Source organism: Capsicum annuum, chromosome 12 (assembly GCF_002878395.1).
Source record: "Capsicum annuum cultivar UCD-10X-F1 chromosome 12, UCD10Xv1.1, whole genome shotgun sequence".
Taxonomy (NCBI): domain Eukaryota; kingdom Viridiplantae; phylum Streptophyta; class Magnoliopsida; order Solanales; family Solanaceae; genus Capsicum; species Capsicum annuum.
This window is the reverse complement of record NC_061122.1, coordinates 198,087,595-198,159,683: the sequence shown is the minus strand read 5'-3', so window position 1 is coordinate 198,159,683 and position 72,089 is coordinate 198,087,595. Positions and strand designations below refer to the sequence as shown.

The 72,089-nt window shown below is 37.0% G+C and overlaps 2 protein-coding genes and 1 pseudogene across 5 annotated transcripts; 2 read left to right on the top strand and 1 right to left on the bottom strand.

The window, feature by feature from the left end:
• Positions 1-6,426: 6,426 nt before the first annotated feature.
• Positions 6,427-13,158, bottom strand: LOC124889709 (annotated as a pseudogene).
• Positions 13,159-24,851: 11,693 nt separating this feature from the next.
• Positions 24,852-43,889, top strand: LOC107850391 (KH domain-containing protein HEN4). Of its 4 annotated transcripts, XR_007048283.1 has the most exons (11): positions 24,852-25,567; positions 26,602-26,731; positions 35,672-35,692; positions 35,781-36,046; positions 36,311-36,562; positions 41,341-41,545; positions 41,631-41,719; positions 41,823-41,872; positions 43,081-43,189; positions 43,263-43,596; positions 43,639-43,889. XR_007048283.1 is itself a non-coding variant. In XM_047400944.1 (10 exons), the coding sequence occupies exons 1-10, from the start codon at positions 24,944-24,946 to the stop codon at positions 43,401-43,403; spliced, it is 1,887 nt and encodes a 628-aa protein (XP_047256900.1). In that variant the 5' UTR covers positions 24,852-24,943; the 3' UTR covers positions 43,404-43,889. The 4 variants fall into 4 exon arrangements, 3 of the variants coding, with proteins under 3 accessions (XP_047256900.1, XP_047256901.1, XP_016550364.2); XM_047400944.1 differs by having other exon boundaries at positions 43,263-43,889; XM_047400945.1 differs by lacking the exon at positions 35,672-35,692 and having other exon boundaries at positions 24,853-25,567; positions 43,263-43,889.
• Positions 43,890-44,011: 122 nt separating this feature from the next.
• On the top strand, positions 44,012-47,565 carry LOC107849764 (exocyst complex component EXO70A1-like). Its single transcript, XM_016694327.2, has one exon. It carries the CDS (start codon positions 45,348-45,350, stop codon positions 47,325-47,327), a length of 1,980 nt encoding a protein of 659 aa, XP_016549813.2. The 5' UTR covers positions 44,012-45,347; the 3' UTR covers positions 47,328-47,565.
• Positions 47,566-72,089: the final 24,524 nt, after the last annotated feature.

The window sequence follows — 72,089 nt, the reverse complement described above, 5'->3', positions numbered from 1 at the left end:
CAAGTAACCAAGTCAGGCTATCAAATTCTAGTAGTGATGTCAGTATGTTATAGAATAACAATAAGAGAGGACAATGCCTAACCCATTCTTATCTCAGTGCAAAGTTTTGTATTTTAGTTATCACAATATCTACTCATCCCTTACATGTCAGCCCTATGATCATAGTTTATATTCGTGCACTTTATAAAAAAATCATGTATGATTCCAGTTTTTAGTATAAGGAGTTCCTGTTCACCCAGTAGTCTGAACCATATTCCATTAATTTATGAACTCCAAACCCAGGTCATGCATCTTATGACTTATGTATTCATGTTTTATAGTATGTTTAATCCCAGTACTCATGATACACTCTTAATAATCAGCGAAATTCAGATTCATGTCATGCATGTCTTCAGTTCAAACCTCTTTGATGATGTAATGTCCCGAAATTTCATCCCAGAATGTCATACGGTGCTTAAGGCTACAAGTAGCCCCAATCTAACCCTTTGAGCCTGCTACTACATATAAAACTTACTTTGAGATGAATAAAGAAAAACAATGGTACTGTTATATCAAAATCATAATAGAATACGAAGAAATACTTATCTGAACAGTCAAAATACTGAAAGTCTAAACATACAGATAATCTAGTCTGACAAAGCCTCTACTAATCAAGAACTAGAAAGTCATTGGGATAGATCCCCAACTGACTCGACTAAACTGAAAGCAATAGCAACTGAAAATCTGAGCAATAGGTCCTCGAACCATGAAGACTCACCAGCTACGAAGTATAGAAAAAGGTATTCGAGAATCACTGTCACTACTGAGACTGAGCACCTGAACCTATATTATGAGACAATGTAGCACACAGACGTATATGTGGATCAGTACTTTGAGGATATACTGAGTATGTGGGGGTGTATGCATTTAAGTAAACAATTTTATCATTCTTTATAAAACATGCATGCTGATATGAATGACTCAAATAGCTTGAGAAAAACTGAAATGTGAATCTCATAAATCATGTATAATGAAGCATATAGTACAAATCCAGTGAGTCGTTACACTTAGTTCTAAAATTTGTATTCTCCATCTTATTCTCAAAACTTGTAAGCAAGAGAAATCTTAAAAACAATAGCTTTCAAAACTTATACTTTTATCTTATGGAGGATAAGGGACTTCTTCAAAACTTAGAGATTTTAGGACTTTGAGAACCTCAAAATCAAAATTTTAACGTATAAAATTTTATATTAGTTAGAGTAGGGGACTGCTTTGGGAGTTTCTTCTAACTGACATAAACCATGTGAGCCACATGGAGTCCAACGTCTTGCCCACGTTGGGAGAGTTGCTCTACCCTTGCCATCGAAATAGAATCTTAACTTTAGTGATCACTTATCTTAACCCACTTAGGGTAACTCAGAAACCTATGGGGGCACGTAGTTGTGGCGCATGAGACCTTGGAATCATACCCCAACTGCATACTAAATACTACTCCCATACTTAAGCTCAGAACTTTTAGGAAATCCACTTTAAAATAATTCAAGGGTCTATAATAAAGACCAAATATACTTCTCTTGACTTTAAGTCATAATTAATGTGGATCCCTATCTTAGCTTAGACCCAAAAGGTCAAATCTTTAACTAAAATCTGAAAATAACTTAGCTATGGGGTACTTATGACCCAAACAATCTTGAATAACAATCTTTCAAGGGGGTCTATTGACCCAAACAGTAATCTCAAGTCAGATATCTCAAAATTCATGCCTGGTAATGCAATTACTCATAAAGTATCTTAAAATCAGTAAATTTCATCAATAGGCATGGAAATATAAATAAAATCATGTAATCAACTTTTAATCCATTGGAAATCTCACAATCTTACAAATAATGAAAGTGGGTATGAACCCTAACTTAATTTCATGGGAAATCACATAAAAATTCAGTAACTTGTAATTTAAAATAAGCCTTTGGGCACAAGGATGAAAGAGTTACCCTTGTTCAAACCCCACATACGTTAGATTATGACTTGTAGATGAATAAGCTTGCTTGAGACTCTTTTTCATATTCTTGAGTGAGGGTTCTTAAAGATTTTGACTTGGGAACCTTGAATCTTAACCCAATTTGTAAGAACTATGGTGAAATCTTAGAGAAGAAATTGGGTGTTGCTCTTGAGGGTTAATCTTGAGAGAAAACCCTAGCTTTTTATGCTTTGGATGATCTGAAGTTCTATGCTTCATTTTGATATATCTAAGTATTTAAAAATGGAAAAAGACCAAAAAATCCTTTTAAAAATGGCTTTAAATCACTGAACGGACGTGTGCAACGGCCTGGGCGATGGTCCGTCGCTGGCTCGACGATACGTCGGTCCATCTCGTCGCACTGCTCCTATGGCGATGGTTTGGGCGACGATCCATCGCTAGCTCGTTGGTCCGTCGGCCCTTTCTACCGTGCTTGGCCAGAAGCTGGTTTCACTGCCTCAGTTGCAAAGGTTTGGGAGACTATCCGTTACTAGCTCGACGGTCCATCGGGCCCTTTTCGTCGCACCTGGGCGACTCAGACTACTTTCTGTAATTCGGCCATAACTTTTTACCTTAACATCGAATTTTGGAGAAATGGGTATCGTTGGAAAGATAATTCAATTTTCCACATGATAAATAGTCAAAATTAGGAAAATTCTATATTATTTAAATAATATTAACTTAGGAAGTCAACCCTTAATCTTCTAGAGATGAAATTAGGCTTACAGAAAGTTCGAGGTATTACAGATGAATTCATGTCATTGACCATCTATTACTCAGACCTCAGTTTACCATTCTAGATGTTCAGACATGATTTAGTCCGTAAGTGTTTCGTGCATCATCTTAGTCTTTCCTTATTATTTTATCCAAGTCAGTATCATTCTGGGATGAACTATTCCAAGAGGGAGATGTATTGTAATGCCCAAGTTTTCATGTACTAAATCTCTCAGATTTTCTTCTTGAAACAAGATCCAGCTTGAAGTAATGGGTACTCAGAAGTTGACTCTCTCATTTTATCTCAGCTTTATAAACATCCTCATATCAGTGCATGTATTCACGAAATCAGTTAAGTTCAGGTATCATGCCAAGACTCAGTTATCCAATCATGTTCCAATTCATGCATGCTCGATATATGCTCTCAGTAACCTTAGTATAGTATTCTCAATATAACCAGTCTCATTCCAGGATGAATGTTCCCAAGGGGAGATAATGTACCACCTCACATTTTCGGACTAAAATTTAGTTCGTTATTCCTATGCATACAGACTTGAACCCAGTGATTTTATGTCTATATAGGCATCATGATCAATTCTATAGTATTGAAATGTCCTATTATATCAGTCGAGGGCATAAAAATCTCTTAACTCAAAGACGAGTTGAGAACGTTTCCATTGATTAAATTTTAGTGAACGTTTCATCTTGGGTCAACTTTAAACGACAAATACTCCTTGTACATAATGATTTACGTGGCCTACTATATACCAAAAAAAATATCTTTGAGTGTTCTTTCCAACATATTTAGTTTCACCTTAATCCGATATCGGAGTGAAAATCTATACTCATTTTACCTCAGCATGTCTGTCTGTCAACAAAGTGACGACTTGAGGTGATAACCCGTCAACTAAGTGACGACTTATCAGCCAAGTCGTTGGCCCAAACCAGAAAGTCATCAACTTCGGCTACAAAGTGACGACTTGAGGTGATAAGTCATCAACTAAGTGATAACTTATTATAATGTCCCGGAAAATGTGTCCCGAAGCGTCACACGGTGCTTGAGGCTACGAGTAGCCCCAAGCTAACCTTTTGAGCCATTTTCATTCAGTTCAACACAAATCAACGGGGTTTCCATAAATAACCCTCAAATATCAATAGAGTAATCATCATCCAAGAATAAAAGAATTTCAGAAAGATAACAAAATACGACTTATTAGTCAACTCCCAACATCTATACTAGTCTAACAAGCCTCTAAGAAAATCAATAAAACCAGCGAGCCATTGGGATATGCCCCAACTGACTCATACTCAGTTATCAAATGTAAACAATTTCGTGAAACCAACATCAGACATCACATCCTCGGAACATGAGGACTCACCACGATAGAGGATATAGAACAGCGTGCCCGAAGAATCACCGTCGAACCTAGAACTGAGCACCTGAACCTACATTCCAAGAAAATACAGCCTACATCCGAAGATGTGGGTCAATACCATGGAAAGGAATCGAGTATATGGGGGTGTATGCAGTTTTATAAACATCATCATCATAAATATTTATAAGAAATATGCAGGATGTATGAAAGACTCACATAGCCCGAAGAAAATCATCATAATCATGAGAGGATGAAATGAGTACAATAACACATGTGAGTCATCACATAATTTGTCAATCACTTTCAGTTCATCAAGAATATCAATTCTCATAATGTAAATATCATTTAAATCTTCCGAAAGAATAACTTTCACAATTCCACTTTCAAATCACTTCACCATTCACCATAGACACAAGAAAACACACACACACTGGGAGATCCTATAACTGACATACACCATGTGAGCCACATGGAGTCCAACGTCCAACCCACGTTGGGGAGAGACGTCTTATCCTTGCCATCAGAGTAGGACTATCGATATCAAATCCACACAAACTAGTGATCACTATATAAATCAGCCTCAGGCTCACTCCTATGGGGGCACGTAGTTCTAGGGAAGTAAGGTCGCTTTATACCTCCCACTCGGTGCTAAAGATTTCTCCCAAACTTAGCTCAGATCATTTCAAACACAATCCACAATAAAATAATTTCAGTAATATATAAGTATACATCGGGAGCCATCATGCTTTCCATCTATCAAAATCAATCATGTTGTGGATTTCCTTCACACTCGAGTTCAAAACAACTCTATTAAGACCAAAAGGTCAAATCATTCAAAAAATCCTAAATATTCAACATCAACGTGCTTATAAAACACACTATCTCAAAAAAAACACAATTTCCAATGGGGATTCATGACCCAAATATCAAAATCATCATAAATATCATTCCAGATTCATGCTTTATATCACCACACATGTAAATTCATCTTTCAAAATCATAAACATCAAGATTTCATAATAATCATCATAAGATATGGGTTCATGCTTCAAATTCATAAAAATCAAATAAAAATCATGCTTTTGTAAAGAAAATTACTTTTGGGCACAAGAACGAAAGAGAGTTCTTGTTGAAAAACCCCACATACCGTGAATAATGAACTTTAGATCGATACTCGCTTTTGAGATGTTAATCATGTCTTTGAATGATGGTTCTTGGAGTTCTTGAACTAGGATCTTGGAATCTTGAATAAATTTGCAGAATTAATGGTGAACTTTGGAGGTTCATGAAGTTGGATGTAGGAGCTTAGGGTTTTCTTTTTGAGGAAGTTTGATGAAATATAACATATAATGCTTCTAATAGGCTTTAATATAGGGTTTGGACGGATTTTAGGTGAGGGGGAATGACCAAAAAGCACCTAAAAATTAAATAATTCTCGAATTTGTCCTTTGGTGGACTGTTTTGATAGTCTGAAGTAGATCAACCATAACGTTTTACTCCAATATCCAAATTGGATGGAACCAATTTCATTAGAAAGAGGACTCTCATATCTTTCCGTTGATATATAGTATCTCACCCAGATCATTGTGTACGAGGAGTTATGATCATTTGAAGTTGACCCAAAAATTCACTTTTGGTAAGCTGAAGTAGATCAACCATAACTTTTTGCTCTGATAGATAAATTAGATGAAACCAATTTAATTGGAAAGAGGACTCGCAGAGCTTTCCGTTGATATATAGTAGATCACCCAGATCATTATGTATAAAGATTTATGATTGTTTAAAGTTGGAGCAAAAATACGCCAGGCCTCAGTACTTTTTCCTGCACGTTTTACTGTTCACTACTATTCATGGTTCGATCGGAATGTTCATAACTCGTCGCTCGAGTGTCCATTTTGGATAATTCACATATCGTTGGAAAGATTATTCAATACTATACGCAATGGTGGTTCATAATCTAAGACATTCCTCATGGAAAATTTATAATTCATCCTAGAAGATAGAACCCAACATGTTTACGCACAAAATTTCAACGAAAAATTTCCTGGGGTATTACGTCATCCCTCCTTGAAAACATTCGTCCTCGAATGACACTAGACATGCCAAGATTAGATAGGGAATAGAGTATATAGTTGAAACCATTCGTTAGACTCATCACCACATCGTTTATCACTCTGAATGCAACATAGAATGCATAAATTCAAGAAACTACAGCTGAACACATAATAAATGACAGCTGAACTGCTGCAACTTTTATCAAAAGTGCATGATTTAGGAAAGAACGGTACCTTCGACTTGATCGGAGTTCGCAGAAAATAGGTGCGGGTACTTGGATCGCATATCCGCCTCAGCTTCCCAAGTTGCACCCTCAACAGATTGGTTTCGGCACAACACCTTGACCAAGGGAACTTCTTTGTTCCTTAGTTTTCGGATACTGAAATCAAGAATCTCAACAGGAATCTCATCAAAAGAAAGATTTTCTTGAATGTCAGCACTCACAGAGGAATCCACTACCACAACATCGCTAATATGCTTTCTAAGCATGGAGACATGGAATATTGGATGAACAGAGGACAACTCGGAAGGTAACTCGACCTCATAAGCTACCTTACCAACACGGCTAAGAATTTTGTAAGGACCAACATAACGGGGACTAAGCTTCCCCTTCTTTCTGAATCTCTTCACCTCCTTCATGGGTGAAATTTTTAGATACACTAGGTCACAAACTTCAAACTCAAGGTCTCTCCTTCTAACATCCGCATATGACTTCTGACGACTCTGCACAATTTTCAACCTTTCCCTAATCAACTTGACTTTTTCCATAGCCTCAAACACCAAATCAGGACCACTCACAGCCGCTTCACCCACCTCAAACCAACCTATGGGTGATCTACACTTCCTCTCACATAAGGCTTTAAACGGAGCCATGCCAATACTAGAGTGGAAACTGTTATTGTAAGCAAACTCTATCAACGATAAGTGATCATCCCAACTCCCCTTAAAGTCAAGTGCACAAGCTCTCAACATATCCTCTAAGGTCTGGATGGTCCGTTCAACCTGACCATCGGTCTGCGGATGAAAAGCAGAACTCAAAAGCACTTAGGTACCAAGACCCTTCTGAAAAGCTTTCCAAAATTGCGAAGTGAACTGAGTACCCCTATCCGAAATGATAGACAAGGGAACTCCATGCAGTCTGACTAGCTCTCGAATATACAATCTAGCGTAATCCTCAGCAGTATATGAAGTATGAACAGGCAAGAAATGAGCAGACTTAGTCAACCTATCAATCACAACCCAAATGGAATCATGATGGCGTCGGGAAGGAGGTAAACTAATCACGAAGTCCATATTTATCTCTTCCCACTTCCAGGTGGGAATACTAAACTCTTGCATCATACCACCAGGTCTTTGGTGTTCAACCTTAACCTGTTGGCATGTTGCACACTTAGCTACAAACGCTGCTATATCTTTCTTTATGCCACTCCACCAATAGATTTTTCGCAAGTCTCGGTACATCTTGGTGGCACCAGGATGAATAGAATATCGCGCCCCATGCGCTTCAGCCATAATCCTCTGTCTCAGATCATAAACATTCGGGACACACAATCTACCCTGCAATCTCAACGCACCATCTCGCCCTTGGGAGAAAACCTCTACTTTTTGGTCCTTGACTGACTCCTTCAGTCTGACCAAACTAGCATCTAAGTATTGTTTTTCCTTCACTTCCCAAACTAAGGAGGATTCGGAACTACTCTGAACCCCTATACTACCTTCAGCAGAGTCAAACAACTTAACCCCCAATCTATCCAAACGATGTACATCACGAGCCAACTCTTTCTTACCTTCTACCACATGCGAAACACTACCCATGGACACTCTACTTAGGGCATCCGCCACAACATTGGCCTTGCCCGAATAGTACAGCACACTCATATCATAGTCCTTTAATAATTCTAACCATCATCTCTACCTAAGATTCAGTTCTCTCTGGGTAAACACATACTACAGACTCTTATGATCAGTGAAAACATCAACATGGACACCATACAAATAATGTCTCTAGATTTTCAAAGCAAACACAACAGCAGCCAACTCAAGGTCACGGGTGGGGTAATTTTTCTCATGGGGTTTCAACTGTCTAGAAGCAAAAGCTATCACCTTACCCTTCTGCATCAATACGCAACCCAACCCAACTCTCAAAGCATCACAGTACACCATAAAACCATCAACACCATCAGGCAAAGTCAAAATAGGGGTTGAAGTGAGTCGAGTCTTCAACTCCTGAAAACTCTTCTCACAAGATTCGGACCACAAGAACTTCACTTTCTTTTGGGTCAACCAAGTCATAGGATATGCTATAGAGGAGAAACCCTCAACAAAACAGTGGTAATAGCCAGCTAAATCCAAGAAACTTTAGATATCTGTCGGAGAAATAGGTCTAGGCTAATTTCTAACAGCTTTGGTCTTTTGGGGATCAACTCTAATACCCTTGGAAGAAATGATATAACCCAGAAAAGCAACTGACCTTAGCCAAAACTCACACTTACTGAACTTGGCAAACAACTTGTGATCTCTAAGGGTTTGCAAGACAGTTCAGAGATGATCAGAATGTTCATCCTCACTACAAGAATACACCAGTATATCATCGATGAACACTATGACAAACATATCCAGATATGGTCTGAACACTTGATTCATGAGGTCCATGAAAGCTGTCGGGGCATTAGTTAACCCGAAAGACATAACAAGAAACTCAAAATGGCCATAACGAGTTAGGAAAGTGGTCTTCGGGATGTCACACTCCCTAACTTTGAGTTGATGATAGCCGAAACGAAGGTCTATCCTTGAAAAATAACTTGCACCTTACAATTGGTCAAACAAATCATCTATTCTCAGAAGGGGGTACTTATTTTTTACGGTAACTTTATTCAGTTGGCGGTAATCAATGCACATACGCAAAGAGCCATCTTTCTTTCTCACAAACAACACAGGAGTACCCCAAGGAGAAACACTGGGCCTTATGAAACCCTTATCTAGTAGATCTTTAAATTGCTCTTTCAACTCCTTAAGTTCTACAGGAGCCATATGGTAAGGAGAAATAGAAATGGGTTGAGTATCGGGAAGAAGATCAATCCCGAACTCTATCTCTCTATCAAGAGATATCCCTGGGAGATCATCCGAAAAGACATCAGAAAACTCATTGACGACGTTAACAAACTGGAGAGTTAGAGTCTCAAACTTAGTGTCTTTGACTCTAACCAAATGGTAAATACACCCCTTGGAAATAAGCTTTCTAGCGGAGGCATATTTCTGAAAGAGGAGAGCACAAAGCAATAACAGAAAGAGACACTTTAAGCACGATAGACTTCTGAAAGAAAGAATCACACTTTTTCCTAAAACGTCTTGTAGCCTCTTGCTCATAGATGTGGCGCGCTACACACCGATGATCAAGACTCTACTTAACGCGGATTGTCAGACTTCCTAGGATACCTTAAAACCTTAGGCTTTGATACCAAGTTTGTAACGCCCCGGAAAACCGGTCCCGGAGCGTCACACAGTGCTTGAGGCTACGAGTAGCCCCAAGCTAACCCTTTGAGCCATTTTCATTCAGTTCAACACAAATCAACAGGGTTTTCATAAATAACCCTCAAATATCAACAGAGTAATCATCATCCAAGAATAAAAGAATTTCAGAAAGATAACAAAATACGACTTATTAGTCAACTCCCAACATCAATACTAGTCTAACAAGCCTCTAAGAAAATTAATAAAACCAGCGAGCCATTGAGACATGCCCCAACTGACTCATACTCAGTTATCAAATATAAACAATTCTATGAAACCAACATCAAACTTCACATCCTCGGAACATGAGGACTCACCACGACAGAAGATATAGAACAGCGTGCCCGAAGAATTACTGTCGAACCGTGAACTGAGCACCTGAACCTATATTCTGAGAAAATACAGCCCACATCTGAAAATGTGGGTCAGTACCATGGAAAGGAACCGAGTATATGGGGGTGTATGCAGTTTTATAAACATCATCATCATAAGTATTTATAAGAAATATGCAGGATATATGAACGACTCACATAGCCCAAAGAAAATCATCATAATCATGAGAGGATGAAATAAGTACAATAACACATGTGAGTCATCATATAATTTGTCAATTACTTTCAGTTTATCAAGAATATTAATTCTCATAATGTAAATATCATTTAAATCTTTCGAAAGAATAACTTTCACAATTCCACTTTCAAATCACTTCACCATTCACCATAGACACAAGGAAACACACACACACTGGGAGATCCTAGAACCGACATAAACCATGTGAGCCATATGGAGTCTAACGTCCAACCCACGTTGGGGAGAGCCGTCTTATCCTTGCCATCAGAGTAGGACTATCGATATCAAATCCACACAAACTAGTGATCACTATATAAATCAGCCTCAGGCTCACTCCTACAAGGGCACGTAGTTCTAGGGAAGTAAGGTCGCTTTATACCTCCCACTCGGTGCTAAAGATTTCTCCCCGACTTATTTCAGATCATTTCAAAGACAATCCATAATAAAACAATTTCAATAATATATAAGTATACATCGGGAGCCATCATGCTTCCCATCTACCAAAATCAACCACGTGGATTTTTTTCACAATCGAGTTCAAAACAACTCCATTAAGACCAAAAGGTCAAATCATTCAAAATATCTCAAATATTCAACATCAACTTTCTTATAAAACACACTTTCTAAAAAAAATACAATTTCCAATGGGGATTCACGACCCAAATATCAAAATCATGATAAATATCGTTCAGGATTCATGCTTTATATCACCACACATGTAAATTCATCTTTCAAAATCATAAACATCAAGATTTCATAATAATCATCATAAGATATGGGTTCATACTTCAAATTCATAAAAATCAAATAAAAATCAAGCCTTTGTAAAGAAAATTACTTTTGGTCTCAAGAACGAAAGAGAGTTCTTGTTGAAAAATCCCACATACCTTGAATGATGAACTTTAGATCGATACTCATTTTTGAGATGTTAATCGTGACGTTGAATGATGGTTCTTGAAGTTCTTGAACTAGGAACTTGGAATCTTGAATAAATTTGCAGAATTAATGGTGAACTTTGGAGATTCTTAAAGTTCTTGAACTACAAACTTGGAATCTTGAATAAATTTGCAAAATTAATGGTGAACTTTGGAGGTTCTTGAAGTTGGATGTAGGAGCTTAGGGTTTTCTTTTTGAGGTAATTTGATGAAACATAACATATAATGCTTCTAATAGGCTTTAATATAGGGTTTGGATGGATTTTGGGTGAGGGGAATGACCAAAACGCCCCTAAAAATCAAACAATTCTCGAATCTGTCCTTTGGTGGACTGTTTTGATATTCTGAAGTAGATCAACCATAACCTTTTACTCTGATATCTAAATTGGGTGAAACCAATTTCATTAGAAAGAGGACTCTCATATCTTTTCGTTGATATATAGTATCTCATCCAGATAATTATGTACGAGGAGTTATGATCGTTTGAAGTTGACCCAAAAATTCACTTTTGATAGGCTGAAGTAGATCGACCATAACTTTTTGCTCCGATAGATAAATTAGATAAAACCAATTTCATTGGAAAGAGGACTCGCAGAGCTTTTTGTTGATATATAGTAGGTAGATCATTATGTACAAGGAGTTATGAATATTGAAAGTTGGAGCAAAAATACGCCGGGCCTCAGTACTTTTTCCTGCACGTTTTACTGTTCACTACTATTCACAGTTCAATCGGAATGTTCATAACTCGTCGCTCGGGTGTCTGTTTTGGATGATCCACATATCATTGGAAAGCTTATTCAATACTATACGCAATGTTGGGTCATAATCTAATACATTCCGCACGAAAAATTTATAATTCATTCTAGAAGATAGAACCCAACACGTTTATGCACAAAATTTCAACGAAAAATTTCCCGGGGTATTACACTTATCAATCAAGTTATCACCCATAACTATCCCAGCTACAAAAGTGACGACTTGAGTTGATAAGCCATCAAATAGTTGATAATTTATCAACTCAAGTCATCAACTAAAAATTTCAGTAACACTTATTTAGCTTCGGAGGGGTATTTTGGTCTTTTCCTCTTCTCAAAACCTACCTCTCCCACGACTTAAAACCCTCAAGGGGTGTTAATTTTCTCCTATTTCATCAGTTAAACATCTTAAAATCCTCCCATACACTCTCAACAACAAGATTAGGGTTCCTCTCAAGATCATCTCTCAAGAGCAAGATTCAAGCCCTTCTTCAAGATAATCAAGAATTTAAGGTTCCCAATCCAAGAACGTTCAATAAAAGTTAATTTTCTTTCAATATCAAAGCTTTAAGGTATGTTAGATTTTCATCCATGGGTCCCTTTCACCCATGGAGCCCAAGAACCCAATTTAAACTATAAAGGCAAAATGGCTTAGTGGATCCCTGAACTAGGTCGGTTTTGTAAGTTGGGCACTTCTACTTACATGTTTGTCATCTGGACCCCTGAACCCACTAAAAAGCTATATTTTAAACCCTTTGACCTTTGACTTTGCCTATGTGGCATTAAAATGCTAACTAGGACAAGGAGAGTGATTACACTCGCCTGGGGTGCGAGTGGGTGTTAATTTTTGGCCAATTTTATATTAAAATAATTTTAAAAATAATTAAAAAGGATTAAAACATTTTTTTAGTTTTTAAATTTAAAAATATTTTTAAAAAATAATAAATTTAGAAAAAAAAGAATTAAAAAATTCCCCTCCCCCCGTCCAGCCATCCCTCATCCCACCTCCTCCTCCCTCTTCCCCCACCCCACCCCACCTCCCGTCCCAACATTCTCACCTTACCCTTAGTCCCATCCCAAACACCCCCACCCAGCCCCATTCCTAAGACCCCCACCCCACCCCAGTCCCATTCCCAACACCCCACCCCAGCCTCATTCCCAGCACTCTCACCCCCACCCAACCCCTTCCCAATACCCTTACCCCATCCCAACCCTGTTACCAACATCCTACCCCATCTCAGCCCCATTTCCAGCACCCCCACCCCCACCCAACCCCTTCCCAACACCCTTATCCCACTCCAGCCCCATTCCCAGCACCTTCACCCTACCTTAGCCCCATTCCCAACACACCCCACCCCACCTAACCCCACACCTCTACCCCACCCCAACCTCATTTTTAGTAACTCCCACCCCACTCAACCCCTTCCTAATACCCTCACATCATCCCCTTCCCAACACCTCCACCCCATCCCAGCCCCATTTTCAGCACCCCCACCTCATTTCTAGTCCCTCCTCCCCCAATTTAAATTTTATTTTATTTTTTAAATTTTTCCTCTCAATTTAATTTTTTTTCATATTTTTTAGGATTAAAATTTAAATTTGAAATTTTTTTATTTGGGATTAAAATTTAAATTTGAATTGAAAGTGAGTGATAGTGGATATTAAAAAATTAGTGAATTTAATGAATAAACTTGAAAAAACTTAAATTTTTTGTGGATTTGTTAAAGATATTCAAATTTAAAAATCGAAAATTCATTATGTTTGTATATATGAATTTATAGTTAAAAACTTAAATTAATTGGAGAAGAATTTTAATTATTTGGAATGAATTTGATGTTTAATTTGTGAGCAAAAATAAAAACATGATTAATCAAACTTTTCTACAATTTAAAAAAAAATTTATTTAATTAAATTAATTTTAATATTTAATTTGTCATGTAACATTTTAAAAATGACTTGAAAATTAATGAAATGCTTGAAAATGATGTGGCAGCTGACGTGGCACACGTAGTAGCTAGTGTGGCACACGTGACAGCTGGCGTGGCATACGTGGTAGGTGACGTGGCACACGTGGCAGCTGACGTGGCACACGTGGCAGCTGACGTGGGAGAGAGTGTTACACTCTCCAAAAAAGTATTTAAAATATTATTTTTTAGTGGGTTCATGGGTCCAGATGACAAATATGTAAGTAGAAGTGTCCAACTTACAAAACCAACATAGTGCAAGGGTCCATTGAACCATTTTGCCAAGTATAAAAATTATGATCTTTACATGTTAATATGAATTATATCCATGAAATTTCATAAATTTCGATTTTTATATCATGTTTACAAATTGTTTTCATTGGAATTAGACCTTGACACGTTTGAAGGTTGATATTCGCATGTTAAGTCCTTAACCCATGATTTTTATATTGCAATTATGTTATATCACATGATTTAAATATTCACATGCTTTAACTCATGACCCCTATGTGTTTGATGAAATGCCTAAATAATTGGGTTTTGAACAATGACTACTTATTACATGTTTACAATGAATTACCTCCATGAAACACTTATGAATTTCGATCATGTATTACTTTTTCAAGAGTTTTGATATAAAGAGCTCTTACACGTTTGAAAGTTGAAGTATGTTTATCTATACCTTGGTAATTTGATTTCAAGTTATGATTTCAATTGTTTTCACGTGGAATGTATTATAGTATGTTTTAAATAATATGGTTTCCATATCATGTTCATGCGAATTTAGAATAAAACACTCAGTTTATGATTTGGTCATGTGATCATGCTATCTTATCATGCTTAAAAGCATCCCAATGTTAAAGTCTTGACCCTCATGTGATTGATGAAATGCTTAGGTGAATAATTGTGAACAATAATTTCCTCATGTGTCCCTGTTGCTATTGTTATCGAGTCTTAGGGGTTATTGTAACGCCCCGAAATCTTATCCCAGAGCTTTACACGGTGCTTAAGGCTAGAAGTAGCCTCAAGCTAACCCTTTAAGCCTGTTACCATCTCTCTATCTCTCACTTTGGGATGTCAAACCAAACAATAATACCATGATATATTAACTAAAAACTAGAATAACTAGAAAACATATTTTGAAATATCAAATACTGAAAGTCTAAAACACAACTACTAGTCTAGTCTGACAAAGTCTCTACTACTCAAACTGGAGAGCCATTGGGACAAACCTTCAACTGACTCGAACTGATATGAAAGTAATAACAATTGAAAATCTGAGAAAGTAGGTCCTCAAACCATAGGGACTCACCAACTATGGGAAGTAGGCAAGGGCACTCGGGAATCATGATCATTGCTAAGACTGAGCACCTGAACCTACATTATAAGACAATGTAGCATACAGATGTATATGTGGATCAGCACTTTGGGAATGTACTAAGTAATGGGGGTGTATGAATTTACATAAAACAATATCAATACGTTTTAATAAAATCATGCATACAAATAGGAATGACTCACATGGCTTAAATAAGTCTAAAATATAAAACTCATAAATCGTGAATAGTGAAACATGTAACACAAATTTTGTGAGTCATTATACTTAACTTTAAAATCTATACTCTCATCTTATTCTCGGTACTTGAAGGCTAAAGGAAGTTTTAAACAATACTTTCAAACTCGTGCTTTTATCTTGTGGAGAGTAAAACTTCTTTAAAACTTAAGGACTTAGAACCTTTAAGAACTTTTAACACTTGGGAACTTTGGAACTCTTTTAGACTCAAGAGTTTCTTCTAACCGACATAAACCATGTGAGCTACATGGAGTCCAACAGCTTACCCACGTTGGGGAGAGTTGTTCTACCCTTGCCATCGAAATAGGACCTTAACTTAAGTGATCACTATATCGGCCTCAGGCCCATAAATCTCAACCCTATGGTGGCACATAGTTCTAGGGCATGAAACCTTGGAATCATACCCAACTTGGTGCTAAATACTACTCCCATACTCAGCTCAGAACTTTTAGGAAATCCACCTCAAAATAACTCAACGATCTAAAATGAAGACCAAAATATATCCCTCTTTGCTTTAAATCATAATCAAATGTGGATTTCTATCTTAGCTTAGACCCAAGAGGTCAAATCTTTAACTAAAATCTGAAAATAACTTAGTTATGGGGTACTCATGACCCAAATAATCTTGAACAATAAATCTTAAAATGGGGGTCTATTGACCCAAACAGTAAATCTCAAGTCAACATCTCACAATTCATGCTTAAGAATACAATTACTCATAAGGTATATTGAAATCTGTAAGTCTCATCAATAAGCATAGAAACATATGCAAAATCATGCTATTTGACTTTCAATTCATGGGAAGTATCAAAACCTTACAACTAATGATAATGGGTGAAAAATCCTAACTCAATCTCATGTAAAATCTCATAAATTGCAGAAAACTCGTAATTTAAAATAAGTGTTTGGGCACAAGGGTGAAAAGATTACCCTTGTTCAAACCCCACATACCTTAGATTGTGAAATTGGATGAACAAGCTTGCTTGATACTCTTTTTGGAACTCTTGAGAGAGGGTTCTTGAAGCCTTTAACTTGGAAACCTTGAATCTTAACTCAATTTGTAAAATCTATGGTGAGTTCTTGAATTTCTTGGAGGAAGATTTGGATTTGCTCTAGAGGGTTAATCTTGAGAGAAAACCCTAGTTTTGGATGTCTATGAAGAATGTAAAGCTATGTGCTTCGTTTTGGCTATATCTGAGTGTAAAAAGGATGGAAAAGGACCAAAAATCCCTTTTAAAAATGTCTTAAAATCAATGAACGGAATAGGCGACGGTGGGTGCGACGGTCAGGGCTAAAATTGGACTTTCTACCTTGCCCGCGATGGCTGGGTCGATGGTCAGTCTCTAGATCGACAGTCCATCGGCCTTACCATCGCGCCTAACCAGAATGAGGTCTCACTGCTTCCTCTAAGATGGTTTGGGTGACGGTCCGTCGGACCTCTCCATCGCACCTGGGCAGTTTCAACTGCTTTTTGTAAAACGTCCATAACTTTCTCTTCCGATGTCGAATTTTGACGAAATGGGTATTGTTAGAAAGATAATTCAATTTCCCACACGATGAAAAGTTTAAATTAGGAAAATTCTATATGGTTTAAACATTAATTACTTTGGAAGTCATTTCTAAATCTTTTAGAGATGGAATACGACTTCACTTGATATGTTCTAAAGGCTAAGACTATGAGGGAACTTTATGAGGTTTTACAGTTATGAATACCCAAAATTTAGCTGTTACTTAGTCTTAGTATTCTCAGAATGGTTTCAGACATATGAGCATTAGCAATTCAATCAGTTATCATGTCAGTTAAACCTAGATCAGTTTAGTAATTCGAGTCAGCTCCTTCTTTTGTTAAACTTAGTCCAATCCCGTAATCAGTGTCATTCAGTTGGGAGTAGGATTCGGTACCGAGAAAATCCAGGTATGGCAGCATTCCTGTTAGTATAGGGTTTGACCACTAGTAGTAATCCCTGAGTTACAGAACTATGTAACCAGGGTAGGTTTGAGATGTCTTCCTCCTAGTTTAGGGTTGACATATATCTCATGAGTTTTCCTGTTAGTTTAGGGTTGACAAGATGTCTTCCTGCTAGTTTAGGGTTGACACAACCATTGTTAGTACCCGTGGGACGCTACTAGTACCCTTCCAACTGGGATCACTGGTTGGACCCTGATCAACTCAGCTTTGGGGCATGTCAGTTAGATGATACCTCCCACAGTTTTAGTATTCAGTTCAGAACTCAGTTTCGTTTTGCTTGACCATAGCATACAATTTATCAGTTATTCAGTTATTAGATTTCAGTACTTCAGTTTGCAGACTATTTCAGAATCATGTTATATGTTTGGTCATGGATTCTCAGATTTTACGGCGTTCATGCATTCATATCAGTTATTCAGTTACCTCATGCTACTCATTCAGTCAATTATTACTCATGCACATAACCCATGTATAACAGTCTAATCTCATCTAGCATACCAGTACATTCAAATTACTGATCGCATACTCGTTTCTTGCGCTATGATATCTTATATCATAGGTTCGGATACTCAAGATCCCAATCGTACTTAGATATTCTAGCTCATCAGCTGCAGCAGCAGTGGTGAGTCCTCAAATATCGAGGACTATTTCTGTCTATTTTAGTATTTCAATTCAGTAGTCAGTCGGAGTTAGTTGGGGGCTTGTCCCATCAACTCCCCAGTCAGTTAGAGGCTTTTAGACACTTTTAGACAGTCAGTTAGATTTATAAATTTTCATGCAGTTGCTTTCAGTCTTACGATTAAGCATTGTTTTCAGTATTTAAAACCTTATGACGTTTTCAGTTAATTTCCGCACACAATTTTTTTCAATTATCAATATCTATTCAGTGCTTATAGTATGTACCAGTTCATAGGTTAGCTTGTGGTCTTTTAGGACCGTAAGTACCGTGTGACATCCAGGGTGTATTTCTGGGTCGTTACATGATCCAACAAGACCCATATTGACAGCTCTATTTACGTAATAGAAGTTTGTGATCCCACACAATTCTTTTTTTTTTTTGGAAAAGGGTTCAAATATGCCATCGAACTATTCAAAATGACTCATTTATGTCATCCGTTATAATTTTGACTCATTTATACCACTACCATTGAAAGTTTGGCTCATCTATGTCATTGTCGTTACATAAATTTTCATTTGTGCTATTATTTTATAACAGTGATTTTTGCAAAATCATTTTTTGCCACGTGACCTCTCTTTAGAGCTCCACACTACCAAATCTAAATCAACCAAAATTATTTCAAATAAAAAAATTAAAAATTAATTGCGTTAAAATAAAATTTAATCCACACAGTAAAAATAAAAATCGAACTAGTTTAAAATAAAAATCAAACCTATTAATTGTGTCATCTTTTATTTTAATGGGGATGATTTTTTATTTTGATTAAGTAATACTAGCATAGGTACCAGCGCAATGCGTGGAGCATTTTTTTTTTTTAAAGATTATTCATTAAAAATACTAACTTCTTCACCAAGATTAATCAAATTTTATTGTAAAAAATTAACATATTCCAAGGTCAATGAAATGTTAAAAGTAATCATTAATAGTGAAATTATAATTGATACTAAATAACTAGTCATAATTACAATTTTCTAGATGTTTTGATATAAAAAATATTTTCTTTTTTATTCTATTGACTAATTTTAAAAAATAATAAAATGTAAAATATAAAATAATTATTAATTTTATTGATGGAATTTTTACTTATACTTTTAATCAATTAAGACTTGTAATTAATCCCTTACCTTTTCTTTCAATTTTTTTAAAAATCTACTAATTAAACTTCATCTAGTAACTGCACCTTTTTTAAATAAAATATCTTTCAATTCATTTCAAACACTAAAAATGCTTAACTTTGTCAATTACAAAACTTTTAATTCCAAATTTTAGATTTCACAATTTCAATTTTAAAACTAATTAAGAAAATACAATTTTTTTTTAAATGTCAAACTTTGTTCTATTATTATAATTTTTTATTTTATTTTATTTATACTTATTGTTATATCTTCTATATTAATTCAATTAAAATTTTTTATTCTACTCTCAAAATAATCCATCCCACCAAATCTCACGCTCATCCTTCGTCTCTACTCTACCACCCCACCCTCAAATATTATTTTATCTTTTAACTTTTTAAATTATTGTTAAATTATTTTTTCACCCCACCCCCAACAAATAAAATAATTCTTTTATTTTTATAAAATCTTTTTTCCCACACCACCCAACCCTAATCCCTCCACCCCAACCCCTACGGAACGTCTTCCCCACTCCCTCTTCCTATTTTTTTTCTATTATTTTTTAAATCATTTTTAAATTTTTCTTTACTCTCACCTCCTATCCCGATCCCAAAAAAAATTTAAACTTTTTACTTTTTTTTTTAAGATTTTTTTTTGTATCCCCACCCACAAACATCACCTACATCCACCACTCCATCTACCCCCACCCACGTAGCCTAGCCCCCACCCACTTAACCCTATTCTGACTACTATAATTTCCTACCCTCATCCTCCCCCATCTCAATACCCACCACTATATCTTTACTCATTTATGTTATTTCTTAATAATACTCAAACGTGTTAATTCATATTACTTAAAAGAAAAAGCCTAACTATTCATTCAATATTTATGATATATTTGTATAAATCATATGTAATCATATATAGAAACTTAAAATTCCTTAGTTACATCTATAACAAAAGAGAAATATAATGCTATAACAATTACATAATAACAACGACAAAAATTAAACTTTTAACATAAATTTTCATGAAATGTTCCAAATACATGGTGTGTTTTTCATTTTTTCTAATTCACTAAATTTCACCAGATTTCAGATAATAAACCTTAGTAGGCACTTTCACTTGCAACATTTCATTGAACATCTTTTCTTAATGGATGTTTTAAACTTAATGTCATACCTCCATTTAAGATCTCTAAATTCTGCAATTTGACCAATTGAACATGCTGCTTTCCTATACAAAATAGCTAAATTTGTATAATAATAATTAATAATTAATAATTTTTTGATACAATTGCTTAATGAAATCAACATATTTGCATAATTTTTCTTACTTTTCTACGTATAATATAATGTAATTTTAATTATTGACTGATAATTTGAAGCGTATAAAAAGGCTATTCACTATTGCTATCACATATTAGTTTTATTTTTCAATAGACTTCATGTCAAGCCGTTTGTATCATCTGCAAGAAAATTAATCAACACAACAATTATTAAGAAGATAAATATTTTATTTCATTAAACTAATCAATAAGATATGTTTGAACCTCAAAATTATACATAAATGAAATCGTGGGCATTAAAAAAAACTGAACTGTAAAATAAAAAATAGAAAGAGGGAGAGAAGAAGCTATTGTTAATAGCAAAGAGAATGAATCAAAATGGAATGCATCCCATTTATAGTGCTAGTTGACATTGATTTGGATAAAATGAAACTATAATTTCAAAATTTTAAAATAAGAGATTGTATGAGATTACAATATCTGGTAGGATAAGCTCAAGAGAACTGTAAATGAGTTCAAAATAAACTATATCATATATTTCTGTTTCTTATTTACAGAGTCATTATCTCTAGTTTTAATAAATTAATAAAGTTATCTCTTTATGTTTCAAAGCTTATTTTTTTGAATAGTATTTTTGTGGGATAATAGTCCAAAAATTACTTGTACTTTGACTAAATTTGCAGTTGCACATACTCAACTTTGCGGGGGTCCTATTATCCCCTGAATTATTTTAAAGTAAAATTAATTCCCCCCTCCCGAAACGCTATACCCAGTTTTGGAGTAGGCAAGTGTAATACACGCACTAATCTCATATTTACATTGTATTTTTTATTTACTTTCTTCTCCATTATTATTCTTTTCATCACTTTTCATTATTTTTTCACCATTACAACCATATTAAAGAGTCGACTAATAGCTCAAAATACAAAAATGAGCCAAATTTTTGAAAAATGTCTTAAAGATTCTTGATTTTTTTATGCTTGCTTCTTAATTCTTGTAATTTAGGCAAGATTTTGGGTGACTTTACCAATGAATAAAGAGAGGGGGTTGAGGATTTGTATGGGGAAGAAATTAAATAAAGGAAAGTGAAGAAGTGGACAAAGAGGGGTGGTGGCTGTCGACTGCAATGATGGGTTGGTGGTGGAGATATTTTGACTATGGGGATTGAAAGAAGAAAGAAAGTAACAATAAAAAAATATAATAATAATAATTTAAATAACATAGATTGATGATTTATATGGGGGGAATGGAGTAAGATGAAGAAGTGGACAATTGGTGGTGGTTTTGCGGCGGCGTTGGTTGGATGGTGGTGGGAGAAGAAAGAAATTCAAAATATAAAAAAATATAATAATAATAATTTAACTAATATAGATTGATAATTTATATGGGGAAATATTGAGGAAGATAAAGAAGTGTACAATGGGTGGACATGGTGGTGGTTGTGCGGCGGCATTGGTTGAATGGTGGTGGGAGAAGAAAGAAATTAATAATAATAAAATATAATAATAAGTTAAATAATATATATATTTATATTAAAAAAATATCAAAAATAATTTTTTAAATGTTTTTCGAATGACTCACTCTCTCAAAGAGAGTGAGATACACTCTCTTTGCCACATAAGCCTTTAAGGGTGTAATAATTCCACTTTAAAATAATTCAGGGTAATAGGACCCCCGAAAAGTTCAGTATACGCAACTGCAAATTTAGGTAAAGTACATGTATTTTTCAGACTACTATCCCTTTTTTCGTTATATCTTTTTAATTTAAATTAAAAAGTTTAAAAGGTTACTAAATAACTAATTAAAATTTACAAACTGAAAGAGTATTTTCAAATTCAGTTTTGGATATAATCATTATCTTTTTAGCAATTCAAAATTTATATATTGATTTTAAATTCAAATTTTAAACTTAACTTTTTTACTTATTAATTAATATATGTGTTATAATTCAAAGTAGTATCTTCAACATAATCTCTACCATTTCATCTCCATATAAATTCAAAACACCATTTATATAGGGCCAAAATGAAAAGGCTAAAAATCATTTTTGTAGGAATGAAGAAATTATTATTATTATTATATTGCAACCACTTCATTCTGCTGTTACTACTTTTTGTAAAAAAAAATAAAAAATTATTATTATTATTATTATTATCATCATCATCGTCATTATCACCACACCAATACTATTACTACACACTTTTTTTTTGTAAGCACTATTCTTACGTACACTATTTATTATTAGTAATCTTTAACCATAGGTTACTATTTTTAATTTAATAATTTTTTTCTCTTTAAGAGGATAATACATTTTTAAATTCAAATATTTAATATCATTTAATTCATTTAGAACTCTTCTATTATGAGATTCTATTTATAAAAATTGCAAATAAATATTATTATTTATCATTATCACAAAGTACTGTACTACTACACCTAATAATTATTATTTTTTATTTTTTATTTAATTATTTTTACCACTATTATATACACCTCCTCCTCCTATTATTTATTATTATTATTATTAATGTTATTATTATTACTATCCCATCACTATTAGTATTATTATTATTATTATTACTGTACTACTTACTACTACACGTATTACAAACTATCTACTATTACTACACATTACGTACTATTCTACTACTATTACTATTAATTATTATTATTTACTATTTATTTATTTATTATTTAATTAAATTTCATTCGAATATATTTTATAACATTACAAATTTTAAGATGGATAAATTTATAAAAGAGTAAAAGTCTATTTAAAACTCGATGATATATTTTCAAATTCAAATATTTTCTAATCTTTTAAACCTTTTCAAATTTAATCTTCTTTAATTCAAAAATTTTATTACAATACTATCAAGTTTGTCCTAAAAACTGCCACATGACTTTCTATTCTTCTGTCACGTGGCTTCTTGTCTTACTTTTAGTTTTGCTTATATATATATATATCTATCTATCTATATATATATATATATATATATATATATATATTTATATAGGATTGGTTGATTTAGATTAGGTGACGTGAACTTCTAATAAGAGGTAATGTGGAAAAAATAATTTTGTAAAATCAACATTGCAAAATAATTACACAAATAAATTTTTCTGTAACGACAGTGACATAGATGAGTCAAATTTATAACGGAGGATAGTCTCGGGTTCGAGCCCTGGGTATGGAGAAAATTCAGTTGGGAGCGCCACCTCCAAAATGAGCCCTGTAGTGCCCGATCCGAATTAACAAAACCCAGAGTCTCAAATTAATACTCAACTGTAAAACTAAGAACAAAAGATTCCAAGATCAAAATTCGAATCATAGAATCTATATATGTTTGTGTATGTAAAGAGTGCGTAGACTAATAAAAGAACATCATAATGGTATTATCTGGGGCTCCAATGTGGAAATCAAATATCGAGTAAAAAATTAAAATAAATCATTTTAAACTAAAAAAGGCCAAAAATATCCTTATAATGTATTAGAAATGACTCAAATATACCTTCCTTCCACCTATTGGATAAACAATACCCTCCATCCACCTATGTGGATAAAAAATGTCCCTACGGTTATCAAAGGCCTAAAATTATCCCTCATTTTAGGAGAAGCTGATATGACATAAATGATTTTGTAAATTAAATATGTGATACTATTTTTATTGATCCACATGTAATTAGACCCAATTTATTCATAATTTATCCATTAATCCAAGCCCAACACCCATCATCCAGGGCTTTATCCCAGTCGAAAAAATTCTCTTTTCTCTTTGTCTACAAGCTTTCTCTATCAGTTGTTTTTTCAAATAGAGGGTTTCCCGATAGTCTACTTCATCAAGATAATCTTTTTTTTTTTAAATATCTCAATCTTTCAAATTGAGATTTGATCAGTATCCAAATAGGATGTAACTAATCATATTCATTGTCTTCATCTTTTGAGTCTAAGAGAGAAACATCATCAATTTCATTTTCAGCTCTAACATTCTTATCTGAGTATGATGCTTTAAAAAGGATGAGAGAAGATGTGGAAGAGAAGACAATAAGTTTGAATTAATGACTAGAATTGTGGAGAAATTTGGGTTTAATTATATGTGAACCAATAAAAAGAGTATCACATAATTAATTTTAAAATATTATTTATGCTACATCTGCTTCTTCTGTTAAAAAGAGGGATAGTATTAGACCTTAATTTAACTTTAAGGGTATTTGTTATTCAAATTAGTGGATGAGAAGTATTTTTGATTCAGGAAGACATTTTTGAGCCATTTATAATATATTAAGAATATTTTTGATCCTTTTCCTCATTTTAAATAGTTCAATATTTGAGCGTTTTTTTTTTTTTTCAAAAAATATGTCAAGTGTGTTCAATGCAAACAATTAAAAACCCTCTCACCTCTCACTATTACTCCACTTTACGTGCTTCTATTTTCCCTTCCATATGGACACATCTTTAGTACAAAAACGCCATTTAGACACACCCGCAGCCTCCACTCCCACCGCCAAGCGCCGCCACCTTTCCACCGCAACTTCCTTCCGTACACCACCACCGCCTCCTCCTCCGTCGCTTTTTCCGAAGCTCTCTCCCGGTGAAACTTTCTTCAAAATCCTCTGTCCGGCTGATAAAACTGGCGGCTTAATCGGCAAAGGTGGCGCTACAATCCGCCAGGTTAGAGAAGAAACCGGTGCCAAAATCCGGATTGATGATTCGCTATCAGGGTGCGATGAGCGTGTTATAGTTATTATAGCTAATTGCAATGTGGAAGAAGTTGTGAATGATGAGGAGTTGTCGTTGTCGATGTCGGCATCGCAGGCGCAGCGAGCGTTGATTAGAGTTTTTGAGAGGATTTTGAAAGTGGATGAGGAAGGGAATGCGGAAGGCGAAGGGAGGAAGGATATAAATGTGGTTTGTAGGTTGTTAGCACCGAGTTATCAGGTTGGTTGCGTGCTTGGAAGAGGAGGGAAGGTTATTGAGAAGATAAGATTAGAGTCTGGAGCTCAAGTTAGGGTTTTGTCAAACGATCAGATTCCTCCTTGTGCTTCACCTGGCGACGAGTTAATTCAGGCAATGCACTTCCTTCATCACCCTAATTTTACTTCCCTGTCCCAGTTTATATAATGTTGTTTGACTTGGCATGGACTTGTGGTCTTAAGCAAGTCATAGATGTTTGTGTGGCTATAAATCAATCTCATTAAAGTAAAATGGACATTTTAAAGTTAAATTGTTATTGTTAAGATAGAAAAATATCATTCTTCTTGGAACCGACTAAAAATGAAAGTTTGTTAGGTAAATTGGGACAGAGGAAGTATCATTTATCACATGGAGTAATTTGTTTTCTTTGTACCGAAGCTGAGTTTTATGCTTGTTTGGTACTTAAAGGAGCACTAGTAGAAAGAGTGGATTTTCCGATGTGTAAATTACTCCCTCCGTCTTATTTTACTTGGCCTCTGCTAAAAATTGATGTTTCGTTTTTACTTATCCGTTTTAGCCAATCAAGAGAGTTTTACTATTTTTTTTGCTCTACTATCAAGTTTACAGCTACAAAGCATCATCCATAAGGTTAGTTTAGTAAAATCCACCTTTAATTAAAGCTTCCTTTAGGGGTGTGGTAGGTCAAGATGGGCCAAATAATATGAAGATGGTCAAGATGGGCCAAATAATATGAAACGAGGGGGTAATTAAAGCTTTCTTAGGGGGTGTACCCGCATATTTCTCTGGGGGTCTTACAAAAAAGGGATTAGGTTTTAGTCAACATGAGCCAAGTAACATGAAACAGAGGTAGTAGCTAAATACTCAAAAAGTGGAATAAATGTTCCTTTATGATAGATTCTCTGTTGTCTTGTGTGCTCAGATTTCCAAAGTATAGTTTCATCAATAGCAGTATCCAAAATGGAATTTAAGAGGAAGAAGTTGGAATATATTAGTACTATACTTGGGTTTGTAGAGATATGTTGAAATAATTGAAAGACAAAATTGAGTCAGTAAAAATGTTACATCTAATTGAAAATATCAAATAACAGTATGTTTTCCGTCCAATTCACTGTAACAAGATTGTAAGTTCTGCCTATTAAGGAACTAAGTTATTTAGAACTGTCCAGAGTGGAAGCAGATCAAGCAAAGTTGAACGAAGGGAGTATCTTTTTGGAAGTCCGGAACTTGAACATGATATATACAAAGTAAGAAAAAGGAAGATGCAATCAAGTGGAAAAAGATATCTTATTCCAATAGGTAAGCAATGTATAAATACAAGAGATTGTGTGCTAACTTAGGAAAGAAATAAAAGAGGATTCCTACAAATCTTCTACTTAAATATGGCTATGTACATTACTACGAATAAAGTCTATATACATTCTATAACACCCCCTCAAGTTGGAGCGTAGATATTGATCACACCCAACTTGTTGCAAAGATAATCAACTCGAGTGCCATGCAATGCCTTGGTGAGCAAATTAGCTATTTGCTCTTCCGTCTTCTTATAGCTTGTGGAAATCAAGTTGTCCTGAATTTTTTCACGAATAAAATGGTAGTCTGCCTCAATGTATATAGTTCTTTCATGACCGAATTTGAAGCAATATGAAGATCAATGATTATCACACCAAAGTCTTGCTGGTGTATGATGTTTCACGCCAAATTTAGTTAAAAGATAATGTAAGCACATAATCTCACGTGTAGACTGTGACATAGCTCTGTACTTGAATTCTGTACTGGATCAAGATATGATACTTTGCTTGTTACTTTTCCACAATACCAAGTTCCGTCCTCCATCAAAGACACAATAGCCAGTCGTAGGTCCTTATTAATTTTGGATCCAGCAGAGTCACTGACTTGCAGTCAGCACCTGCAAAGCACTCAACACGAGTATGGCCGTGATTGGCTATACAATGTGCGAAGTCCAGGAGCTCCTTTCAAGTAACTTAGAATCTGTTCCAAAGTTGCTCAATGTTTGATCGTAGGTGCGGACATGAACTGGCTAACAACACTTGCGGCAAAAGCAAGATCCGGATTAGTCACAGCGTGGTAGTTTAAAAGTGTAAAGGCAATAACTGGACGTGAATAGCTTAGAAAAATGCACTGTAATGCCTTAGGATCTAACTTGAAAATAGATAGTCGAACATCTGGGACATGACATTTACTCCCAAAAACCTTAGGTTCCATTGGAAATTGTGACTTGTTTGGAAAAAGAAAATACAAGGCGTATTACCAACAAGGATAGTAGATGGTATGTGATTTATCAGAAAACAAGTTGTAGAGACCGCATTTGCCCAAAATTGTTTAGGGGACCTTCACTTGGTACAAAAGTGCCGGAGTTGAAGTGCCTATTCTTCTTAACAATTCCATTTTGAGTGGATGCATCAACACATGAGGACTGGTGAAGAATACCGTGTTTTCTCATGTATGATCAAAACAATCACTCCTCAGAATATGTACGAAGTATTGAATTGTGTTTTGACTTCAGCACTGAAGGCACAAAAGTGGGTAAGGTAAACACTTCAGTGCGACTCTTCATAAAATAATTCCAAGTCTGTAACAATTTGAACCTCAAAGTTGCTATTACTTGAAAATGGGAACTAACTCAATATTAGGGAATGCAATGAAAGAAATAACAATACAAGACTGAAATATAAAGGACAGAGAAGAAGGGGGATGAGAAGCTCAGATTTCTTAGAATTGGGGATGAGAGACTCAGACAATTTCCATAACAAACAACCTACTTTTTGCTATTGCTACCACTTCCTTTATAACAAACTTAGCTCACATGCTCTCAGATTCCTTCACACATTTTACCCACCCTTTAATTGAAATCAGCTAATTTTTGTGGCCCTCTCTTCACACGAGTGCTTCGCCTAGCTGGCACAATTGGTTTAGCCACGTTGGTCCCCACCTCAGCGTTTTCTTTCATAACAATACTCCCGTCCTCAATGAGAACCTTGTCCACAAGGTTCCAAACAGGGGGAGCACTGTTGGATAAGTTCAAAGGAGTAATTTGTTGTGTTGGTTTGCCTACACAACGTCTGAGTATAGAAACATGAAAAACAGAGTGAATCCGGGAAGCCTCTGGTAATTCCAACTTGTACGCAACTTCCCCAACTCGTTTAAGAATCTGGAAAGGTCCAAAGAATTGCCTATCCAACTTGTGAGAAGGAAGCTCCCTAATAGAAGTCTGACGATAAGGTTTTAATTTGACATAGACCCAATCACCAACTGAAGAGGTGATCTCTGTGCGCTTGTTATCAGCTAACTTCTTTATGCGAGCTTGAGCTTTGCTAAGATTCTGCTTGAGCAAAATTAGAACCTCATCACGCTGGACCAAATAAGCTTCGACCAGATCGCTAGAAGAGTTTCCCAAGATGTAGCGTGCAACAGTAGGTGGTTAACGCCCATACAAGGCTTGAAAAAGGGGTCATGCCAGCGGAAGATTGGTAGGAGGTGTTGTACCAATACTCTGCCCATGGTAGCATTGCAACCTAATCAGTAGGGACATCAACAACAAAGCATCGAAAATATTGCTCAACACACTTATTAAGAGCCTCAGATTGTCCATCCGTTTGAGGATGATAGGCAGTGCTCATAGCAAGTGAAGTTCCCTGCAACCTATTGATTTCCTGCCAAAAAAATGTAAAAATCGAGGGTCCCTATCAGTGACGATACTGTGAGGGGGACTATGAAATCGAATAATTTGAGTCACAAAAGCTTCTACAACTTTATGAGTAGTAAAAGTCGAAGTTAATGGAACGAAGTGCCCATACTTAGACAAACGATCCACAATTGTCATAATGGTGGATTTCCCTTTTGAACTAGGCAAGCAGGTAATGAAGTCCATGGCGATGTCCTCAAAGACCAAATCGGGAATGGGAAGGGGTTGTAAGAGGCCCGCAGGAAGCTCGTGAGAGCTCTTCATCTGTTGGCAAACTTGGCAAGAAGCTACATAAGTCTGAACATCCTTGCGCATATGTTTCCAAAAGAAATTTAACGCCAAACGATGGTAGGTATGAGCTATTCCAGCATGTCCACCTATGGCAGTAGAATGAAACTCATATAACAACCGTTGGCGTAAAGGAGAGTCATCCGAAATAACCAATTTGCCATGGTAAAAGGGAAGTCCTTCTAAAAAAACATAACCAGCTGAATCAGAGGACTGCATAGTGAGAGCCTGTTGAATGGCTAAGAGGTCTGGATGGGAGCGATTCAACGCTTTCAATTCCTGTTCCAAGGCAAAAGTTTGGACCGACAAGGCCAAGAAACTAGCATATGGCGTTCGAGATAAACCATCTGCAACCTGATTTTGCTTTCCAGGTTTATATAAAATGCGCAAATCATAGCCTACTAGCTTGGTAAGCCATTTTTGCTGCTCCGGAGTTTGGATGGTCTGGTTAGTCAAATTCTTAAGTGACTGCGGATCCGTGAGAATAGTAAATCGTTGACCCAAAAGGTACTGCCTCCATTTGCCCACTACCTGCGTAATAACAAACATTTCACAATGATACGTGGATGCTCGCTGCATTCCGAGCTCAATTTTTGACTAGAATATGCAATGGGATGACCTCTTTGGGACAACACAGCCCCTTGCCTTGCCCGAAAGCATCGATTTCCACCTGAAACTCTTGAGTAAAATTCGGAAGGGTCAAGACAGGTGTACTACTCAATTTCTCCTTAAGTGTGTCAAAAGCTGCCTGGGTGATATCTGTGCAGTAGAAAAACTCCTTTCGGAGCAAATCAGTCAAAGTCCCCGCCAAACTGGCGTAGTGATGAATGAAACGCCGATAGTAACCCGTAAGCCCTAAAAGCCCTCGTACATCCGTTACCGACTTAGGGACTGGTGGCAGTGATTTTAGTGGGATCAACAGAAAGTCCTTTGCTAGATATCACATGGCCCAAATAGTCAATGGTCGTTTGGCCAAACAAACATTTAGAAGTTTTGGCCACCAATTTATGAGAGCGAAGAAGCTCTAGGACAGTGGTGAGATGCTCTAAATGGGACTCCCATTGGGCACTATAAATGAGGATATCGTCAAAGAAGACCAACACAAAACGCCGATGAAAATGCCGCAATACCGCATCCATAGTAGCCTGAAAAGTAGAGGGCGCATTGGATAACCCAAAGGGCATTACTAAGAACTCATAGTGCCCCTTATGAGTTCGGAATGCAATTTTGCTAATGTCTGCAGGCCTGACTAATAAGTCGAGCTTTGAAAAAAAGATTTGCACCATGAAGCTCATGAAATAATTCATCAATGGTGGGGATAGAAAAACGATCCCATATAGTAATAGCATTCAGAGCTCGATAGTCTACACAAAAACGCCATGTACCATCCTTTTTTCGGACTAGAAGCACAGGTGAAGAGAAAGGGCTGGTACTTGCCCGAATGACCCCTTCCTTGAGCATCTCTGCAACAAGCTGCTCTATAATTTGCTTTTGAAAATAGGGATAGCGATATGGTTTGACATTAACAGGCCCAGCCCCAGGTGTTAAATGAATAGCATGATCTTGAAATCTAATAGGTGGTTAGCCGCCATGAGGCTTTTCGAAAACATCATGCAAAGAGTCCAGTATAGGGGTTAAAAGAGGAGGCTCATCAGTTGTCTTTCCATTATTAGCTACCGTCAAACAATAAAGAGAAGCAATGGCATCTGTGGTGGCCAAGCGCCACAAACTATGCAATTGTACTGATTACAGCTTAGTTGGGGAATCCCCTACCCAATGAACAGGGGAACCGTTCAATGAGAACTCGAAGATACGGGCTGCATAATCAGTAACAACCGGCCCTAATGTTGCTAACCAAAAGACACCCAAAACCACGTCCGCTCTGTGGAGGGATAAAACATACAAGTTCATAGGCAAATCACACCCCTGAATATGCAAAGGAACTCCACACACAATTCTATCACAATTGAGACGTTGGCCAATGCCAACCACCACTCCAAAACTCGGAATTGGTTCAACCACCAAGTGCAAGTATTTGGATGCTCTAGCTTGTATAAAATTATGAGTACTTCCCCATCCACAAGAATTTGGATTTGGAAACCATTAACAACGACAGTAAAACGCAAAGTAGTTGGTAAATCGCCACCCGATAAAGCTTGATAAGAAATAGAGGAATGGTTTTGTACCTCTATAAGTTGCAAATTCTCAACTAAAACACCATCAGACTAATGGTTCTGGCCATTCCGATGAAAATTCTGAATCCTCTGTAAGCAACAATAATTGGGGAAGCACCTTACACTTGTGCGAAAGAGAAAATTTCTTATCACAGTTGTAGCATAAGCCTTTCTCACGATGGCTTTGTAACTCAGCAGGGGAAAGGCGTTTGAAGGGTATGAGGTTAGAAGGTACAGGTGGCGGAGCAATAGGGACTAATGCGGATGAGGAAGGTTTCGAGGTGTGGTGCATCGGGGTAGGGGTGGGTAGAATAGGATTTGATTATGCAAAAGCAGGTCGGGGCAACCCTTTACCAGAGAATAACCGTTGTTCATGTACATGGGCCAGAGACATTGCCCGATCCAATTTTGTAGGCTCATGGGCTACTACTGCAGACTTAATGTCGGAAGAAAACCCAGAAATCCAAAAATGGACTAACCAGTGCTCAACCACAGGAGTAGTCTCATTAAGGAGAGTTTCAAATTTGCTTTGGTATTTCGCCACCGTCGTAATCTGCTTTATCTTAGCAAGACGACCCTCTGGGGCTTCCAACTTCCGTTTTCGAAATCGTTGAACCAATTTCTCAGCAAAGTGATCCCAATCAATCAACTGCTTATTGCGATACGACCAACGATACCACTCAAGAGCATCGCCGTCGAGATAGAAAGAAGCAAGTGACAATTTATGGTCATCGGCAATATGATAACATTCAAAATACCTTTCCACTTGGAAGATCCAAGCCTCTAGATTCATGCCAGAAAAACGCCCCAATTCCACCGGAGCCGGTTTGTGGCGAAGAGTTAGGGGGACTGGCGGTGGTTCAGAGCGGTTCAACCACGGTGCCGGCTCACGATAACGATTTGGGTCAACTACGGGGACATGAGTAGGTGGAACCAAGGAAGCCATGGACGCCACCAACTGTTGTATAGAGGATCGCAGATCCGCAATTTCTCGAGCAACTGATACGTCGTCTGAGCCCTTCAAGTGTTGGTCCGCCATTAGACACTCTAGAATGAAAGCATCAATGTAATAATTTGAACCTCAAAGTTACTATTACTTGAAAATGGGACTGAATTACAACTGACTCAATATTAGAGAATGCAATAAAAGAAATAACAATACAAGACTGAAATATAAAGGATAGAGAAGAAGGGGGATGAGAAGCTCAGATTTCTCAGAATTGGGGATGAGAGACTCAGAGAATTTCCATAACAAACAGCCTACTTCTTGCTGTTGCTACCACTTCCTTTATAACAAACTTCTGCAGCTCACATGCTCTCAGATTCCTTCACACGTTTTACCCACCCTTTAATTGAAATAAGCTAATTTTTGTGGCCTTCTCTTCACACGAGTGCTTCGCCTAGCTGGCACAATTGGTTCAGCCGCGTTGGTCTCCACCTCAGCGTTTTCATTCATAACAAAGTCATTTGAGAGAAATCATCCAAAAGTGACAAAACACTTATGCCCAGTTTTAGAAATAACATGTCATGGTCCCAGACGTCAGAATGATCTAACTCAAAAACTGACTCGGCCCGCTTGTTAACCTATGGACCTACTGTGCTGCGATGATGTTTTGCAAAAATCGACACGACTCACATTCCAATGAAGGAATATTCTGAGACAGAGTACAAAGCTTCTTCAACAAAGATAGAGAAGGATGTCCCTACGGACAATGTGCTTCAAATCGAGACACGACGCTAGAACAGGCAATAGACCATGATAGAGATCATGTGATAAATGTCCTTTACCAATAACCTGATTTGTTGTAAGATCACGAAACAAATAATGATCGGAAGAGACAAGATATACCAATTCAGGTCTCTAGTAACTCTGCTAATAGAAATCAAATTAAAGGTCAACTTTGGTTGATTTAATATGGGTGACAAGATAATAGAGGACAATCCAGTCACTCCTTAGAGGTGTCCCAAATGATCGAATCCCTTTATCCAATAACTGTGGACGAATTCCCAATTTTGTATATGAATCGAGCCCTTGCCCTATGGCTCTGATACCATGTAATCAAGTGGAAGAAAATATCTTATTCCAGTAGGTAAGCAATGTATAAATACAATAGATTGTGTGCTGACTTAAAAAGAAATAAAAGAGCATTTCTATAGATCTGCTGCCTAAATATGGCTATGTACATTACTAGGAGTAATTTCTGTTCATTCTATAACAGAAGAAAAGGAGCAACATGATGTAAGATGAAATATATATTTGTAAAAGGAATTGCATTAGTGAGGTTGATAAAATATATCTCGTAGACAATGAGAAGAGCCCCTGTACAAAGGGGTATACGATAAGGAGCAGGGCGGATATATAGGATCAAACTTTTATTTTATGTGTATTTATTTAATGTTGAAACCCCTCAACACAAGTCAAGGACATGGTTCAGTAGTTAAGGGGTTGAGGGATTAGCAGGAACGCGCAGGTTCGAATCTTGCTGGCATCAATTTTTCAATATTTAGCTTTAGGCTTTTTGTATTTTTTTCTACATAAATGAAACGGCCTCGTTTTCTGGAAAAAAAGACAGTCTCGATTTATATCACATCCCTAATTACAAAGTCAAAAAAATTAAAAAATCCTATCTGACACTTTGGATTGTGTTTCTTGCTGGTTGCTGCTGCTGACATGCTGGTATTTGTTGTTTACTGGTTTATTTGTATAAAAGCTTCCATTTTTGGCTTGCCCCACCAATCCTAACCCTCCATATTTACATCCCTATGACCCTATTTTTCGGATTGTGTAATTGTTAGAATAGAGTTTGAGTGAATGCTTATCAAACTATTTTTTTTATAGTACCAAGAGAAAAATTCAATGGTGATCAAAGCCCACAAATCAAGAAAATAGTGTTTAACTTTGATATTGGAATTCTGACTTAAAAGCTCATTGCTCCACATAAAACCTCTTCTTCTTTGTTATATATATATATATTTGATCCGACCTTTTCATATTTGAACCGATCTGTGTCCGCACTATTAGCATGTTTTTTTTTTCAACCCCCTCAATGGAAATCCTAGGTCATCCACTGAATAGGAGCCCTTTGCGAGAGAGTTCCTTTCTTACAGCACCCTTCCAATTATATATACACCTCAAATATCACCTGTGCACAAAATATTTGTTTTCTTGAAAAAATTACTTGGATACAAAATATATACAATTATGATAACTAATCAGTGAATCCACGAAACTATGTCTTCTGTCTAAATCAACCCTGTCTAAGCAGTCATAACATCTTATTAATATTGATGAGTTGGAGGGAATGTACCAACTGATTTAATCAACCTTCATAACCAAAGTGCCACTTGACAACATCCAAAGGTTGACCTTTGGACTCTTAACTCAGAGGCAAGGAGGTGCATGCACGAGACAGAAGGACCCACATTACTTGCAGCTGTTAATGCTGATGTAAAGGAGAAAGTCCATTGCATCTCTCTTGGCTAGGTACTTATTGATAGAATAACAGAGATTTTACTATCAGTTGATCCTTCCATCTCCAAGTTTGGCTCCCCTCACCTCAAAAGTTGATTAGGTACAGTAGAACAATATCACCAAACTCCTCGATCTCCTAATCCTACAGTTTCTTCTACATCTTTATTCTTTTCTAATTGCATCACTAGAGCAAGCTGATTTGGTTGATGAACCAAGATGCTGGAGAGTCTATCCTTTTAAACAATTACCGGAAACCAAATATGCTCCAAAAGTCCAATCCCTCTATTTTATACTGAGTTAATTAAGTATGCTCCAAAAGTCCAATCTCTCTACTTTATACTGAGTTAATTAAGTATGCTCCAAAAGTCCAATCTCTCTACTTTATACTGAGTTAATTATGTTACAAGTATTACTTAAAAAAAAAGAAATACTGGGATGATTATACGAAATGTGTCATCATAGCAGAGGCACATGCTGGGTTGATTTCTTAGCTTTATTTGAGAATTATTTATGTTCATTTCATCGATTATCTCTGTTTTGTTTTTGATTATGTTACTCTGGATATAGTTTTTTCGTTCACTGAATATCCTTGTGTGCAGATTGCTGGAACCCTTTCAACTGTGAGAAAAGCTCTGTTGTCTGTTTCAAGCTGTCTTCAGGATAACTCAAGGATAGATTTAGTAAATCTCTCTACTCCAAAATTTTCAGGGATGTCACAAGATGGAACTGGTTATCACACGCCAGAGCAGTTCTCAAGGAGTTCTGGTGTTGAGAGTGCTGGAATCAACCACAGGATGGTCTTGGAGGAAGAAGTTGTGTTTAAGGTGTTGTGCCCAGCTGACAAAGTTGGAAATTTGATAGGAAAAGGTGGCTCAATTGTTAGGGTGATCCAGACTGAAACTGGTGCATCTATCAAGGTTGCTGATTCGGCATCTCATTTAGATGACAGAGTTGTTGTGATATCTGCAAGAGAGGTGCGTAGGCGGACAATTGACTAAGCAGTATTTCTGCCTTCTATCACAGACCCACTTGCATTTTTTATTTTAAAAAGTGATTTGCTCACTTCTTTTTTGTGCCACTTGGCAGTCATTTTATCTACTGCATAGAGTCAATTTGAAGATTCTTTTGAACTTGTTCAGTTGATAATGGTTTCAGAAGGAACTGGTGTTGATCCTTTGGCCTCGTTACCCTATCCTTGCAAATCTTTGTTGAGATCAGCTTCTTTGTAATTTCTGCAGAACCTGGACCAAAGACATTCCCCTGCTCAGGAGGCTCTTATGCGTGTGCAAGGCAGAATTGCTGAGATTGGATTTGAACCAGGAGCTGCAGTTGTATCAAGGCTTCTGGTACATGCACGTCACATGAGTTGTCTCTTTTGTAATGGAAGTATCCTAATTGCTGAATTGCGACGAGTCACCGGTGCTGGCATTCGTATATTTCCCAGAGAACAATCTCCAAAATATGGTTCCCATACAGAAGAAGTTTTACAGGTAGATACAGATTTTCCTTATTCTCAAAAATATGTAACACTTTGCATCTCAGATCTTTGGGTTGTTTGGTTGGTATGGGGATGTAGTTGTGACTGTGTGTGTGTTGGGGGGGCGGGGGCGGGGGCGGGGGCGGGGGCGGGGGCGGGGGGGAAGCTATTACATTGAAGTTAATGTTTTGATAGAGAAATCATAGTGTTTTGTTTTTTGTTAATGATAATTGAAGAGATTTCTAGTAGGTAAATATCTATCTCAAATAAATTGAGTGCATTTTTACCTCTATTATATAACTTGCATTTCTTGGGGACGGCGTGGGGAGGGAGTAGCATTTACGATACTACTACAACAACAACAACATACCCGGCATATTCCGAAAAAGTGGGGTCTGGGGAGGGCAGAGTGTACGCAGACCATACCACTACCTCAAATGAAGTAGAAAGGTTGTTTCCGATAGACCCCCGGCTCAAGACAGATAGCAGATATAACAAAAAACATAAAAGCACATAACAAACAACGGGTTGCACACCACTAGATAATAAAGAAAACAAGACATTCACAAAGAAATATTATAGACTTGCCATACGAAATCATAGACATCACTAAAATACCATGACTAAGAGGCTACAAGAGACACTACAGGCACCAATACAAACACCGCACTCTTTCCTACTATTACAAACGTACTCTTACCTACTAGCCCTCTACACTAATCCACGTTCTCCACTCCTTCCTATCAAGGGTCATGTCTTTCGTAAGCTGTAACTGCTCCATGTCCTGCCTAATTACCTCCCTCAAATATTTCTTCGGCCTACCTCTACCCCGCCTAAAACTATCCATAGCCAGCCTCTCACACCTCCGAACTGGAGCATCCACATCCCTTCTCATCACATCCCTGAACCATCGCAACCTCATTTCTCGCATCTTGTCCTATACTGAAGCCATTCCTTCCTTCTCCCGAATAATCTCATTTTTAACCTTATCTCTCTCGGCAAGTCCACCGTAACATCCTCATCTCCGCCACCTTTTTAACTTTTGGATGTGAGAATTCTTAACTGGCCAACACTTCGCTCCATACAACATAGTCGGACGGACTGCCACTCTGTAGTACTTACCTTTAAGCTTTCGAGGCACCTTCTTATCACATAAGACTCCCGAGGCGACTCGCCATTTCAACCATGCTGCACCAATACGGTGCGAGATATCCTCGTCAATCTCACCATTCTCCTGAATCATAGACCCAAGATACTTGAAATTATCCCTCTTTTGAATGGCCTAGGAATTCAACTTCACAACCATGTCATCCTCCTGCGACAAATCACTAAACTTACATTCCAAGTACTCCGTTTTGGTCCTGCTCAACCTAAAACCTTTTGACTCAAGAGTTTGTCTCCAAACCTCCAACTTATCATTAACTCCCCCGAGTTTCGTCAATCAGTACAACATCATTAGCAAATAACATACACCGACGCACCTCCCCTTGAATATGTCGCATCAACACATCTATCACCAAGGAAAATAAAACGGGCTAAGAGTTGATCCCTTGTGCAAACCGACATGAAAGTGCTCTGAATCTCCTTCTATTGTCCTTACACGAGTCTTCGCTCCATTGTATATATCCTGGATCGACCTAGTGTATTCCTCGGGCACTCGTCTAACCTCCAAGAACCTCCACAAAATCTCCGTGGGAACTTTGTCATACGCCTTCTCAAGATCAATGAAAACCATGTGCAAGTCTTTCTTCCTCCTAAATTGCTCCACTAATTTCCTCACAAGGTGAATCGCCTCAGTAGTCGAGCGACCTGGCATAAAAACGAACCGATTCTTGGAAATGGTCACGATCCTCCTCAGCCTCAACTTTACCACCCTCTCCCAAACCTTCATGGTATGACTCAATAATTTAATACCCTTGTAATTTTTGCAACTCTGAATGTCTCCTTTGTTCTTATATAATGGAATCATTGTACTCCATCTCCAAGCTTTGGGCATCTTTGCCGTCCTAAAAATAATATTAAACAACCTCGTCAGCCACGCCACACCAATCCTGCCCCGCCCGTGCTCTTCCAAAAATTCACCGGAATCTCGTTTGTCCTAGTCGCCATACCCCTATGTATGTGTCGAATTTCACCCCCGACCTCCTCCATCTTGATACGCCTACAATAACCATAATCGCGACACATCTCTGAGTTCTCCAAGTCCCCCAGTACAAAGCCTTTGTCCCTATCGTCGTTCAGAAGTCTATGAAAATAGGACTGTCACCTTCTCCTAATAAGCGCATCCTCAACCAACACTTTGCCATCCTGCCTCTTGATACACTTCACTTGGTCAAGATCTCGGGCCCTCCGCTCCCTAGCCGTAGCAAGCCTATACAACTTCTTATCCCCGCATTTCTCCTCTAAAACCGCATACAAACTCTCAAAGCCGTTGTCTTAGCCGTTGTAATCGCTAACTTAGCCTCCTTCCTAGCTAACTTATGCTCATCCCTATTAGTCTGCATCTCCTCGTCCTCTTTGCTCTCTACCAACTTCGCATACGCCACCTTCTTAGTCTCCACCTTCCTTTAACTTCTTCGTTCCACCACCAGTCCCTCCGGTGCTTGCCAGATTGGCCTCTCGAGACACCTAACACCTCTCTAGCCGTCTCCCTAATACAACTGGCTGTCGTCTTCCACATACTATCCACATCCCCTCTACTCTCCCAAGCCCCCATAGTTGACAACTTTCCTTTTATTTCCGAAGCACTGGCCAACGTCAAGCTACCCTACCTAATTTTGGGCCGTTCCTCCACACCCCCGTCTTCTTTCTGCCCTTCTTAATTATCAAGTCCATCACTAAAAACTTATGTTGGGTCGAAAGATTCTCGCTAGGTATGACTTTACAGTCTTTACATACCGCTCTATCACCTTTCCTAATGAGTAAAAAGTTTATTTGAGTCTTGGCCACTGAACTACGAAAGGTAATAAGGTGTTCCTCCTTCTTCGGAAAGCTCGAGTTCGCTACCCACAACCCAAAAGCCCTAGAAAAATCCAAAAGAAAAGCTCCTCCTTCATTCCTCTCCCCAAAATTGAAACCGCCATGCACATTATCATAACCTCTCGAAAAAGACCAAATATGCCTATTGAAATCTCCTCCCACAAAAATTTTCTCAGTGCTTGGGACGCCCCTCACCACCTCATCCAAAACCTCCCAAATGCCCTTCTTCTCCTCCTCGTCCAAGCCTACTTGCGGAGCGTAGACACTAATAACGTTCACCATAGACCCTCCAATGACCAATTTAATAGACATCCACCTATCATTGATTCTCTTAACCTCTACCACCTGCCTCTTAAGTTTTTCATCTACTAAGATACCTATCCATTTCTATGTCTCACGCTACTCGAGTACCACAACTCATACCCATCTACATTTCTCGCCTTAGTGCGTACCTATTTAGTTTCCTGGACACAAGCTATACCAACTTTCCTCTTTCTAAGAATCTTCACCAGCTTTATAGACTTACCTTGAAGCGTCCCTATGTTCCATTAACCAACTCTCAACCTAGAAGCACCCTTGTCCCACCTAGCCCTACTACCTCTCGCCCTTAACCCCACACTCGAACCTAGACCTGACCCTGACCCTAACCCTGCACCCGACCCAGACCCCAACCCGGACCCCAACCTATGACATGACCCTAGTCCACCATCTATCACCTTAGCCACCACTCAAAAGGATTCGACAGAAGAAAATGAAGAAAAAGCGAGAAAAAGAATACGACGAGCAAAAGGGTACTGCTAAAAACAGCTAAGTAAAGCAAACACAAACTGGCAAGCCGGTTTGATACTCACAAGCAAACAACAAGCACTATACTACCCACCGTAAATAGGTATGCTAATAAGGAACACCTACTAAGTTACGGAGAAACAGGAACAGTAATCCTACAGGAACAGTCAAGAAAACCAAACAAGAAATCAAGATAGAAAAAGAGACGGGAAACCTATACCAAATAAACTAGAGAAGAATGAAATGAGTGCACCTGATTCTGGGTAAAGACGCAGTGAAGTACGTTTTCTTGATCATTTCGTCGAATTTCGGCAAATTGGTGCAGAAATTGGTCGCCGGAATTTGCTGCCGCCGCCTTTACCCTACTGTTGGTACCGCGTCCCTGTCATTGGTCGCTCCTGTCATTGTCATTGGTCGCTGGAGAATGTGTTGGTCGTCGGAATCTTGATGTCGTCGCCTGAGAAGAGGTGCCGGATCTAGACTTGTAGTACCTCTAAAGAGTTATAAAGAAAAGAAAAGAGAGCTGTGGTTGGTGCGAAAAATAAGAAAAACGACGATAAATTTTGCCGTAAACTGATGTGGTCGCTGGGCCGCAGAGAAGGGCCGCCGAAGAAGCCGCTACAGTTTAGTGGTCGGTGCGAGAAGTGAGAGAAAAAGACGACGATCAGTTGTGCCGGAAACTAGCGCCACTCGCCGGAAACTGGTGGGGTCGCTGGAATAAATTGATGAAAGTCGCCGGAAGATCAGGGAGTAGCATTTACGATGTAAGTTAATATTCAGATAGACTAATCAAAAGTGTTTCATTGATGATCATCATAGAGACGTGCTTTCCATGTCTGTGTTTTGTTGTATCTCAAACAAATTTAGTTGCATTCTGTCTCAGTTGGTGGAACTTACCTTCACAAGAGCTATGTAAAGAAGATAAATGAGAAGGAGCACAACCTTGTTATCTTCCTTTCATGTGTATTCTTTATTGATCGTGATGGAATTTCTCCGATTGACTCCTGATGTTTGAATTCTCTACAGGTTATTGGTAGCATACAGTCTGTCCAGGATGCTTTGTTCCAAATTACTTGTAGGCTTCGGGATGCAATGTTTCCTCTGAAACCACATGTATCAAATATTGCCCCTCCGCATTTTCCCCCCTATGCTGAAATTCCATCTCCATCATTCAGACCAAGGCACGATCCTGCTTCTCCTAGTTATCACTCACCTGTTGGCTACCCTCATGGTATGAAGCACACTTGGTATTCCACCCAAACCCTATGAACAGCTGGCTTCATTTTTACATGATTTAGACTGTAATGTTTTTTCAGATCGTGCTCCCCATTTCTATGGCTACGAGAGACAAGGGCATGTTCCCTTTTTTGATAGACCTCCTTCACCGGGAAGATGGGGTCCTCAGGTTTGTGGGGGCTCTTTCCAGTAAATGTAAATTATTGATACGTTTTTTTTAAACAGGGTTGCATTTCTGACTATTTACTTTCCTACTTTGCTGTTTTATCCAGGCAGTCAATTCAAGGTATACAGCTGGAATGGCTGATTGTAGCAGTGGCAGGTAACTTGTTTTCCTCTGTATGGATCTAATGTATTAGGTTGCGTTAGGAGATTGAGATCTCTACAAATAACTTGAAGCAATCCATTGAATTTCCCAGACGAGTGCTTGGTTGGGTGTACTATATATGGTTACTGGTTTCCCTGTTGATGCAGGACTCACCTGTTTCTGATTCACTTGGGTAAACTTATTTCCTTTTGGGGCTACTAGTTTGATCTTCCTTATGCAGCTTTAAGTGGAGAGTAGTGGGAAATTAGTTGGTTGCTTCTTGATAGGTTCGTCGCAGGCTACAGCCATGAAGCTAATGAGGCCTAATTAATGATTTTCAGATGCTAATATGAATTTAAAAGCTACCTAGAACCACGAACTCAATTCACAGTTTTCCAATTTCATTGGGAAAGTTATATATCGTGGTATGCACACCATAGACAAGCTATGTGAAATAACCTGCATCCTGTGGAAGTAAGGCAAGACGGTGTCTTAAAAGAGTTAAGCACAGAGGATATGCTATTGTAGTCTTCAAATTCTGTTAACCCGGATTTTGGCAGTGTACCTTATAAGAATCGGGCAAACATCGAGTATGTAGCTCTGCTTTTTGAGCTGGTCGAGGACATGTCTGTCAAGTTCTTCAGTTTCCTGTAATTTGAATTTGTCTTTTAAGTTGTGAAGTTCTTATAAACAGGATTGCGAGATAGATACATTTATTACATTATGAGATAGTATATCCTTTACTGAAGAGTAAAACAATGTTACCTAGGGAGGGGGTGTTGCATTTATATGGAGCGCCTGCTCTCTTGTAAGAAAAATATCCACCTAAAACTTCAAAGGCAGTAGAATGTGTGCAGTGCTTACGGGTCAACTGTTTTAATATTTGACTTGTGAAGTTTGTATTAGAGATAATTGAGTTCCTTAATTAAAACTTTAAACTTGAATGGTATGAAGATCTTCTATTGGAGATACTTGAGGTGCTCAATTTATTGTTAATGGGATTAAAGAGAAAGGATCGGAACAATTGACTTGAACTTCATGGATCTACATTCTTCTTAAGGGATGTTGTATCGGAACAATTGACTTGAAATTCATGGATCTACATTGCTCTTATTTTTTCTTGGTTGATTTGTATTCTTGTTTAATTTGCCCTTTATCCTTTGCTTTTCATATCTTGCTAACGCTTTGTGTATCCACTAAGTTAAACTGTTTATCTGTTGCAGTGAGACAGCACCTAATTTTCCAGGCATTACTATTGAAATTGTAATTCCTCAGATGTTGTTGAAGTATGTTTATGGAGAGGATTCTAGTAACCTTCGTGATATAACTAGGGTAGGTCAGTTTGATCGAACAAACTCTCTCTCTTCTTAGGGGTAAGGTAGTTAACATTTGTGTTTGGTTTCAGATTTCAGGTGCTAAGATAGTAATTCATGATCCTGTAGCTGGGGCTACAGAAGGCACTGCTGTTGTGTCTGGAACACCAGATCAAACGCGATTCGCTCAGACCCTTATTCATGCTTTCATCTTTGCTGAGCAGAACATGTAGACCTTACTTCTTTATCACAATCCTAGAAGGTCGCGAATGTGGTTTGTTTTTCTCATGCAATGCAGTTGACATGTGCCTGTGATGGTTAAATAAGTTCAAAATAGTTATTGGAACATGTAGGAAGAACAGAGTGTATGTGAGAAATATCGTTCTAGGTTCTAAAGGGAAAAAAGATCAACCAAGTGGTAAGAGAGAATGCAGCAGATATTCAGGAAGGAAAAAGTCATCAATGCCTGAGAATGCAGCAGATATTCAGGAAGGAAAAAGTCATCAATGCCTGTTTTTTCCATCATATTTTGATGTTGAAGTATTTTGCAGGCAAAAATCATGTAGTATATGTACATGTAAAAGCAACAAGCACATGAATTGGTCAGTTCATTTGATTCTTGTAGAAGCACCATCATGTGGGTCTGTAAGAAATACAATACAGCAGGTGGTATCGTTCTATTATTAGTTTCTAGTCCTAGTAATCCTTTTTCGGCTACATATACACGGAGTAAAATGTGTGAAATGGTCTTTACATGTAACATCTAAACTTCAAATTTCTCGCATTTTCCTATTTCATTTTCCTTAATCCACGGACCCCCTCCACACACACACACACAAAAAAAAAAAAAAAAAAAAAAAACCTTCCGTAAAAACCCAACCCCTACATGCCACATAGAGCAGAGAAATTGTTATAGGAGCATGTGATTTTGTCGTACAAAATCATTAATCCTAGGAATACACTCCCAAAGAGTTGCAACAATAAGTCTCACTATTTATTTCGAGATGGTGATACATGCTCAAGAAAGTCAAAAATCGATCCATTTTTAGTAAATATTCTCACATTTTTTTGGACTTCATGCTTTCATATTCTTTTAATTAAAAAAAGAAGTTTATATTTTATGCACCCAATTATCCTAAGTTATAAAAGTATCAAAAATGAGACTTGCTCCAAATAGAGTTATTATAGTAAACCTAAAGTTTATCTGAAAGCAAAGTTACTCAATTTCGGATGGTACCAAATAAATTTGACCATTTTCCTTTCTAGTTTTCAAGATCATTAGACTTGATTCCGAATGGTAGAACTAAAACCTGCAGCTTCCACCTTGACAAAGCACACAATTTCAAGAAAATCAAGTGTATAGCCTCAAATCAATTTAGATTTGAATCATTTAGTTTCATTATGTAAAAGACATGAATGATATATTTTCATTATTATTATCATTGTTGTTCTTCTTATTATATGTAATTAATATTTTGAAGTGTTCCAACAGATTTTTATGCACATAAAAAGGAGGAACAAACAAACGTCCAAAGAAGAAACATTACCAATAGTGGCACTTTAAAGAGAGGCAAATTCGGATGTTTCTTGGCTTGTAAACAATGAACGGTTTTGGAGAGAAAAAAAGCCAAAAAGGCAAGCAAAAAGGCAGTTAGAACAAACTAGTTAACTAAAGAAACAAGTGTATATTGATATTTAAGTACATTTTCCTTAAAGTGATCTACCTTCTGGGTGGCATATGTATTCTTGTTTTAGCAGTGAAGTTGGTTTGAAGCTGGTAGACTTGTTTTAACCTCATTTGTTGAGTTTGGTAAACAAAAAAGCCTTATGCATGTGGGTACTATATGGGAAACAAAGCAATAATATAATGTATTAGTCGCTTTCCTTCATAATTACTACTCCCTCCGTATCAATTTATGTGACACCTTTCAGATTTCGAGATCCAAACAAGCCTATCTTTGATCATAATCTTTTCATATATCGTTTAAATATTTTGAATTGTCAACTATCCCAACTTGTAGTATTTTTCACATAGTTTTCAAATATATAACAGTCAAACTTAAATTGCTTGACTATCAAAATCTAAATTGTGCCCATAAATTGGGACAAAAGGAGTACTATTTCATTAAGTGTGTTGAGACTTGAGAAAGGATTTCTCAAGAAAGAAAAGAGAAAAGATGGTGGGCATTGAGAATATCAAAGCTGCAAGAGAAATTCTCAAGTGTAGCATAGAAAAATCAAGAGAATTGGGAGTAGAAATTAGTAATAGGTGTTGGAGATTAGAGAGCTGTGAGCAAAGGCTTGATTTTTTAGCAGGTGCCCTTAGAAACTTAGCATGTAAATGCACATTATACAAGATGAGTGGTCATGATGTTGATAGGGTCATTGGTCCTGCTGCATCTGTTGTTAAGATATTTGATGTCATATGTGAACTTGAAAACTCTCTTTCAACTGATGATCCTTCTGATGATATATCAGCTTATGTTACAACACTAAAATGGATGGAAGAAGCACTCAGTTTACTCACCGATAACTGCAAACTAGTCGTTTCTTGGCTTGAAACCAGTAGTTTCAATTCCTCTGTTGCTGAAAGTTGGTATGTTGTGAATGTGAACAAGTGTTTGAGTATACTTAGAGAATTGCAGGCAACGGAGGAACATTTTCGTGCCAAAGGTGGGCCCTTGACGGTTGCGCTAGACAAGGTGGAGGTTGAATTGGCGTCCTTGTTGAAGGGCATAGCTCCATTGTCCTTGCCGTTGCCTGATGTTATCCAGAATGTGCAAGCCATTATTGATAGATTAGCTGCGAACCATCGACTTGACAGATGTATGTCTATCTACGTTGAGGTTCGGAGGTCAAACGTGAGAAAAGCTGTAGAGGAGCTCGATTTGGACTACCTGGAGGAGATATCATTCACAGAGTTTGACAGTGTTCTGAGTGTAGAGCCTCACATTGATCTATGGGCCAAACACTTGGAGTTTGCTGTGAAATATTTGTTGGACACAGAACACAGGCTTTGCATTGAAGTGTTCCGAAAAGCAGCATTTAAGGAAAGATGTATGGACTGTTTTGCAAAAATTGCTGTCCAATCTGGGATTCATTCTTTCATAAAATTTGGCAACACAATTACCAAAGGGAAGAAAGAAGCAATCAAGCTGTTGAAGCTATTGGAAATGTTTGCTGCTCTAAACAAACTACGCTCCAATTTCAACAGGCTTTTCAGTGGGAGAGCCTGTGGTGAAATCCAAACCCAAACAAGAGATCTGGTCAAGAGAGTTGTGAATGGGACTTGTGAAATATTTTGGGAACTTTCTCTTCAGGTGGAACTGCAGAGGCCAACTAGTCCTCCGGTGGATGGAAGTGTTCCGAGGCTAGTTAACTTTGTCACAGAGTATTGTAATCAGCTGCTTGAGGATGAATATTGGTCCACACTTGTCCAAGTTGTGGAGATACATCAAGGTTGGAACAACGAGAATTTCGGAAAGGAGCTTCTTGTAAATGAGATGCAAAACATAGTAACAGTAATTGGGCTCAATTTAGAGACTTGGACAAAGAGATACGAGGATGTCCCTCTTTCTTATTTCTTCTTGATGAATAACCATTGGTACTTGTTCAAGTACACGAGGGGAACAAAACTAGGTGAGATAATGGGACATGAATGGATTACAGGTCACGAGGAATACATGGAGTACTACGAGACACACTTTTTGAAAGAGAGCTGGGGAAAACTCCCGTCCCTTCTGAGTGAGGAAGGCCTAGTGTTGTTCCCAGGAGGGAGAGCCATTGATCGACAATTAGTTAAAAAGAGACTCAAGGAATTCACTGAGTCTTTCGACGAAATTTACAAGAAACAATCCAGTTGGGAATTGTGTGACAAGGGGCTAAGATGGAGGGTATGCCAAAATGTTTTGCATGTTGTCGTTCCTTCTTACATTAACTACCTGGAAAAATACATGCCATCCATTGAATTTGAGGTTGCTAGCACTACTGATCAGCACATAAAATACACAGCTAAGACCTTGGTAAATATGATTACTTGTCTATTTGAACCAAAAGTGGGAAACTATGGCAGTAGCACCAAATGCACAGAATTGAGTGGCAAGCTAAATAATAGCTTTGTTACTAATCAACTTTCCTCCACACCAGCAGCAGCATGAAAGGTGATTAGTTCATAGATAACTCCTCTTACATAAAGTCGATTAGTTTTCCAAACATAATCCTGAACAAGTAGGTTGTTAATTGTACATGGTTAATGCATACACCTGTCTTTTTAGGAGTATTATACTTCTCTAGGAAAAATTCTAAACTGACGATAAAGAGCTACATCCAAGAAAATCGTCATCAGTCAGTGGTATGTAATGTAAATAAGATTCTAAATCCTAATACCATGTTTTAATGGCTCAATTACATGTTGTGTGTTCTGTTCTTACACATCAGAAATTCGATTACTTTGATAAATACTTGTGTTGCATAGATATTAGTTGTGTAGTCGATTTACAAAGGTATTTGGTCTTTAGCACTGGAAAGTTGGTATCCCTTGTGCATTTGGGTTGGTAGTTCCAACCAACTTGACACCAGACCATAACAGTGTTTAAAATTTGAAAGGTAAAGTTTTAACTATAAACTTATGTTGCTCATGTCCACCAAAGCCGTCGCTGTACTCGTGTCAAATCCTTCAAAAGTGCAAGTCGTATCTAGAAGCGGGCTAGAAGATCGGATACTAGTTTTGTCCGAAATCAATAGCTTTTAGTTAAACAATGTTTTTGATTTAGAATTCAATTATTAGCTGGAATTCTGACTTTGTCTCTGGCTATATCCCAAACCACTAAATGAAGTTGAGCAGTAACGGTAGATTGCTAATATTAAATACAAAAAATCATGTCATATTTACGCAATAAGCATCAGTTATTTAACAAAAATAGAGTTAAATTACATCTCAGCCTTGAAATTTTAACCATCAAATATTTGAATTTTCTTCTACTATAGGAAGCTGTATATCCACTGCTTCTTTCCATGAGACGAACAAGAATGTTATTGCTATCTGAGTTGTTTGCACATCCACTAGATAACTTTGTTCTTGATTTTTACAAAAAATATGAACATCAAAGCACTGCGAGAGAACAAAGATCAATTTTTTGATACCATTATAGAGCATCGGTGCCATCTAAGCATCCACCTGGACCTAGGAGCCAGCTCACTGCCACGTGGACCGATCTCACCATGAGCATGACTCTTGGTGTTGGCGGGAAAGTTACTTAGCTTTTTACTATTCACGTTATTTCCATTTCCTTTTATCTTACTGATTTCTGAGTTTAGTAGTATAAGTAAGGAATTGTAAGCATTGTAAGGCATATAGTTGATGTTTATCTTCAATACAACTTTCTCAATTTCTCTCCTATTCTCTTCTTTTCTTAATATCCTCTGTTCTTCTCCTCTACTCAAACTTATATTTCTGCACTTTCTATCCTTGGTACCTTCATTTAGGTATCAATTGACATCAGATAGCCAGGTTGTTTACTAGTGAATTATGGGCCCTTGTAAGGATGCAAACTTTACAACTGATCTTCAGGAGCAATATGAAGATCTAGCAGCTCAGCAAAAATGATCTTTGTATAGTTATGGAGGAAAAACATATGGAGATGAAAGCGTAATTGGACAAGAGGCAAGCAGAATTACTTTGTATTGTGAATGCGCTCAAGGATTCAGTCGATGGTATTCACCTTTATCAATAAAGCAGAGATAATGCTTCTCCATCAACTCCTCGAGGAAATGGAGTACCAACTTCAACTGGAATCCTCAGATCTAACCCCTACCAGGTCAACTCCATTCGACATCGCAACCTCAACTTCCCTCGTTTCAATAGTGAGAATCTCAAAACTTGGTTATAGCACATAGAGAAGTTTTTTTCAATAGATGAAACACCTATGCCCCACAGAATTAGAGTTGTTTCCATGAATTTGGAGATGAGGCACTAGCTTGGCATCATTTTTTTTTTTGGTGTCGAAACTATTTCACCATTGGGTTGGGAAGAATATTTAGCAGCCCTAACAGAAGTACTTGGGGATGATTTTTCAAATCCTATGCTGGAATTAAGACAGCTGAGACAAACAGGAACAGTTAGTGAATATTAATTTGCTTTTGACTAATTATTAGCTCAATGTGACCTGTCTAGTGATCAAGCTATCTCATGTTTTTTGGGAGGTCTTAAGAAGGAATTGTTAGGTTCAATTATGATGCATGATCCTCAAACCTTACAGAAGGTCTACAGGTTATCTCGTTTAGCAGAGGCATCCATGTTTGCAAATGCTAGAGGGCAGAAGTTTATTGATATGAATATTAATCCTGTGAAGAAGGAAGCAATTGTTACTCGGCCATCCAACCCTCATTTGTAACCAAATCCCAGATTAAGCTTACCTGCTATCATTAATGGCCCAAATCCTAGGAATAGGAGGGCTATCTCACCCACTAAAATGCAAGCTAAGAGGGCACATAGTTTATGTTATTTTTGTGATGATAAGTACACTATTGGTCATAAATGCAGCTTGCCAAAACAAATGTTTGTGCTAGAATTAGAGGATGCTGAGGTAGTTAATAATATAGTTGAAGTTGAACTACTTACATCTGAAGCACCAGCTGAAACACAAGGGTATCCTATTGGTACCAAAACATTAATGATTTCTTATTATGCACTACCAGGAATTCAGGGTGCTCAGACTATACATGTAATGGGATACAATAGTAAGAGGCCTGTATAGATCCTATTATATGGGGGAAGTACTCACAACATTATAGATGTTCAATCAGTAAAGAAATTGGGATGAACAACTACTACTACTCCCCTAATCTATGTTAGACTTGGTAATAGCGATAAGAAAGCCACTACTAGAGTAGTCAAGAATTTTGAGTGGATGTTGCAAGGTACTACTACCTGTACTTCTGATCTTATATATTTCCTATTGGAAGATATGACATTGTTTTATGAGCTTTATGGATGAAAACACTAGGTCCAGTAACTTTGGATTTTAATGAGCTTACTATGTCCTTTAATCACCAGGGTAAGCAACATGTGTTGAAGGGTGTAAATGAAAAGTGTAGGCTAGCTAGTTCCAAGACCATGAACAAACTTGCAGGGGATGAAGTTGAGTTTTTTATGGTGAAGGTATTGCAAATCCCTTGTGATATCAGAGTGGAGGGTCAGATATATTCATTACACTTACCAAAAAAAACACATTCCACCTGAAATCACATTGCTATTGCACTTTTATAAACCTTTTTTTGATGAACCTTTAGCTTTACCACAACAGAGAGGCCCTTTTGATCATAAAATTCCCTTGTAACTTGGAGCTAATCCTGTTAACGTCAGACCTTATAGATATTCAGCTATGAAGAAGACCATTATAGAATTGTTAGTTAAGGATATATTGAATCAAGGTATCATACAGTACAACAACAATCCCTTTTCTTCTCTTGTGGTAGTGTTGGCAAAGAAAGATGGATCATGGAGGTTGTGTGTAGATTATAGGAAACTTAATCAATGCACTGTTAAAGATAAGTTTCCCATTCCTATTATTAATGATCTCTTGGATGAGTTGGCAGGTGCTAAAGTATTTTCTAAGGTGAATTTGAGGTCTGGCTATTATCAAATTAGAATGGTGATAGATGATGTGCCAAAAACAGTGCTTAAAAATCATATGTGCCACTATAAGTTTTTGGTAGTCAGGGGAACCAGTACAAGAAATTCTACCCAACTCTAAATACAAATAATGCCACAACGCCATAATGTTTGGGCTCACTATAATGGTTTGGTCTCAAAACTGTGCACAGAATTACATTGACAAACGTGTCAAGTAAAACCTAATACCCTTCCTTGATAACTTTTATCAAGTAATGCCTTAAAGCCTATGACATATAGATTAAGATTAGGATAATTTATCCATTTGTGTAGTAGTTTTAATTCAGTAACTAATTTCTCTAATCAAGGTATAAATCTATTCAAATGCCATCTTTCTATTTGATATTCATATTTGTGTTGCTATGTAATCAAATATGCCAGTGCAACTGTATATGGCAGATTGATCGTATTTGTAATATATTACTAATATACCAAGTGAATTCTAGTAATTTCAAGTGAATATATTTATGGTCGTGTGAAACATTATACGTACCTAAATCGAAGAAAGAATATGAATATAGTAACCTCATAAAGGAGGTGTCTAAAGTGCGAAGACAAGCAATACCGAGAGGAAAAAATACTTATATATTTTGGTCATAATAGGCATGCAACCAAATGTTTGACATATAGGAAATAAAAGATCCATTCACATATATATAGTAGATTACGTTGACTCCTTTAGAAGATAAAAATGACTAAAGGTTGTGCCGTAACGGCGAAAGAGGTGTTAGATTTACATATCTGTACATGTCTTATACATACTAACATCCCTACATTTAGGGCACTATATTTTTGTAAATGCAGGACTACATATACAGGTAAGCAGACTTCCATGCTAGGTACCTATTGCATATTCAACAAAGAGGTTAGGGAGCTCCTTTCTCATCTGGAGCTCTTGTACTCTTTAGTCATACTTGCTGTTATAATATGGGTATGTTGACACCCTATCTCGATCATTTGCCATTGTATAGTTACAGATTTATTTTTAGAGGCTTTATAGATAGTCTAAAGTTATCGCATATAGTTATCATTCTAGTTGCGTAAAGCAGTTTTATAGCATATACTTATATGGTCCTTATCCATTTAGTGAATCTTTGCAGGCTCACCTTACTCATCTTAAAATTATTTTTGATATTATGGTAATGCATCAACCCTTCGCAAAATAGTCAAAGTATGTGTTTGGAGTGCCTGTAGTAGAGTACTTGGGTAATTTAATATTAGGAGAGCGTGTTTCTACTAATCCAAGGAAGATACAAGCTATGAAATATTAGCATGTTCCCAGTTTACTTAAGTAACTTAGAGGGTTCTTAGGTCTGACAGGGTACTACATAAAGTTCATCAAAGGGTATGGCTTCATCAGTAGGCCACTCAATGACGTACTCAAGAAGCATAATTTTTAATGGATGATGAAGCTACTCAAGCTTTTACTGACCTAAAGTTGGCCTTGACCTTTTCTCCTATACTGGCATTACCGAATTATACTATTCTATTTATTGTTAAAGCTGATGCTTGTGGGACTGGTATTGGTGTTGTACTTTTGCAACATGATCATCCTATTGCGTTTACTAGCAAGGGTTTATCTGCATCTCTACATTATCTGTTTATGAAAAAGAGCTTTTGGCATTGGTGTTTGCTGCAGCTAAATGGTCCCATTATCTACTTGGCCAACATTTTGTTGTCAAGATAGATCAAAAGGCCTTGAAATATTTGTTGAAACAAAAACTTCGCACAGATTTTCAAATTCAATGGTTAGCCAAACTACTACCCTTTGCTTTTGAAATTTAATATAAAAAGGGTAAAGAAAAAGTTGTTGTTGATGCTTTATCCAGAGTTCAAGGTACAGAAGTCATGTCACTCTTAGTATCCTATGTTCAGGTGGACTTATGGACCGAGATCAAGGATAGTTGGAACACTGATCTTGAATTCCAAGCTCTCATCCAAGATTGACATGCCAAACCTCAAAAATATTACACCTGGATTGTTGATCAATTAAAGAGGAAAGAAAAATTGGTCATTGGAAATAATGCTGTACTTAGGGAGAAAATTTTGACATTATGGCATTCCGCACCTACTGGAGGACACTCTAGCATTGATACAACTTCTAGAAAGGTGTTGATATATTTTTATTGGAAAGGTATTAGATCAGACATAGATTCTTTTGTGAAGTAGTTGTTTGCCAGAGAAACAAGTATGACGCCTCAACATCTCCTGATTTTATGCAACCTTTGCCCATTCTTACTCTTCCTTGGACTGATATTTGTATGGAATTTATTGAAGGCTACAAAAATCTAAAGGCAAAATAGTTATTTGGGTAATAGTTGATAGATTCACTAAATCTGGCCATTTTATTACTCTATCACATCCTTATACTACCCAATCTCTTGTTCCTACCTTTTTGGATAACATTTTCAAATTTCATATTTTTTGGCTACCATCTGTAATGTCCCATAAGATCCTGTAATACCCCATACTTTTCTTATCTTAGTTTAGCTCCTAGTTGCATGTATAAGAGGCTTAAAGCCTAAAAATTTAACCAAGTGTTGGGGACTTAGCCATATTTTTGGCCTCTTAACTTTGAGGATTTTTAAATGGGTCTTCCCGACCCCGAGATATGGGTTTTTAAGTTAATTCATGTTCAGGGATGTAAGGAGCGTGTCTTTGGGAAGTTTTGAATTTTTCAGATGAGGATTGGGTCATGTTTGGATATCGATTCCAGTAGCTCACTGCGATAGTGGTGCATCGCGGTAGGTTTAGTGATGATCCCTTCACCGCATTGTGATGCCCTTTTAATCAGTATTCCAGTTACAAATTTAATCTCTCGCGGGGAAGTTAGGCTTTTTCCCATCGACCCAATTTGTAAAAACATGAATTAAAGCTTCAGTTAGGGCATTATATGCCCATATTCTCCAATTACCTCTCAAAAACAAACCCTACTCCTCCCCCAAGTTCATCAATGTCATTCTTTCCTCTTTAAGAAAACCAAGGATTCAAGTTCTCTAATCCAAAAATTTTCAATAAAATCAAGATTGTGATTCTTTTTCAAGCTTAAGGGCTTTAAGGTATATATGATGTTCATCCATGGACTCTTTTCACCCATGGGGTTCAAGAATCCCCCTTTTTATATCAAATTATGAGTTTTTACATGTTTATGATGAATTGTCCCCATGAAGTTGGTATTGATTTTGATTATAAGTTATGTTACAAGTGTTTTTCGATGGAATGAGCCCTTATATGATTTGAGTATTGAAATCCTCATGCTAAATACCTAATTTATGGTTTTAGTATCGTAACTATGTTTTCAATCACATGCTTTACCCATTTCCATGCTTAAATTCATGACTCCCATGTGTTTGATGAAATGACTAAATGTTGGGTTTTGAGCAATGATCCTTTATTATGGTTTTTTAAAGCTTCATATATCCTTATTGTTATTTTCATTCAGTGCTGGTGGGTTATGAATACCCGATACCTTGTGATTTACATGAATTCAGCTTTTCAAGTACTCAAACAGTTACTCCATGAATTTTATCAGTTGACTCAGACATTCATAATCATAATGGGCATTATCAAATTTGTAACAATATTCAATTGAGTTTAGTTTAGTTCAGTACTAGTGTCAGTTCAGTTGGGAGTAAGATTTAGCACCGAGCGAACCCAGGGATGGGGGACTCACCTGCCAGTAGAGGGTGTGACCTTTAGTAGCAGTCTCTCGATTCCAGAACTATGTAGCCAGTGTAGGTTAGAGAAATCAACCTGCTAATTGAGGGTTGATAAAGTATTTACCTGCCAGTTGAGGGTAATACATATCTCATTAGAGCACCTTTCAGATGAGGGTGACTCATTAATCCCTCAAGACATTAGTTTATTGGATCTACATAATTATTGTTAGTACCCATCGCACGATACTGACACCCTTCTAATTGGAATTAAAGATTGGACCCCACTTAGCTCAGATTGGGGCATGTCAATTAGATGATACCTCCTACAGTCTCAATTCAGTGTTCAGTACAGATTTTAGTTCAGGTTTACTTGACCATAGCATACAGTTCATCAGTTACCAGATTTTAGTATTTCAGTTTATAGACTATTTCTGTATTATGTTATATGCTTGGTCATGTATTCTCAGATTTTATAGATTTATGCATTTATTCACCAGTTATCTCATACTATTCAGTCGCCATTATTTCATGCATAAGAACCTATACATTTCATCCTAACCTCATCTCATATACCAGTACATTCAAAGTACTGACCGCATAGGTTCAGACACTTAGTTTCTTCACCGTACTTAGACAATTCAGTTTATCAGCAACAACAGTTTTGGTGAGTCCTCATATGTCGAGGATCTGTTTGTTATTTCAGTATTTCAGTATTTCTTTTAAGTTAGTTCAGTTTGGAGTTAGTTGGGACCTGTCCCATTAACACATCATTCAGTTAGAGGCTTTCAGATGTTTCAGTCTTTCAGATAGTTAGTCAGTTTATTAGTTGATTGATTATTCTTTTCAGTATGTCATTAGACGTTTAGACTTATGATTTAAATCTGTAAGACCCCATGAAATTCTCTTATAGAATAAACCTTAGGGCGTGTCAACTGAGGCGTGATTCCGACCCTAAAAGATTGAAAAGTGACTTCATAAGTGAGTATCGTGTTAACCATATAGAATTTCCTAAATTTTGACTTTTTATCACATGAGAAATTCGATAAGATTTTCATCGATATAAGATTCTCCCAAATCCGATACCCAGGTTAGAAGTTATGGCTAATTTAAGTACTAGTAATAAAACAACATCATTTTGGTGCTTGGCACATCGTGGAGAGGGTCTATTTGATAATTGTCAATTTTCAGTGGAACTCCACGATAGTGGTGCATTGCAGAGGACCCTAATTTCCCAATAGTTAATTTCCAATGGCCTGGCACGATTGTGATGTGTCGCGCTGAAGTTATAGGTCTTAACTAGTGGGACAACATGATGGGTATGCGTTGCGGTGACTACCAATTTCCCATTTGTCAATTTCCAGTGAGCCACCGCGATAGTGGCGCATCGCGGTGGCCCATGAAATCGAGTTCCCAGTTCAATTTTTCCAGCTTCGTACGTAAGTTAAAGAGGGCATTTTGGACTTTTTTCCCAAGCCTCTTAAACCATGCAAACACCAAATCAAGGTCATTTACAAGCATTCTATGAAGTCTCTCTCAAGTTTTCTCTCAACAAAAACCCTAAGTATCCAAAACCTCTTCCAAGAATCTCAAGAATCCACCATAGATTTTCTAAATTGAGTCAAGATTCAAGGTTCCCAAGTCATGGGCTTCAAGAACCCTTATTCAAGAGTACGAATAGAGTTCCAAAAGTGAGAGTTCATCCAAAGATTCTAATTCAAGGTATGTGGGGTTTTGAACAAGGGTAATCCTTTCACCTTTGTGCCCAAAGGCTTATTTAAACTACAATTCTCTGCAATTTATGAGATTTTACATGAAATTAATTGGGTTTTTTCACCCATTGTTATTGGTTGTAAGCTTTTGATGTTTCCTTTGAATTGAGAGTCTAATGACATAAGTTTTACATATTTTCTTGAGAAATTGCAGGTGGGTCTATACCCCATGATTTTAATCCCTGAGAAGTTAATAGTTGAAATGTTTGAAACATTGAAGTATGTGAGTAGGTTAAGATTTTGAGATAAATTACTGAAATTTCTAGATTTCTCCATGAGTTATGAATCTATATGCTATCTATTATACTTTTGATAAGTTTTAACTTGAGATTGGACTATGGGTTATTAAGCCCTACTTGAGACTTGAGATTTTATGAACTATTGTGCTATAAGCACCCATGATTTGAGTATTCTGAGATTATTAAGAAATGTTTTGACCTAATGGTCATTGAGTTTTGAAATCCACTTTACTACATAAGATTATAGATTTGATTATTAGGTTCGTGGTGAACCATGAGATTATTTCTAAAAGTGGATTTTTACGAGATGAGTGAAGATAATCTAAAGGGAGTAGTATTTAGCACCGAGCGGGTAAGTTACTATGGTTTCTTACCCCAAACTACGTGCCATCGTAGGTTGGGCCTGAGGCTGATTTTATGATTATATTGGGCCTAAGGCCGAGTTGATATTGGATCAGAGGCCAAGTTTGTTTAGTGATCACTGGACCAAGGTTATACTCCCTGGCAAGAGTATAATGCCTTTCCCCAAAGTGAGGTCTCTTCCTTAGGAGGACAAAACGTTGGACTCCATGTAGCTCACATGGTTTATGTCAGTTAAGAGAACCTCCCTTGACATTTAAACTTCGAGATCAGTTACCTCCCTAAACTAAAGTATTTTCCATTGAGATAAGATATTTTCCTTTAAAACTAAAATACTTTCCCTTGATATGAGTATTTTTCCCTAAAACTTAAAATGAGATATTTTCCAAACATGAATGAAATGCCTTCAAGTATGTTCCAAAGTTATATGATTTCGAATTCCAAGTATTTGAGTTCAAAAGAGTTATGAGTTCTTGAGCATTGAAGAAGTTTTACTCTCCATGAGACATATGCATGAGTTGAAAGTATTGTTTAAAATTTCCTTTAGCCTTGAGTAATGAGAATAAGAGAAGAGTACAAATTTCAAAGCTGAAAGTATAATGACTCACAAAATTGTGTTACATGTTCCATTTTAGATGATTCATGAGCTTCACATTTTATACTTATTCAAGCCATGTGAATCATTACTTATTACATGCATGATTTGATTAAAGAGTATTGATGTGTTTTATATAAATGCATGCACCCCCACATACTCAGTACATTCCCAAGTGTTGAACCACATATACGTCTATGTGCTACATTGTCTTATAATGTAGGTTCAGGTGCTCAGTCCCAGCCTCGTTAGTGACTTTCAAGTACCTCTTATACATTTCTACATGGTGAGTCCTCATGGTTCGAGGACCTATCTTCAGATATTTTTGCGTTTGAGAGACTATGTCTTTACTTTCAGTTCATTTCGAGTCAGTTGGGGACTTATCCCAATGGCTATCTAGTTCATGGATTAGTAGAGGCTTTGTTAGACTAGTTGTCAGATTGTGGTTGTATTGAGGTTTCTGGAATTTCTTGGTCTTTTGGACAGAGCATTTTCTCCATATTTCCTTTCATATGATATGACTATGCTATTGTTTGAATTAGTTCATCTGAAAATGAGTGTTATTAGTAGAAACAAGCTCAAAGGGTTAGCTTGGGGCTACTTGTAGCCTCAAGCAGCATGTGACATCCCAGGAGGCAATTTTGGGTCGTTACAAAATCGTATTTTCAGTATTTGAACCTTGGATTTATTAAGTTGTTTCCGCACATGTTCATTATCACTATACTATTCAGTTCTAATAGTATGTACTAGCTGATGGGTTAGATTATGGTTACTTATGGCCGTAAGCATCGTTGTCGCAACTAGGTGGTAGCCTCGGGTCATGATAGATCCTAGCTCAATTCAGATCATGATTGCATGTTAATAGGGGGGGGGAGGTCCATGACTTAAAAATTTCACTTTGTGTTGGGACTTAGTCATTTCCAAGGCTCTTAAACTTTGATGATTTTATTTCTGATCTTCATGACCTCAGAACATCGATTTTTAAGTTGATTCATCATCGGGATTATTCAAAGTACAACTCAGGTGAGTTTCAGAATTTTTAGATGAGCATAGGGGTGTGTTTTATCACCAAAATAGTAGCAGCACCGGGATGAGCCCGCAGCGCCTCCTCCATTGCACCCCACTGGAGCTCGCGGCGCCCCCTCTATTACACCACACTGGAGCCTGCGTTGTGCCCTCTCTCACCCGTCCAACTTTTTATTCCTCATCATTTAAGGGCATTTGTCATTTCCCCTTCACCGAACTCATCCATAACATAAAATTTAGGTTCCCAAAGAGCATTATTTGCCTCCCTTTTCTTCAAGAAGAAACACTAACCCATTCTCAAGCAACCAAGGAATTCAAGCTTCAAATCTCAAGAAATTTCCAAGGATCTTCACAAAATCATCTAGTGAGGTATGTGTGATGTTCATCCATGGGTTTCTTTTACCCATGGAGTCCAAGAATCCCTTTAGATGGTAAATTATGAGTTTTCATGTTTAAGTTGAATTATCTCCATGAATCCCTTATGAGTTTAATTACAAGTTATGTTTATAAGTATTTTTAAGTGGGATGAGCCGTTATATATTTTAAATGTTGTAACCTTCACATTAAATCCCTAAGTTATGATTTTAGTCTTGTAATCATGTTATTCTCACATGCTTTACCCATTCCCATGCTTAAGTTCATGCCTCTCATGTGTTTGATGAAATGCCTAAGTGTTGGGTTTTGAATAATGATCCTCTACTATGGTTTTTAAAGCTTCTATATGACATTATAGTTAATTTCATTCAGTGCTGGTAGATTATGACCACCCGATACCTATGTGATTTACATGAATTCAACTTTTCAAGTACTTAGATAGTTAATCCATGACTCTTATCAGTATACTTATATGTTTATATTCATGTTGAGCACTATCAGTTATGTAATAATATTCAGTCTAGTTCAGTTTATCCCCATATTAGTATTAGTTCAGTTGGGAGTAGGATTTAGTATTGAGTGAACTCAGGGATGCGGGTTCACCTGACTGTAGAGAGTGTGACCCTTAGTAGCAATCCCTGAGTTCCAGAACTACGTAGCCAACATAGGTTAGAGATGTCTACCTACCAGTTGAGGGTTGACAAAGTGTTTACCTGTTAGTTGATGGTGACACCCATCTTATTAGAGTACCTACCAGTTAAGGGTGACTCCTTAGTCTTTCGGGACTCCAGTTTAGTGGATCCACACAACCAGTGTTAGTATCCGTGGCACGGTACTGACACCCTTCTAACTGGGGTTACAAATTGGACCCTGATTAACTCAGACTGGGGAATGTCGGTTAGATGATACCTCTCATAGTATCATTATATTACTTCAGTGTAGTATCAGTTCAGGTTGCTTGACCAAGTGTATAGACCTCCAGTTATTTAGTTATACAGTTTACAGTCTTTCAGATTTTAGACTTATTTCAAATTATAGATTTATGCTTGGTATTGCATTCTCAGATGTTAAATTTTTCATGCATTCATGTTCAGTAATATCATGCTATTCTATTAGTAAGTTTTCCTGCATTCATGTGCAGTTATTCATACTATTCTGTTAGTTGTTATTTCATATGCACAGTACCCCATGTATATCAGCGTAACCTCATCTTATATACTAGTACATTCAAAGTACTGACCGTATACTTTTCTTTTTGCTATGATATCTTATATCATAGGTCCAGACACAGTTTTCAACCACAGTTTGACCGTTCAGCGTATTCCTGCAGTTATAATGGTGAATCCTCATCTATCGAGGACATATCATGTTTATTTAGTTAATTCAATATTTCATTTTTTTAGTTAGTCAGACTTAGTTGGGGGTCTATCCCATCAACTCCCCAGTCATTTTAGAGGCTTTTAGATATTCAGACAGAACAATTAGACAGTCAGTTAGTTACTTTCAATTCTTATCAGTTATTTTAGATATTCGGTATTTTGTATTTCAACATTTAGATACATATTACCCTTTTAGTTTATATTCAGCACAGATATTATGTTCATAATTATTCAGTGCTCACAGCAAGTACCAACTCATGGGTTAGCTTGTGGTTACTTATAACTGTAAGCACCATTGTCGCGACTAGGGGGTAGCCTCGGGTCGTGAAAACTCTTGGTATCATAGCCCAGAGTTTTAAAGTGTCCTAGGGAGTCTAAAAGATGCATTTAGTAGAGTCATGTGCATAAGTGTGAAGCGTGCCACACTTATGGACAAGAGGCTACAAGACATTTTCTGAAAAGTTTCCCTTCTTTCAGTATTTATGTTGTACGAATGAGCATGAGCTCTATTTAAACTCTCTTTCTAATTCATCCTTCATTTTGTTTTCATGCTATGCTTTCTAAAAGAACCAATGGAAAAAGGAACGGGAATTAGCCCACACCACAGCCTGTTCAGGAAGATCCCCTGAACTATCATGTCTCACATGTCGAGTTTAGAGCTACTTTTACTACCTTAGCTCATTCATGAGTGGCTCAGAACAATCAACATGCTATTGCCTCAGCTAATCCAGTGGCAAATACAGCTACAACTAGGATTTGGGATTTCACCTGAATGAATCCTCCTTTGTTTTCAGGATCCAAGTCTGAGGAAGATCCGCACGAGTTTCTTGATATGGTTCATAAAGTGACAAATATCATGGGTGTCATATTGAGTGAGAGTGCAGAGTTGGTTGCATATCAGTTGCAGGATGTAGCTCACACCTGGTATAAGCAGTGGAAAAAGGACCATGGTATTGATGCAGGGCCTATAGAGTGGGAAGAGTTTACCATGGATTTTCTAGATAGGTTCTTCCCATTGGAGTTAAGGGTAGCTAAGGTGCAGGAGTTCATTAACTTAAAGTACGACAACATGAGTGTGAAGGAGTACTTGCTTAAGTTTACTTAGTTAGCGAGGTATGCTCTTAATATTGTGGCTAAAAATAATTCTAGAATGAGTAAGTATGTGTCTGGTGTATCTGATAGTGTGGTCAAGGATGTAGGACCACAATGTTGATTAAGGAGATGGATTTATCTTGACTTATAGTTCATGCTCAACAGATTGAGGAAGAGAAGCTTAAGGAGAAAGAAAAAGAGTTTAAGAAGGCAAGAACAAGTAGTTTTAACTTTTCTCAGCTGAGGTTAGAGGGTGGTAACCATGCTTTGTGCCTTCAGAAGTCTTCATCCCCAGACCCATCTTCAAATAGTGCGCCAGTTCCAAAGTTCGAGAATGACAGTCAGGATAAAGCACTAGGATCCAAGTCTCAGGGTAGTATGAACAGTGTTCGTACTAACCCACTTTGTAGGAAGTATGGCAGGCATCATCAGGGTATGTGTAGATATAGTAGTGATGTGTGTTTTGGATCTGGAAAGCCAGGCCATAGAGTCAGAGATTGACCAAAGTCCGGCTAGCATGGTCAGTCTAATAGTCCTCCAATTCCAGCGGGTTGCCCGAATCAGTAGGGTGCCACTTCGAGTGCAACTAGTGGACAGCATCAGAATAGGTAGAGTTCTCCTGATGTGGTTACGGGTTCATTACAGGTCTTTTATCTCCATGTTTATTCTTTATTAGATCCAAAAGCTTCATTTTCCTTTGTAACTCCTTATATAGTAGTCAATTTTTATGTCAGTCTCGAATCTTTAGCAGAACCCTTCTTAGTGTCTACTCCGGTAGGTATCTCTATTATAGCCAAGAAGGTATATAGAAACTGCCCGGTTATAGTGTCCTAGAGAGATATTTCAGTTTACATTGTTGCGTTAAAGATGACTGATTTTGACGTCATTCTTGGAATAGATTGGCTTCACTCATATTATGCCTCAGTTGATTGCAGAAATAGAGTCGTTCAGTTTTAGTTTCCTAATGAACCAATCATTGAATGGAAGTGTAGTACTTCAGTACTTAGGGGTCAAATCATTTCTTATATTAGAGCGAGAAAGATGATATCTAAGGGGTATATGTACCATATTTTTCGACTCAAAGACTCTAGTTCTAAGACTCCCAATATTGAGTCAGCTTCAGTAGTAAGGGAATTTCTATATGTGTTCGCAGAAGACCTTTCTGGAGTTCATCGTGAAAGAAAATTGACTTCTGAATAGATCTCCTTCCAGATACCTAACCTATTGCTATTCCACCCTACGAAATGGCTCTAGCTGAACTTAAAGAGTTGAAGGAACAATTGAAAGATCTCTTAAACTAGGGTTTAATCAGGTAGAGTATTTCCACATGGGGTGCTCCAGTATTGTTCATGCGTAAGAAAGACGGTTCTCTCAGAATGTTCATCGATTATCGTCAGTTGAACAAAGTCATAATCAAGAATAAATATCCACTCCCCAGGATTGATAACTTGTTTGAAAAACTTCAGGGTGCCAGTTATTTCTGTAAGATAGACCTCAGATCCAGCCATCATCAACTTAGAATCAGAGAATGTGACATACCAAAGACTGCCTTCAGAACTCAGTAAGGTCACTTTCAATTTCTAGTTATGTGTTTTGGACTAACGAATTCCCCTACAACTTTCATGGACTTAATGAATTGGGTGTTCAAGCAATACTTGGACATATTCATCATAGTCTTTATTGATGATATTCTTGTCTATTCCCGTAGTGAGAATGATCATGCAAACCATCTCAGAATTATATTGCACACTCTTAGAACTTATCAATTGTTCACCAAATTCAGTAAGTATAAATTTTGGCTAAGATAAGTAGATTTTCTTGGCCAAATTATTTTTGATGATGGCATTAGAGTTGACTCTCAAAACACCAAAGTAATGAGGAACTGGCCCAGGCGTATCTCTCCATCAGATATTAGGAGTTTCTTAGTTTTGGCTAGTTATTACAGATATTTTGTTGAAGGGTTTTCTTCTATTGCATCCCCCAGGTCTTGATTGACTCAGAAGAAAGTCAAATTTAAGTGGTCTGATTTTTTCGAGAAGAGCTTTTAAGAGTTAAAAAATTGACTTACTTTAGCCGCAGTATTGACTTTGCCAGATGGTTCAGATGGGTTTGTGGTTTACTATGATGCTTCTAGAGTTGGTATTGGTTATGTATTGATGTAGAGATATAATACCCCACACTTTTCTAGCTCAGCTCAGCCCTTAGTATATGCCTATAACACTTAGAACCTGAAAATAAAGTTAAGTGTTGAGGTGTTTAGTCATTTTTGACTCTCTTTAAACTTCGAGGATTTTTAAGTCGACCTTTCGGGCCCCGAGGTGATGATTTTTGGGTTGTGTTATATTTAGAGGTGTAAGCAGTATGTCTCAGATAAGTTTTGGATTTATTAGACAAGGTTTGGATTGTATTTCTATTGGCAAAACAGTAGCTCACCATGATTAGTCTGTGTCGTAGTGAGTATTATGGTGAGGGGGGTCACCGCATCGCGGTGAAGGGTGAAAAGCCATTCATTAATTTCCAGTGAGGCACGCACTGCGTCGCAGTGGGTATCGTAATGACTCACTCACCATGTCGCGATGAAGGCCATTTTGGTAATGGTTAATTTCCAGTGAGCCACCGTGATTCCACCGCGTCGTGGTGGGTATGACAATAATCCCATTTGGCGTGTCGTGGTAGGGTTGAAATTAACATTTCTAGTTCTGAGTTTAAAATTCAAGGGTAGTTTGGTCTTTTCCTAAGCCCCCAAATCATGAAAAATAGAGGATTAAATCTATTCTAAGCATATTATACTTATTTTTCACCCTTTTGCTCACAAAGAAAACCCTAGAGCTCAATTTTCGAACCTTAAGAAACCCAAAATTCTCCATTTTTTTCCAAGATAATCCAAAATTTAAGGTTCCCAATTCAACATCTTCATGAACCAATCTTCAAGAACACAAATAGGATTCAAATTCAACTTTCTTCATCTATTTCATCTATTAAGGTATGTGGGGTTATGAACAAGGGTAATCCTTTCACCCTTGTGCCAAAAACTAACTTTCAATGATGTTTTTACTTGATTTTGCATGAATTCATGATTTTGCGTATATTTATATGTTCAAGGCACTAATATACACACAGATTTGGACTTGTTTTGAGAACTTTGGTGTGAATTCTTGAGTATAATTCAGCTTCAATTTTGTTCCATACCTAATGGATATGATTAGTGTTTTCAGGGCTCAAATCATGATGAATTGGAGGCAATTGGATATATTGATGATATGTCATGATAGAAGGAATAAAAGTCATGGGAACATAGCTCAAAAAGACAAGCTGGAAGGTAGAACTTCACATTTATAAAGTCACCACGTTGCACCGACCGAAAAAATGGCATTGGTCAAATTCCAGTGGAGTAGCGCAAAATTATTGCATTTTGGAGAGGCTCAAATTCCCCTTTGGGACTTTCTAGTGAATTGGAGCAATTTCACTGCGTCATGGTACAAGTTGAATTGGCAATTTCTAAGACCTGGAAGTTTAGCGTGTCGCAGAAGAAAGAGATTTCACAATTGTCAAAAACCAGTGGCTCACTACGATAATGGTACGTCGCGGTGAGTGCAAATTTCACAATTTCACTGAATAATGGATTTTCGCGATTATACAAAGTGTGACAGAATATGGCATTTGATGGCATGGCGCAACGCGTCGTCTGGTAAAATTGGGATATTTTTGCCTAGCTAAAAGAAAACAACGTGGAAACTAAATCCAAGTCAGTTTATGACTTGAATACTATACATATAACATCCTAAACTCTTGTTTGAGAATCTTGGAACCCCTAGATCACTTGGAAAAACCTTGGAGGCTATTAAAACTTTTTGTTAGTTTTTTATTTCTTTAATTTAGCTTTCTTTTATGGTTTTAATCATTCATACAATTAATTGGATGTTGATTATGGCTATGAGTGGCTAAAAACCCTCCTTCCGGGGTTAAAGCCAAGAACATGAGTTCTATTGTTTTGGCTTAAATTCATTTAATTTTTGCTTATAATATTTGGTTGTTTGTTTATTCTTGTTTTAATTATTTTAAGGATTCACGACCCTTAGAATACATGTATTGTCAACCTTTTGATCTCGGAAGAGGGAATATGGAGATAGAACATGGGCATAAACAAAGTTTGGGTTTTTGTTCTTTTATAAAATAGAGAATTAAACTTAGCATATAGGACACAGATGTACTTAAATTGTCTTACTTGATTCATACGTAAGATGATAGCTTTAAAACATTTAATTGGATTATTACATCCCCGCTCAATGATGTAGTTGTAATGTCCATATTAGGTAAAAGATTAGAGGTTATAAATCCATAATCATGCAATTAACCCTATGAATCAACAATAAAGATAAGCAAGTTAAAGAATGAAGTTCAATACATAGTATGATTGTTTAAAGTGCTTTAACCCTGGGATTTTCTCCATTGATTGTATCAAGTATTTTATTTTACACATTATTTACTTTATTTTTTAATTTACAAAATTACAAACTCTTTCTTTGGTTTTTTGCACTAAATTAATCTTGACTGTGAACTAAAATTAAATCATTGTTAAATTAAGTCCCTGTGGGATCGATATTCAGCTTTCTTACAGGCCACTATATTACTTGGTAGACCACGTACACTTGCATGTGCGCTGTCAAGTTTTTGGCGCCGTTGCCGGGGACTTGTATTTTGGCAATCATTTATTTTAGTTTTACTTTTTAGATTTATTTGGTGTTTTTATGCTTGGCCTTGTTTTTGTGTTTGCAGGAGATAGGTTTCTAAGTTTATAAGCTGGCAAGGGATCGGGAGTTGGTAGAACCAAGCCTGGAACCCAAGCAACTTTACCATCAACGCAGGAGAAAAATAATCCTTCTCCACAGAATTTCTCAAATCCAAGAAGACCAAGGGAATACTGTTCTTATGGCTGAACAACAAACAACTGGTAGGAAGGTTAGGGGAGTGGCAGTCCCACTTCTAACGAACTTGACTTCCCCAATTCAAAACTGACAACTGGGGGGGATTTTGAGTTGAAACACAATATGGTGCAACTTCTTATTAACAGTGGACAGTTCGCAGGACTTTCACACGAGGATCCACAAGTCCACTTGCAAACCTTCATTGAGTTTACTGATACATTCACTCCGACTGGGGTGACTCTAGATTATGTGAGTCTGACACTTTTTTCCCATTCACTTTTGGGGAAAACTAAAAGGTGGTTGAATACGGAGCTGGCCAATTCAACCACATCATGGGACGACTTAGCCAGAAAATTCCTCATCAGATTCTTTTCTTCAGGCAAGACTGTGAGACTTCACAAGGAGATAGTGAGATTCAAACAAAATCCTGATGCAAATCTATATCATGCTTGGGAACGCTTCAAGGCTCTTCTTTGTGAATGTCCACATCACCAAAAATTGAATGAGGTACTTGGTCACATTTTTGTAGAAGCTCTTGATCCCAATACAAAGATTTCGCTAGATTCAGCCACAGGTGGTCAAGCATTGGAGCTAACTTATGATGAGCTGTACACATTGCTAAACTGCATAGAACAAGGAAATCTAGATTGGCATTCATATTCTAGAAGTGCCACAAAAAGAATTATGGATGTATTAGAGGTAGAACAATTCACAACCTTATCAGTAAAGGTTTTTGCACTATAAAATTTGATCAACACATCATTCAGTAGCCTGAAATTAGGAGCTACACAACCCGCAACCATAGTCAATACCATCTAACAAGCTATAGGTTGGTGTGAAATCTACGAAAATAATAGCCATTCAATGGCCATGTGTTTTTCAAATCCGAAATTGGTGATGTATGTAGGTAATGCTCAAAGGACAAATGTTAGTAATTCTTACAACATAAAGTGGCAGACTCAACCATGGAATACAAAACAACAACAAATTCAATAGCTACAGACCCAAATGAATCAGTCAACTAACAACATGGAAGAAATGTTGAAGCAACTTCTAGTTAGTAAGACACAGTTGGCTGCGGACCTGAAAAATCAGCAAGCGGCCACAAGAAATTTAGAGTTGCAGTTGGGGAAATTATGACAAGCAATGAATACTAGGACATAAGGTGGTTTTCCAGTTGATATAGATAATCCAAAGCAAGTCATGGAAATCACCTTGAGGAGTGGTAAAGAGCTTCATGGATAACCTCCAAAGGCAACTAAGGAGGTAGATGCTGATGTGGTTACCCAATAGGTAAATGACAGAGTTGCTAAAAATTCAAGGAAGTCTGAGTACTTGAAGGAAAAAGTGGCTATAGAAGAAGTGAAGAAGAGGCTGACACTACCTTTCCTTCAAAGGAAAATAAAAGCGAAGGAGGATGCCCTATTCAAAAAGTTCATTGATACATTCAAAGATATTCACATTAACTTACCTTTGCAAGATGTTTTGTAGAGTATGCCTAAGTATGCAAAGTACTCGAGAGATGTGGTGGCGAAAAAGGTGAAATTGCAAGATGTGGGAGCAATAACACTCACTGAAGAGTGTAGTACGGTAATGACATAGAAAATCCCTAAGAAATTAAAAGATCAAGGGAAATTTGCTATCCCTATTCAAATTAGGAATAAATTAGTCCATGCACTGAGTGACTTGGGGGAAAGCATAAACTTGATGCCCCTATATCTGTTTGAAAAATTAGGGTTAGGAAATCCTAGATTGACTACCATGGTTTTGAAGTTAGAATATGGTTCCATGGTATATCCGGAAGGAATAATTGAGGATGTCCTCATTAATGTTGGTAAATTTGTTATTCCTGCTAACTTTTTGGTTTTTGATTTTGTGACAGATGAACAGGTACCAATTATATTGGGTCGTCCATTCTTAGCAACCGGAGGGGCCTTGATTGATGTTAGGAAAGGCACGCTCAAGATGAGAATATATGATGAAGAGGTGGTATTTGATGTTTACAAAGCACCCATTGAAAATTCCCAATATAAAGATTTATGCATGATCAATGTGATCGAAAGGGATAAGTGTGGGGTGCTTAAGCTACCAAAGACCTCTTCCAACTACCTAATTGAGCGACCTAAGATGAAACCACCATTTCCCAACATGATGAAGGTTAAAGAAAAGATAGATGTTGACCTTTAGAGTGCAAACTCAAGAGGTCAGAAACAAATGAAAAGATGGCCCCCAAGTGTGAGGAAAAAAATGAAGGAATATAGTTGAGTTGAGTTGGGTCATGACGCGACCCTAGATTAGGAGCTTCTTGGGAGGCAACCCAAGTTAAATTATGTATGTTTTATTTTTAATTTATTTTATTTTATTTCATGTATTTCTTATTTTTGATTGAGTCACAGGTTAATGAGAAGTTTGAGTACCATAAACTTGAGCTTGAAGCCTGACAAAGATGAAGTGTGGGGTCCTGTGGATCTCCTTTATGTGAAGATGGTGCTATCTTGGCCTAGAGGCCTTAGGGAGTATTTCTATCTTTTTACTTTTAAAAGCACTTTGGCGACAAAGTAGATTTGTAAGTGTGGGGTAGGGGAAATTCTTGAATTTTGGCTCAATTTAAATTTTTTTAGAATAGGAATAATTGAGATATTCTTGTTGGTGCAAATTTTAATTGCATGGTGAAAGTGTTTTGTTTGGTAAAAGCATGTTGATTGTGTGAATTACTATTTTTGAGACTCTTAGGCTCATCTTTATGACTCTTGTTCTTGTGGCTTAAAATTTTGAATTCATGCTATTTTTGGTTGGGAGTCTATGATGATCCTATTGAGTCAAGCATGTGCCATGTGTGATGTGAGTTTTTGTATATTCCTGGTTGCCTGTGATGTCTAGAACTTTCCCGGTGTGTGTGTAAAGCGAAATAAAGAGTGTGGGTTTAGGAGATAATTTAGACATTTCTTTGATAGCCTTGTTTTATACCTTCTAGTTTCCTACTCTTTGTACATTATCCTAGTTAACCCCCATTGAGACTTTAGCTTTTTATTTGGTAGCCTTATAAGTAACCTAGTCTCTTCTTTGATGGACCATAATTTGTTCGAAAAAGCTCCTAAGTGCTTTAATGAAAAATGGATTTAGTAAGGAGTTTAAGAAATTAAAGAAGGAAAAGGTGAAATTGATGCCCCAAGGTAATAGTTACTGGTTTGCAATTTATGTGTGGTGGATGGGTGTGTTGTAACTTATGCTAAAAATATTTCCATGATTGTGAAAAAACAGAAAAATTGATTTTTTGTTGTAGTAAACTATACGTCCACCAAGTGTTTGTGAAAATACTTAAAAGAGATGGGGGCAAAAGTAAAAGGTATGGGTGGATGGAAAAGGTGTAATTTGTTTCTTGGAAGATTGGTTTTAAATGAATAATGTAGTGTATTAAAGCACTTAGAGAGGTTAGTCACTATTCTAAAAAATTTCCTACCCATCCCTTAGCCTACATTACAACCCAGGAAAGTCCTAATTAATCCTAAGCTTTACATTCGACTATTAGTGAAGCATTACACTAAGGGAAAGCCTATGTTTCATTGTGTGTAACTTGTGAATTCTTTGAGAGTGAGCGTAATTTAATTCTTGTATCCATTATGTTATAAATTGCATTATCGTGAGGAATTATGGGTAACTCTCTTGTTGTGAAGGGCACATGTTTGATGAATAAGGGTGATTTGTATGATGTCCTTGATTGAATAATATGCATGAGTTTGCTATGTATTGATTTAATTCTTGAGACTCGGATGTTTTGGAGTAGTGTTCTTGAGCTTTCAATTATGTGTAACGTGCTTTGTGTAGAAACTTGCATACCGTGTAGTCTTTGTAGTACTAGCTTGAGTGTCTTGCATTTAGTAGAAGTGTAGTGTTACCTCAGATTTTTATGCTTAGAATAAAGAGTTGTTCGAGGACGAACAAGAGTTTAAGTGTGGGGTGATGATCTTGCATATATTTATATGTTCATGGCACCAATATGCACACAGATTTGGACTTGGTTTTAGAACTTTGATGTGAATTCTTGAGTATAATTCATCTTTAATTCTGTTCCGTACCTAATGGATATGATTAGTGTTTTTAGGGCTCCAATCGTGATGAATTGGACACAATTGGATACATTGATGATATATCATGATAGAAGGAATAAAAGTCATGGGAACATAGCTCAGAAAGACAAGCTGGCAGGTAGAACTTCATATTTATAAAGTCACCGCATCGCGCAGACCGATAAAATGGTGTTGGTCAAATTCTATTGGAGTAGCGCAAAATTAGCGCATTGCGGAGAGGCTCAAATTTCCCTTTGACACTTTCCAGTGAATTGGAGAGATTTCACCGCATCACGGTACAATACGAATTGCCAATTTCTGAGACTTGGAAGTTTAGCGCATCGCAGAAGAAAGAGATTTCACAATTGTCAAAAACTAGTGGCTCACTGCGATAGTGGTGCGTCGGGGTGAGTGTAAATTTCACAATTTCACTGAATGATGGATTTCTGCGATTATAAAAAGTATGACAGAATATGACATTTGATGGCATGGCACGACACGCCTTTTAGTAAAATTGGGATAATTCTACCCAGCTAAAAGAAAACAACGTGGAAACCAAATCCAAGTCAGTTTATGATTTGAATACTATACATATAACATCCAAAACTCCATTTTGAGAATGTTGGAACCCCTAGATCACTTAGAAGAACCTTGGAGGCTACCAAAACTTCTTTTAGGTTTTTATTTCTTTAATTTAGCTTTCTTTTATGGTTTTAATCATTCGTACAATTAATTGGATGTCGATTATTGGTATGAGTGGCTAAAAACCCTCCTTCTGGGGTTAAAGCCAAGAACATGAGTACTATTGTTTTGGATTAAATTCGTTTAATTTTTGCTTATCATATTTAGTTGTTTGTTTATTCTTGTTTTGATTATTTTAAGGATTCACGACCCTTAGAATACATATATTGTCAACCTTTTATCTCAGGAGAGGGAATAGGGAAATATAACATGGGAATAAACAAAGTTGGGTTTTTATTTTTTTTATAAAATAGAGAATTAATCTTAGCGTCTAGGACAGGGATGTACTTAGATGCCTTACTTGATTCATACGTAGGATGATAGCTTTAAATCGCTTAATTGAATTATTACATCCTCGCTCAACGATGTAGGTGTAATGTCCATATTAGGTAAAAGATTAGAGGTTAAGTAATAATAATCATGCAATTAACCCTACGAATCAACAACAAAGATAAGCAAGTTAACGAATGAAGTTCAATGCATAGTATGATTGTTTAAAGTGTGTTAAACCTGGGTTTTTCTCCATTGATTGTATCAAGTATTTTATTTTACACATTATTTACTTTATTTTTTAATTTACAAAATTTAAAATTCTTTCTTTAGTTACTTTTGCACTAAATTAATCTTGACTGTGAACTAAAATTAAATCGTTGTTAAATCAAGTCTCTGCGGGATCAATATTCGGCTTTCATAAAGGCCATTATATTACTTGGGAGACCATGTACACTTGGGTGTGCACTTGGGAGCTATCAATTCACATGAATTTTAATTTAGGGTTCATACCCAATTATCATTATTTGAAGATTATGATATTACAGGTGTTTTAGATGATGAATTGCATGCCTATTTTGCACATTTATGCTTGTAAAATGGTTTTAGATATATTGATGGTATAATTCAATTATTTAGACTAGAATTATGCAAGAACTTCATGATTTTTACTATTGAGCATGGTTTGTGATAATTTGAAGCATGGGTTATTAAGCCCTTGTTTGAATATTGATATTCCAAGAATGGTTA

Excerpts from the sequence above, each read along its gene's own strand:
- LOC107849764 (XM_016694327.2), top strand. The coding sequence starts at position 45,348 with ATGGTGGGCATTGAGAATATCAAAGCTGCAAGAGAAATTCTCAAGTGT.
- LOC107850391 (XM_047400944.1), top strand. The coding sequence starts at position 24,944 with ATGGACACATCTTTAGTACAAAAACGCCATTTAGACACACCCGCAGCC. Across the intron at positions 36,563-41,340 it reads ATACAGAAGAAGTTTTACAG|GTTATTGGTAGCATACAGTC; the intron begins GTAGATACAGAT and ends AATTCTCTACAG. Across the intron at positions 41,873-43,080 it reads GCTGATTGTAGCAGTGGCAG|TGAGACAGCACCTAATTTTC; the intron begins GTAACTTGTTTT and ends TATCTGTTGCAG.